The sequence below is a fragment of the Symsagittifera roscoffensis genome, chromosome 1 (assembly GCF_963678635.1).
Source record: "Symsagittifera roscoffensis chromosome 1, txSymRosc1.1, whole genome shotgun sequence".
Classification (NCBI taxonomy): Eukaryota; Metazoa; Xenacoelomorpha; order Acoela; family Convolutidae; genus Symsagittifera; species Symsagittifera roscoffensis.
Genome location: NC_087062.1, coordinates 14944235 through 15016323, shown reverse-complemented (window position 1 = coordinate 15016323; position 72089 = coordinate 14944235). Strand labels below are relative to the sequence as shown.

At 36.2% G+C, this 72089-nt stretch overlaps 2 protein-coding genes across 4 annotated transcripts; one reads left to right on the top strand and one right to left on the bottom strand.

Moving 5' to 3' along the window:
• Nucleotides 1-14010: 14010 nt before the first annotated feature.
• Nucleotides 14011-54731, bottom strand: LOC134840524 (serine/threonine-protein kinase mig-15-like). 3 transcript variants are annotated; one of them, XM_063856428.1, is made up of 24 exons: nucleotides 54637-54731; nucleotides 54328-54393; nucleotides 54201-54257; nucleotides 54066-54110; nucleotides 53718-53994; nucleotides 53513-53643; nucleotides 53302-53435; nucleotides 52887-53084; nucleotides 52147-52377; nucleotides 51504-51862; nucleotides 49566-50884; nucleotides 49155-49444; nucleotides 48143-48575; nucleotides 47572-47823; nucleotides 23007-23301; nucleotides 22511-22576; nucleotides 22122-22264; nucleotides 20393-20471; nucleotides 19976-20076; nucleotides 19632-19781; nucleotides 16093-16174; nucleotides 15834-15914; nucleotides 15494-15633; nucleotides 14011-15270 (listed from the first exon to the last, which is right to left on the bottom strand). In XM_063856428.1, the coding sequence occupies exons 1-24, from the start codon at nucleotides 54694-54696 to the stop codon at nucleotides 14686-14688; spliced, it is 5574 nt and encodes a 1857-aa protein (XP_063712498.1). In that variant the 5' UTR covers nucleotides 54697-54731; the 3' UTR covers nucleotides 14011-14685. The 3 variants fall into 3 exon arrangements, with proteins under 3 accessions (XP_063712498.1, XP_063712581.1, XP_063712662.1); XM_063856511.1 differs by having other exon boundaries at nucleotides 14023-15270; nucleotides 49566-50155; XM_063856592.1 differs by lacking the exons at nucleotides 14011-15270; nucleotides 15494-15633; nucleotides 15834-15914; ... (2 more) ...; nucleotides 19976-20076; nucleotides 20393-20471 and adding an exon at nucleotides 21103-21279.
• Nucleotides 34964-38484, top strand: LOC134840696 (uncharacterized). Its single transcript, XM_063856718.1, has 5 exons — nucleotides 34964-35911; nucleotides 36247-36414; nucleotides 36773-37012; nucleotides 37441-37719; nucleotides 38272-38484. The coding sequence occupies exons 1-5, from the start codon at nucleotides 35314-35316 to the stop codon at nucleotides 38406-38408; spliced, it is 1422 nt and encodes a 473-aa protein (XP_063712788.1). The 5' UTR covers nucleotides 34964-35313; the 3' UTR covers nucleotides 38409-38484.
• Nucleotides 54732-72089: the final 17358 nt, after the last annotated feature.

Here is a 72089-nt window from a genome sequence, read left to right as displayed (position 1 = left end):
CGAAACTTGTGATGACCCCAGTAATCTACCCCAACTTCAGCAGGAAATTTACGAACAAATTTTACTACCCAATACCTGTATTTTAAAATGGATTAAAGCATTAAAAACGACCTTGGTTTGGTGCTAACACACCAAAAACTTGAAGAAAAGCGGAAAAATCATAATGCACTGGAAACGCTAATTCTTTAAAAACCGCCCGTTTAAGAAGTAGGCGTCAGAACCGGTCCAACATTAGTTTAAAACGTTTGTATGAATGTTGGTAACAACTTGTATAGGATGGAATCTCCCAATTCTGTCTCCTTTCGAAGCTACGACGTCTTGAACAGAATTTGAACAGAAAAAAAAGAAGGTCAAAATTAGCATGCTACTTTCACTAACTCAGACGATCAATACACTGGCATTTATTGGGCTTTACAAGTTCTACAGCATGCGTATACAATCTCTTAATAAATAATCTATGCTGTGCACAATGTGATTAATGTCTGGGGGCTTGTAATCATAGTGAATTTTTTTGAGCGAAAACAAAATAAAACGGTCTTACACTTACATGTCAGTCAGAAATCCTCTGATGTCCGGCAAATTGGTCGAAGAACTCCAAAACTACTCTCGGCCAAACTCGAAGTTCTTCCCTGGTAACATCGTGCAATATCGAAACGTAAGGAGGACTCGTAGTGCCAAGTTTCAACTGCATTTTCTCCTTCCGAGAAAGGGGCCTTTTCGCAGAACTTAAACTTTGTGCCAAGTCATAACCGCATGTGTGGAATGTTTTGACGTGAGTCGTAATGTCGGCCTCTCTGACAGTGACGGGGAACTCGTTAGGGCAGTCTTTAACGGACTTTCGATAATCACGGACAAGAAGAAGCCGCAGAAAGTACGGTAAACTATGCAATTGGATCTCTTTAATTACCAATTCTTGCTCGATTCCAGTTGATAACTTGTTAACGACATGCCTTCCTAGCTCTGGAGCAAAAACAGTCCCCAATGCCTCATATCCGGTGACAAGCGACCACAACAGCTCGCCTTTACGGTTGTATCTCGGCTCAGTCAAGACAGCATGAACCGCACAGCTGGGCTGAACGATTACATCCTCGGGCTCCGCGATATGATAAAAGTAGTGTACCTTTGGTTTTCTCTTCAAATCACTCGAGCCAGGCGGATTACTACTGACGCCATTGAGAAAATCCCGCAGCTTCGAAAAGGTTTCCTGCTTGAACAGGTCCACGCCGGCCTCGATGTTGTTGCAAATGATCCACATTTGAGTGCCACCAATCACCTTCGCGATGGACACCCCACTCCCCCCCATTCGATGCGTCCAACAGTACACCACTCTCCAAGCTTCGCTATGCTCGCCACACTAGTAATAGCCAAATTCGGATGTTTGGGAAAAATAACATTACTGGATCCGGCGGGAAACTCGAAAGATAAAGTACGCGAGCCCGGTAAATCAAAATCATTCCCATCGTTTGCCATGAGACCTCCGCAGTTGTACTTCTTTATCAAATCTTCGACTACGCAGTCACCATCGTTATAGAATTCCATCAATTCCGGACTCCATTGGAAAACAACTTTCGCCGCAACTCCACGTAAGAAGAAACTTTCTTTCGGAAAACTTTCACCGAAAACCCACTCGGTCTGTTGAGGTAATGGCGCAAAACCAAACTTTTCAATTTTTTTCTCACGTGCCATTTGAATAATGTCAGCAGGCCGAACGAAAGAAAGTGTTTTAGTAACTTTCGAACTCATAATAATCTGAAAAAGCCCATGCTGAAAACACAAATCAACCTCAAATCATACATGCTGAAAAATTTGCAAACATGCACTAAAAGAACACAAAAAGCACACATTGAGAACACGCTACGGTCGATTAAATACGCTCTAAGCAAACATGAAAAGGAAGGGGAGACTTGATTTAACTTCAAACAAAATCTGAAATGAAAACTTGCATCTTCAAAAATTGTTTCCACACTACAAGCTATACAAAACGAAAGCACACGACTCTAAACAGACAAGACCTGCTAATCTCCTCTAAAAGTTGTCTGACCGGCTGTCCTCTAAATACATGTCCTAACGATATCTTCGCGAGGTGTACACAACTGCCACCCACACACAGCAAGCGAGAAGGATAAAATTAACAATGAGCATAGCAAAGTACGACTCATCGTGACCCCTGTCATCAGCAATGCCCGCAATTGAAGGACGATGAAACGAATTATTGTCTTGGCCTTGATCACAAATACGTGACCTTCGAACTGACCAAATGTTCTGACCCACGATGAATGATCCATTCCTACAGCATGTAATAATGGAGTTAAAGAATGTCACATTCCAACACATTTCGTTTCTGAAACACTCAACAACCCGTTACTACACGTTTCTCCATTTTCCTTAAACAAACGATTATTACCATATATAAACATTCATTTTTACTTCATCATCAATTAGATCCAACAAAAATCCGAACCACCGAAACTATAGTAAATAAACATTTCCAAATAAGTAAAGACGACAATAAACCAACAGAAAAACATCCTCTGACAAACATACGAATATTTATATTCGAGAAAACTAACTCAATCGGTTATTCTCACTCTTAAACTTTCATTGAATCAGTTTATAAAGTCCAGCCCAAAAATGAGGCCAATAATTATTTTACTAGGAATTTTAATCCACAAAGAGTCCCAAATATTACTTGCGGAAAAATTTGTTAACGTTGAATTTCTTGTGCCCTTCCCGAAATACAATTTCACGATGCAGAAACAAGTAGAAACAATGTTAGCAAAATTAGCCGGAATGTGGAGTCAGCCTTCGGCCAATGTCCACTGGATTTTTCGCAACCTTTCAATTCCTCGCATAAAACCCTTCAATTTGAATTGGATGCTGGCCAAAATACAAAACGAAACAAATGCAGCGCAGCAGGAAGTTGAACACATGCGCAACGTAACAGCAAAATTTCTATCGAACGATGAAAACGAGGAAGAAAATCAAAACAAACAACAAAATTCACAAGGAATCCAAAATCGTGAAAAACGCGGTGCACCTGTAGTAGCAGCCGCTGCTGTAGCAGGAATAGCGCTGTTCGGATCCCTTGGAATATCAATGGGAGGATCAAGTGACTGTGGATTTCTTGGAGTTTTCGGTAATTGCCAAAACACAGGAAAGAAAAATGCAGAGATCATCGACCGACTAAGCCAATACGGTAGCCAACTTACAGAGTACGTTTTAGAAATTGAACAAGCCAGCAACGAGAAATTCTTCTTGATTTCCAACGAAATAGCCGAAATAGCGAAAATCCAAAAGGAAATGCAAGAAAACCAGAACAAAAATTGGAAAATTGTACAGCAGCAATTTGAAATCTTTCAAAACAACTTTCATGTTTTACGAGATTGTACTCAAATGCTGTTTTCGCACCAACAGCTAAATTTCAATTTCGACACAGCCGCTTCATTGTTGAACGTTTTGTATGCAGACATCAAAAGTTACCGTTCAGCTTTATACGCCTATAGCATAAATTTGCTCAACTCAATCCCAATTCTACTAGACAAAAGACTTCCAATGTCCCTAGTTCCACGAGAATCTTTAAATGATGTACTCGACTCAGTACATGATGCACAAAAATACTCCACGGATAAACTGTCATTGGCAATTCCAATGCAAGATCTAATGTCCTATTACGATGCGAAATTACTAACAGAAATTTCAACAGTAAAACAAGGATTACTTCTCACATTGGCGATAACTCTATCATCAAGAACAACAATCTTTACAGTTACAGTGCACATTTAGTACCAATGCCACAACACAATCCCTCTGAAGCTTTAGAATGGGTCATCGAAGGCCCATACCTAGCAATTTCACAGGATTCAATGGAAACGACAACTCTTACACAAAAACAATTGGACAACTGCATTGGATCATCAACATACAGAATTTGCCATGAAACAATGGAAACACACTTAGCACAATCCTCATGTCTTGCGACACTTTACTACCAGGAACCGATAGTTGCCTTAGCTGTATGTGAAACCAGAAAATCCTACTACCCATCCCGGAAAAAGCGACCAACCTCGGGTTTGGAATTTGGTTAATAACGAGCGCAAGACGATCGCATTTAAATGGAGACAACACATAGTAAGTGGACAAGAAACAACATCAAACGTGAATAAGGATGGATGTAAAATTTGCCTTATAACTCTCAATTGTGGAGAGCAACTTATAAGCAAGCATATTAAAATACGGTCAGACCTGTCAAGCTGCGCAAAAATTCCAGAAGTACAAATTGACGTCAAATTAGACGACCCTCTTCAGAAGTTTATTTCAACGGTCCCCGAGCTAGGCCAATTACCCTATTACAAGTCTAAAGCAGACGCAAATATTGCCCTATTTCAGCAAATGAAACTAGAATTGACAATGATGTCAGTAGATAATCTTCAACAAAACGATTATGACAAAATTGCTAAACCCTTAGTCCACAAAATGCAACTTTTGAAACCAACATTAGTTGATAAACTCGATTCCTACGTCCCTATAAAAGTCTCTTTATCCCTCACAGTCTTTGTTTTTATCGGAAATCTCCTTTTACACATCCTAGTCATGTACCTTTATCATAAAATCAAGTTCATTCGAAACTTAAAGCCAAAATTTATGAAATCAACCGATACAAAAATTCCAGTACAACAAGTCATGTCAGTAACTAAGGACTAATTCCCACTGGTACAATCGATGGATCATAAGCTCAAAAGGAAGATAACTTTCAGTAATGAATCTACAACGGATGAAGAAATAATACAAGACATACTCCTTCGGTTAAACAAAATCGAGAACCTTGTGGATGAACACCACAAGCATCTGATACAAGAGGAAAACCAAAGAGACGCTATACAAACCCAATCCCTCAGTTCACCCCGCAGAATTCTCCAATCGCAGTCACGGCATTCAGTACATGCCCGTGAAATCCCGCACGAAACACAACAAACAGGCCAAAACCCAATCTACTTTCGGTCTCCTCAAACATTCTCAGTTCAGACCCTCCAGCAACAACAATCGTCGGTGAACAACGCGACAACACAATCGACAACTTAAGGGTGGCACCTTGAAAAAAAACTAGTAACCACATTTAAATTTATATACATAAATTTTATCAAAGAACGGTTGTGTAACGTCCTAGAAAAGTCCGTTATATTAAGAGTGCTATAATCATCCATATTTCCTTATTACCATATATGGAGCTTGAGTTTGTATACTATCATAAGAATGTAAAATCACTTGCTCAACACGAAAAACCACAAACAGTTCTTGTATTTGCTAAAACCACTCTTAAACCGGAAAAAGTATATATCTGTTTACCTATCTGAGAACATAATTACTCCATCCTGCTCCGGTTATAACTTGCCGTATAAAATACTGTAAACTCTTGCCTTATTAAGTGCCGCTAATTTTGTTATTGTCTTTCATCTGGCGCGTGCCGGTGCAAGTAGATATGATTATATTTGAACTATTGAATAGAACCAGTGTGAAAATTATAACACTGAGAGCGATGAGATTGAAACCTGACGAACAGTAAAACGAAATTCAGTATCAAAATAACTAACTACTTTTACTATCTAAGAGTGAGATCAGATGCTGTGGGCCCTGCTCCGAAGTAAAGTAAAAGCTCGCCTTCGAAAGATTGAATTTTATAGTAAAGCATTGTCCAATATTCCTAGGAAATAAATTAAAAATAGCGCCATCACATTGAGTTAAAAACAAGCAGCAAACACAAATTTCGACAAAAACGAAGGAACAAAAATTTAGACTTTATGCACGATCAAAACATGTCAAAAGTAACCGGAGTGCAATTAAATTAGTTTGTCCAGCATTGTATGAAATTGTATTTGTTAGGATGAAAAAACTAACTCTCGGTTACAAAAAACTAGCTATTGCAAAGCTGAAAGAAAATTATTTTTCAAATGAGAAAGTTTTGAAAAAACGTTACAGGAATATTCTTTCAAAAGTAGGTTTTTTAAAACTTGAATGGTGCTCGCAACTGAAAATTCGAGCAGAGAGATGAGATATTTGAAAACCTTCCTGCCGGCCATTCAATTCCAAAATCAATCTCGAATATATGATTTAGTTGCAAATAACATGATGACGGGTTCAAATTTTACACAGAGGCAACGTGAAGCTTCACATCACTTGCGAGCCAACACGAACTAGCATGAAAAACTTATCGACAGATGAAAACCCCTAAAAATTGATAAATTTTGCGCCAAAAAAAATGTAAGCCAAAATCTTTAAAGCTAAACTAAATTGAAATAAAAAACGGATTTCGTGAAATCAAAATTTGTCTGTCAGTTGACGAAAGTACAGATGGATATAACCGTCATTTAAATTCATCCTGTGAAAAAATAATAACTAATAAAACGAATCCGATAAAACTTGAACGAAAAAAATCAAATCCGAAAAAAATTACCCAGCGATAACAAAGCCGAAATAGTTTTAGGAAAAAAATATTGAAAAAATATATTTTTGACAAAATCACAATTTTGACAAAATCAAAATGGTAAATTTCAATTTCCCAGAACTTTGCAAAAATTGATCAATGGTGATTATTTTTTCATATTTGATTTCAGAGAGTCAATATCTGCTTTGGGGTATAGAATTTTTTGTGAAAACTATTATTTCGATAGCCGAAAATCGACTGATTAAAAAAAGCCGAAAATCGACTGATTAAAAAAAAACCCCATCATAGATATTCCGTTTTCTTCAAACGTCGAATAAAAAATAACAAGTCCCCCCTTCAAAACAAACGTATGCTCATACGAAAGTTCTTCACTCGTCAAAAACCGCAATATGCGGCCATTAAGCCGATAAAATTTGCGCCCGAAACTTATCAAGCCGAGAAAAAAACAAATAAGAATCCGGAAAAAAATGTGGTCATAAAAACTTGTGCTATTATATTCATTATATTTTACAGCAATTTTACTTTAAAACGAATCGAAAGAAAGTCACAAAGCCGAATTCGATTGGGCAGAAAAAAGTTTTTAAGCGAAAGAACAAATAGAAAAAAATAAGTCAAAATATTACAAAGGACAGAAGTAAAGCAAAGCACTGAAAGCAACTACAATGTGAAAGGCGAACAGCAAAAAAAAGCTATCCGATAAAGCAACTAAGCCGACCAAACAATAGCCGACAAAAAATACTTCTCGTTCGAAAAAAAATCATGTCCTGTCAGTTTTGAAACCAGGACCATTGCCGTCACAGGCGCAAAGAAATTTGAACTATATATGAACTGAACCCAAATTTATTATTTCTAGTTTTAACCATTCTATTAACAAAATTGTTTACGAGGAAAAAGACTAATACCCGATTGCAATACTTTTGCTTTTTGCAAGGGTAAACAAACAAAAAGTCGAAACATAATTTAAACATTTCCAAAAAACCACAACACAAAAGTTTCAGAAATTTGTCTAGAATGGTGTTCACCTTGACGAACACGTGTCCAGAAAAACAATAACTAGCGTTTAAAAAGTATTCCGACACATTAAATGAGCGGCAACTAAGCCGGCAAAATATGCTTAGACTCCCGACGAGAAAAATTGTGTTCGATTGAAAAATTTTTGAAAGTCCTGCAAATATAAAAATTTACGCTCCCCTCTCCGGAAAAACAAAGCATTAAAATAAAATTTCCTTTGAAACAACTCTTAATTAGGTCAACTATGAGATAAAATATACGCCGAAACATTTGAGGCCAAAAGAGCTTCAAAACGAAAAAAAAAAACAAATCACGAAATTAAATCAAAACTCTTTCAATTACAATGAAAATTAATCACAGCACAGCAAAATCCCTAGCAAGGCAACCAAGCTAATTAATTATAAGCAGAAAGACAAGATTTTGAAGCACGAGACATTCCAAAATTCGAACCTGGCGGTGACTATAATATAGGCTGGAAGTTTTTTGAAGATTTATTGATTGTTTTTTACGCTTTTCAGCGTATAGTATTAGTTTGAATCCTTCTAATCCAACCTAACTCGCAAATAAAAATGCCCTTTTGGTGGCACTTTTGCTATGATCACAATCTGTAGCATTGGAAACATCATAGCTTGTTTTGATTGTGGCTAGTGTTTGCCGATCGTTAAGCGTCCGTGGCTCAAAGGAAACGACGTGAGAACCCTAATATCGAGGTAGCAGGTGTGGATCCGACATCTTAAAACATTTCCAGTTTTTGGAGATGCTTCTACTTTTTCGCTAAAATTTGCGAAGCACAGCTTCGTCTCTGTCAATCTTTGTGCTGTTGTTTCATGGTTGTTTTCGCCGTGAATAAAATCATAAATGTATTTTAATATTAGCAACTGATAAATAATCGAATCTTTTTCTTTTAACATCGCAGAACTTTTACACTCCAATTTTAACTTTCATTTTGAAGAGACATTGACCGAAGTGAAGAGTCTTTATAGTTCTTGGAGAGTTTTGGTTAGTTTTTTTGGCCACAAGTTTAAAAAATTTCTATTAATTACAGATCTGCAGTCATACATGAAAGTAACGTCCCTACGTCCCTATAAAAGTCTCTTCATCCCTCACAGTCTTTGTTTTTATCGGAAATCTCCTTTTACACATCCTAGTCATGTACCTTTATCATAAAATCAAGTTCATTCGAAACTTAAAGCCAAAATTTATGAAATCAACCGATACAAAAATTCCAGTACAACAAGTCATGTCAGTAACTAAGGACTAATTCCCACTGGTACAATCGATGGATCATAAGCTCAAAAGGAAGATAACTTTCACTAATGAATCTACAACGGATGAAGAAATAATACAAGACATACTCCTTCGGTTAACAAAATCGAGAACCTTGTGGATGAACACCACAAGCATCTGATACAAGAGGAAAACCAAAGAGACGCTATACAAACCCAATCCCTCAGTTCACCCCGCAGAATTCTCCAATCGCAGTCACGGCATTCAGTACATGCCCGTGAAATCCCGCACGAAACACGACAAACAGACCAAAACCCAATCTACTTTCGGTCTCCTCAAACGTTCCCAGTTCAGACCCTCCAGCAACAACAATCGTCGGTGAACAACGCGACAACACAATCGAAAACTTAAGGGTGGCACCTTAATAAAACTAGTAACCACATTTAATTTTATATACATAAATTTTATCAAAGAACGGTTGTGTAACGTCCTAGAAAAGTCCGTTATATTAAGAGTGCTATAATCATCCATATTTCCTTATTACTATATATGGAGCTTGAACTTGTATACTATCATAAGAATGTAAAATCACTTGCTCAAACACGAAACACCACAAACAGTTCTTGTTTTTGCTAAAACCACTCATAAACCGGAAAAAGTATATATCTGTTTACCTATCTGAGAACATAATTACTCCATCCTGCTCCGGTTATAACTTGCCGTATAAAATACTGTAAACTATTGCCTTATTAAGTGCCGCTAATTTTGTTATTGTCTTTCAACTGGCGCGTTCCGACGCAAGTAGATATGATTATATTTGAACTATTGAATAGAACCAGTGTGAAAATTATAACACTGAGAGCGATGAGATTGAAACCTGACGAACAGTAAGACGAAATTCAGTATCAAAATAACTAACTAATTTTACTATCTAAGAGTGAGATCAGATACTGTCGGCCCTGCTCCGAAGTAAAGTAAAAGCTCGCCATCGAAAGATTGAATTTTATAGTAAAGCATTGTCCAATATTCCTAGGAAATAAATTAAAAATAGCGCCATCACATTGAGTTAAAAACAAGCAGCAAACACAAATTTCGCCAAAAACGAAGGAACAAAAATTTAGACTTTATGCACGATCAAAACATGTCGAAAGTAACCGGAGTGCAATTAAATTAGTTTGTCCAGCATTGTATGAAATTGTATTTGTTAGGATGAAAAAACTAACTCTCGGTTACAAAAAAACTAGCTATTGCAAAGCTGAAAGAAAATTATTTTTCAAATGAGAAAGTTTTGAAAAAACGTTACAGGAATATTCTTTCAAAAGTAGGTTTTTTAAAACTTGAATGGTGCTCGCAACTGAAAATTCGAGCAGAGAGATGAGATATTTGAAAACCTTCCTGCCGGCCATTCAATTCCAAAATCAATCTCGAATATATGATTTAATTGCAAATAACATGATGACGGGTTCAAATTTTACACAGAGGCAACGTGAAGCTTCACATCACTTGCGAGCCAACACGAACTAGCATGACAAACTTATCGACAGATGAAAACCCCTAAAAATTGATAAATTTTGCGCCAAAAAAAATTTAAGCCAAAACCTTTAAAGCTAAACTAAATTGAAATAAAAAACGGATTTCGTGAAATCAAAATTTGTCTGTCAGTTGACGAAAGTACAGATGGATATAACCGTCATTTATATTCATCCTGTGAAAAAATAATAACTAATAAAACGAATCCGATAAAACTTGAACGAAAAAAATCAAATCCGAAAAAAATTACCCAGCGATAACAAAGCCGAAATAGTTTTTGGGAAAAAATATAATTTAGACAAAATCACAATTTTGACAAAATCAAAATGGTAAATTTCAATTTCCCAGAACTTTGCAAAAATTGATCAATGGTGATTATTTTTTCATATTTGATTTCAGAGAGTCAGTATCTGCTTTGGGGTATAGAATTTTTTGTGAAAACTATTATTTCGATAGCCGAAAATCGACTGATTAAAAAAAGCCGAAAATCGACTGATTAAAAAAAAACCCCATCATAGATATTCCGTTTTCTTCAAACCTCGAATAAAAAATAACAAGTCCCCCCTTCAAAACAAACGTATGCTCATACGAAAGTTCTTCACTCGTCAAAAACCGCAATATGCGGCCATTAAGCCGATAAAATTTGCGCCCGAAACTTATCAAGCCGAGAAAAAAACAAATAAGAATCCGGAAAAAAATGTGGTCATAAAAACTTGTGCTATTCATTATATTTTACAGCAATTTTACTTTAAAACGAATCGAAAGAAAGTCACAAAGCCGAATTCGATTGGGCAGAAAAAAGTTTTTAAGCGAAAGAACAAATAGAAAAAAATAAGTCAAAATATTACAAAGGACAGAAGTAAAGCAAAGCACTGAAAGCAACTACAATGTGAAAGGCGAACAGCAAAAAAAAAATTATCCGATAAAGCAACTAAGCCGACCAAACAATAGCCGACAAAAAATACGCCGAAAATTGTGTTTGAAACGGAAAACTTCTCGTTCGAAAAAAAATCATGTCCTGTCAGTTTTGAAACCAGGACCATTGCCGTCACAGGCGCAAAGAAATTTGAACTATATATGAACTGAACCCAAATTTATTATTTCTAGTTTTAACCATTCTATTAACAAAATTGTTTACGAGGAAAAAGACTAATACCCGATTGCAATACTTTTGCTTTTTGCAAGGGTAAACAAACAAAAAGTCGAAACATAATTTAAACATTTCCAAAAAACCACAATACAAAAGTTTCACAGAAATTTGTCTAGAATGGTGTTCACCTTGACGAACACGTGTCCAGAAAAACAATAACTAGCGTTTAAAAAGTATTCCGACACATTAAATGAGCGGCAACTAAGCCGGCAAAATATGCTTAGACTCCCGACGAGAAAAATTGTGTTCGATTGAAAAAATTTTGAAAGTCCTGCAAATATAAAAACTTACGCTCCCCTCTCCGGAAAAACAAAGCATTAAAATAAAATTTCCTTTGAAACAACTCTTAATTAGGTCAACTATGAGATAAAATATACGCCGAAACATTTGAGGCCAATAGAGCTTCAAAACGAAAAAAAAAACAAATCACGAAATTAAATCAAAACTCTTTCAATTACAATGAAAATTAATCACAGCACAGCAAAATCCCTAGCAAGACAACCAAGCTAATTAATTATAAGCAGAAAGACAAGATTTTGAAGCACGAGACATTCCAAAAATCGAACCTGGCGGTGACTATAATATAGGCTGGAAGTTTTTTGAAGATTTATTGATTGTTTTTTACGCTTTTCAGCGTATAGTATTAGTTTGAATCCTTCTAATCCAACCTAACTCGCAAATAAAAATGCCCTTTTGGTGGCACTTTTGCTATGATCACAATCTGTAGCATTGGAAACATCATAGCTTGTTTTGATTGTGGCTAGTGTTTGCCGATCGTTAAGCGTCCGTGGCTCAAAGGAAATGACGTGAGACTCCTAATATCGAGGTAGCAGGTGTGGATCCGACATCTTAAAACATTTCCAGTTTTTGGAGATGCTTCTACTTTTTCGCTAAAATTTGCGAAGCACAGCTTCATCTCTGTCAACCTTTGTGCTGTTGTTTCATGGTTGTTTTCGCCGTGAATAAAATCATAAATGTATTTTACTTTTAGCAACTGATAAATAATCGAATCTTTTTCTTTTAACATCGCAGAATTTTTACACTCCAATTTTAACTTTCATTTTGAAGAAACATTGACCGAAGTGAAGAGTCTTTATAGTTCTTGGAGAGTTTTGGTTAGTTTTTTTGGCCACAAGTTTAAAAATTTTCTATTAATTACAGATCTGCAGTCATACATGAAAGTATTTATGAATGTATCTAGGTATATAAGTACCTTTATTCAACATATATTTAACTTCCACCGAATCAAAACTTTACCTATTGATCCAGTTTTCTCCAATAGTTTTATTACGACTGCGATTAGAAAGCGTTATCAAATCCGAATATAGACTTTGCCGCATCACGGAACTTTCTTGTTTTACAAATAAATTAAATCATTCAATAGTTTAGCTTAAATCAAATTCAATTTGTTGTAACTTTTCCGGCACACGTTTTTTTTTGAGTTCTAGCCAGGTTGGAACACAGGATCTTTACCACTTCAGGCGTGTATTTTTCAAAAAACGCGTGCCGGAAAAGCTCCAAAAAAATTGAATTTGATTTAAGCTAAGCTTTTGTATGATTTCAATTATTTGTAAAACAAGAAAGTTTTGTGATGCGGCAAAGTCTATATTCGCTTTGATAACGCTTTCTAATCGCAGTCGTAATAAAACTATTTCAATTGGAGAAAGCTGGATCAATAGGTAAAGTTTTGATTCGGCGGAAGTTGAATATATGTTGAATAAAGGTACATATATACGTAAATACATTCATAAATACTAACATGTATGATTGCAGATCTGTAATTAATAGAAAATTTTTCAACTTGTGGCCAAAAAAACTAACCAAAACTCTCCAAGAACTATAAAGACTCTTCACTTCGGTCACTGTCTCTTCAAAATGATAGTTTAAATGGGAGTGTAAAGGTTCTGCGATATAAAGATTCGATTATTTATCAGTTGCTAATATTAAAATACTTTTTGATTTTATTCAAGGCGAAAAAAACCATGAAACAACAGCACAAAGATTGACAGAGACGAAGCTGTGCTTCGCAAACGTTAGCGAAGAAGTAGAAGCATCTCAACAAACTGGAAATGTTTTAAGATGTCGGATCCACACCTGCTACCTCGATATTAGGAGTCTCACGACCAAATTGATTTTCCCAGCCCATCCGAAACAGAATGCTTCTATTTCCGCCGCAGGCAAAGGTTTGCAATATGGAGCCAAAATGCCGCTTCAGGTATCTCCCTGAAGCTTTGATCATAATGCCTTTGTAAATTTTGGGTCAGAGCCTCGAAATTGAGCATATCCTTGGAAAAAGTACACAAACAGAAGGCAAATAACAAGGAGAAAAATGTAGAAGCTCTAGGCTATCAATATAAACTTTTTGACCCAATACCTTTTGAGTACCTTGGTGTTTGGAGTTTAATGACAGACAAGCAACCAGCTGGAGCGAAAATTCAAACATTAAACAAAGCATCTTTCACCTAGTCTCGCTAGTGGCCACTCAATCAAAAACTCACTTCAAAGAAATCCTAAATTATGTAATTTGCGTTGAAAAAACATGCTTTTATATTGACTAAAAATTGAGACATGGCTTTCAATTTCTAAAATAAAAATTTGGTTTAATTTTTTATAATTAAAGGCAAAATGAAAACTGTCAGTCGGCATAGTTGAACTGTACCATCTCAAGACTTATTAAAAGCATTTTTGACTTGAAGCCAAGCGAGATTTTTAACGATACTCAGTTCAGTTCACCTGATGACAAACTTTCGAATCAGTTTTATTGTTTAACAAGATTAACAAAATATTCCCTGCGAAATTAAATTAATTTCTTTAAAATGCATAATTGGATATATAAAGATCCCCCATTCGAAATAATTTATATCGCAGCATCTGTACATTTAGACGATGTGACATACTGCAGAAACAAATTATACTAAACTACTTTACTGCAGTTCAAATATTACTCGCAGTGGCTGAAAGAGCCACTTTGGGACCATTTAGAATGACAGAATATAATCCAACAATGTCGAGATGAATAAAACAGCACAAGAGAGCACAGTGCAGAGATTTCTAATGGAAAAGTTGAGTCATGATTTTGAGCAATCGAATTTTTCTGAGAAGCGCAAGGCAATGGCAACTATCTAAGCATTCAATTCATAACAGCTACAGCTAAAAGAGAGAAGTAGATAAGATAAGACAGCTGCTTGTTGAACACCCTCTATACAGAAGACCAGAGATCGTTTTTTTATATGAAACTATGTCACGAGCATAACGGATCAACTATTTCATAACATCTACCAAGTTCGGGGAAATTTTTTTATTTCATTTCATGCATCAAGGATGAGTCTCATATAGCACCAGTGGTCGAATGAGTCAGGTAGTTTCCGACTGAACTCATGAGGAACTGTTCCTGTCTCGACGGATCTTCTAGACTGTTCAGTTCCCGCAAACTGCGGCCTCCTTCCAAGTTGTCAGTGCCTCCGACGCCATTGTTATTTCCACTAGTCGCGCCACTCGTGAACTGAGTCTGATTCGACTGCGTGACTGGAGATGCCGCGTAGTGTAGTAGCGATGGCGGGTGTCCAGATGTCTGAGGCTGGTTACTATCCGACGTGTGGTATCCCTGGGCGTCTCCTGCAGCACCTACGCTTTGTCCGGAAGTGGACTGGTGATGAATTGACAGAGAAGGCGGCGTCGTAAGATGCTGAGGTGTGTTTGTGATGGACTGCAGCGGGAGTTGAGCAGGCGATGCATTGCTGCTACTGTTTCCCGTTGGTGCCTGTTGATTTGTATGGTTGCTGTTTAGAGTAGAACTCGACTGATGTGGAGCAGGAAGAGAGTTATGTTGATTGTGCTGATGAAGAGCTGTGAGTTCCTTGAACATGAGTATGTACACTTGGTAGAAACCGCCTTTGGAAGCAGCAAAAAATACCTGAAAATAACAAACATTACAATTGGGACCACTTTGACCTACAAACTGAGCTGCATTATATGATAATTTCTTTATTTAAAGCTAAATAATTTATAATTTTCCACCAGATAAAGCAACGTAAATAGGTTGCTCAACTGATAACGTTCAACAAGCTCCTCATTTTTAGTAAGGACAGCGTTCAACAAGCTCCTCAACATTTTTGATGAAAAACATTGAATAATACCTTTCCGTTGGACTCGCAGAGGAAACGCAGTTTTTGTATCTGGTAGTGGCAGAATACTCCGTCCAGGTTTCCAGTATCTATTGCTCTGATCTCGATGGAAGTCGTGCAGTATCCTAACACATGATTCGGACCGACCGCCGCTAAAACAGATGCTACAGAATTGAAAAAGAAACTGATTGCCAACATGTCAGAAGCTTTTTGGGTAAATCTAATTTTTAAAAAGTTTACATTTTATGATGTCACCGCTGTGTAAGCAACAGCAGATAATGAAGCTTTCATTTCCAATTAACTGTCAACTATTATGATTTTTTGCTTCCTAGAACGTGTACTATATCCTTACCAACGGATGTCGGTGGTTCTCCCCAGAGAAATGCGGCGTCTCTAAACGTCCTTCCATTTGTATCAACGTACACACCTTCGCCTGAAAATCAAATGATTAAACATCGAATGATTCAGCGCACACAGATTCTTTGACAACATATTTTTCGAGCTGAGCTAATGATGAACTGAAGGTAATTTAAAAAGATTAGGTTAAGTATCCTATTGAACAGAATTAGAATTTGGAACTGAATGCAGCTAGGCAAAATGTTTGGACTTACTGTTGTAGCACAAGAGTAGTTTGGTTCCATTACTGCCTGGAAATGTCACCATGCAATGCGGCACAACTGACCCCGTACCCGTCTGAAATAGAAGTAGCCTTAGTGTCAATGAAACACATTGATAGCAATTTCCAACCGCAGTGTCATTTACATACAAAGGGGAAGCTGAGCTTCGCATCACAAGTGAGACACAAGAGAAAATAAAAGCTACAATTCCTGAAAGCCAAAAGTAAACGGCAATTGCTGAAAATCGTAAGAGATTTTGAAGTCCTAAAAAAATAATGCCTACAAGGAAATCAGATTTTTCTTTTCAACAGCATGAAAAGGAAATATCGGAAGCAAAAACAAACAGAGCCAACATATACATGGAAAAGAGCCAGTGAACGCAATTTAACAAAAAACACACTGATTTATTTTCTCAAAATCGCACTTTTCGGTAAAACTAACCCAATTTGAGAAAATGGACCAATAGATAAACGTTTTATTTCGCTGTGATATCTGAAACTTAGAATCCCTTTTCAAAAATAGAAGACGATCACGTTTTTCGAGACCATTACTCTATTGCTGCTCGATAGTAGAGTTTGAATGCCTTTTAACAAAGGAAGGGAACTGAATTTATAAGAAATCCGCAAAAAAATTGAGCCTGATCAAATTTTAAGACTCTTCCGAAAAAAAATCATCACGCCGGATATAAGAATCTCAACTACGCTCATCGACTCTTGAAAACATTCAAACCAGTAAGATGAAATTATAAGTCATCGAAAGTATAAGACATCCCTTGTGTTTTCGGAGAGCGTAGCTTGCCTTTCATTTAGCATTGCGAAAAAAAAAAAATTTTGAGCGAGAACAATTTCTACCCAGAAGCGAACCTGCACTTCGCAAACAAACGACAAAGGGAGCTTTGAAATGGCAAAACCTTTGAAAAATAATTTAAAAAAGTAGCCTCCATCATCAACTACGACCTACAGATTTAGAGTCTCATATTTTGACCATTCCGCCATATGCCCTTGCAACCACGAGCCACCAAACCAAAGTAGAAAAACAAATAAGCATTACACAGACACTCAAATTGTGTTGAGGTATTTTTATCTGAACATCAATTCCGAGTTAGGTTGGAACAAGAGTACCTGGCTGTCAACACTACGCTTGAAATCTCGCATGTGTTACGCCTATTCGTTAAAAAAACACGAAAAAAAAACCACACACCCTAAAGTATCTTCACTTTGTTCAGTGTCACGTAACAACAAAAAACAGGCGAAATATATTTTAAATAGTGATAATTAAATTTTTTATAAATCTTTCAGCAAGTGATAATGACTGATCTCAACGAGCGCATGTGGCTTCAATGAAAGAACGCAAATGAAATCCGAGAAAAATAAACACCAAGCCAAACTCTTTGAACCAAAAAAAGCTACGAACCTTCAGTTATGTAGAAACAACTCCTCATAACAGTCCCCTCTATGCTTTACAGCGGCTCATACGAAATTAGATTCTTTAATATAGATATTCCCAATATTTGACACAGAGACAAGACAAAGCTGCACTTCGCATTCACAAGCAAAAATATGACCGATATCGCTACTGGGAGAAATTGAATGAGTAAAACTTTGAATCTACTAAAATTCTTAAGTGATGCACGCTAATTATGAGTCTACATAATTGCGAAGTTACAAAAACCAATTAAGACGCATTAGCAGAACCAGCCAAATTGGAGAAAAAACGAAATTTACCAACTAACATGCCTCATTTTAATTTATAGAGCGGACTCATTTTAACTAGTCTACGAAAAAAGTTCATTAGAAACATCTGACCCTGCCCAGGTTCAAACCCTCTTATTTTGTTGCGGGTCTCCTTTCGTACCTCTACGCTACTGATCCATGATACCTTGATATTTAAGTGCTAATTGTAATATAATAGTCTGCGTTAATATCCTTAGCATTGGCTGTACTTAATAGCTGGTTATTGATCTTATACACAAACTGCAATAAAAGAACACTTTAAAAATGAACATTTACATCTGCGAATTAGGGCGGAAAAAAAGAGTATAACAGATTTAAAAAATTAACATAAAATTAAGAACAGCTAATAAATTGACCGTAATTCCGTAAAAGAAAAAAGTAATTCAAAAAAATTGAAAAAAAAATCTAAAACTTTGAACTCAATCACCTGCACGATTATAGGCACACATCAAAAAGATTTTCTATTTCAAAAATTACGAAAAATCATAAGCAAATTCCATGTTGTGGCAACTAAGCCAACAAATATAAGCAAACAAACGATAGTCCGTCTACGGTGACCACACTTTTTGAAGAAACTATGACCTCAGTTGAATTGGTAAAAATTGAACAGAAGACAATTTTCATCAAAAGTACAAAAACAAAAAGCATTTTCAAGGAGATTGGGTATTTGTAGGCCTTTTTCGTTCCAGCCATTTTTTGGAGGAAATTGAATTTTGAACACTTTTTGTCAGACAATTTCATACGAAAGTCAAAACAGATTTCAAATCAAATTCTTATACATAGGCAAAGCTGCGCTTCGCAAACACTAGCGAGAACACGTCAAAAATCAGCTCTATAAAGTGCAGTACGAAAAGAGTTTTTGTTCACAATTTCGGATTGTTATAAAATTTGGCATACGGACTGTTTAGGCCATGGCAATCATATTTGGCCTTCATACTCAACCTTGTAAGACCACTCGTTACACCATGAAATTGATGTTTCTGTAAGGTGGGGGAAAAAGAGCCCAAAAAGTATAAATAAGCCTCGAATGAGTGAAAAAAAAATCGACTACGTCTCGGATTCGCTTGGCGACCTACTCCGGCCTGAAGATTTTGAGTCTCACACATTAACCACTCAGCCACTGACGCTTAATGGATCCCAAACACTAGCCAAAAATAAAGCAGAGAACAGATGCTATAAAATTTCCAATGCTTTAGATCGTGATTATAGAAAAAGTGCCACAAAAAAATCAACACTGCCACCAAATAATGAACTTTTTTTTGCGAATTAGGTTAGAAAAAAACAAAGTTCGTTCTAATACACTAACACTAGCAAGTGTAAAAAAGGAACCCACGCAAAAGAAGGACCAAAAAGTGACTTCCAGGGACCGGTTCATTAAAATGGACAAAGTGGCCAACCTAAGTCGGACCATTATTTTTTCAAGCGGAACAATTTTCAGTTATCAAACAACAGGTCCTGACCGGATTCAAGCCCTACCTTTGGAGTGTAAGGCATGGAAGTTAACTCCCAGACTACACATGCAGCATCAGACCCAGAAAATAAAATTTTTATGAGCCAAATTATCAGATATTTCAGTCATTCTGTAAGACAAGTTACTTACCTGGAAAAGATTTGATAAGGCTTGCTAATCGCAAGTGTAAAAAGGTGATGTTGAGAAATGGGAAATATGCCGTGTAAACATACCCCAAGCCAATTAAGGGATGTGAATTTTCTTCAATCGATCAAAAACGGTTATTTTGCAAACGATTAAGCATTTTCGTCCTAATTGAAAAAAAATATAGGAACTTTATGCATGTTTACGTGTTGTGGCAGGTAGAGGTCAAAGCACCGGGACGAGTCTAGATCTACAGCGTGGAAACCCCTGTCGGACCCATAGATGACCTTGAGTCTATTGCCGTCTTCTATTTTCAAGTCCACCAGCCGAGGCGTGTACGTCAGATTCGGGAACGACTATAACACACGACCAGGATATCCAGATGCGGTTATCACTTGCTGATATCAATTGTCGAACTACTATCAAAAGTAACGTATCTTTATTTTACTTACAATCATGTTATGTGCACAAAACGCATACCTCAATAGACCTCGGTGAAGGATCTGTCATTCAAAATAAAAACAGCTATACGTTGTTGGAGGATTGTTACCTTGAACTGCATGAACTTGTTGTATGGTCTGGGTGCCCAAGCATACACCTCGACACTGTTTTTCAGACCAATCACCAGGAACTTGATCCGCTCATACTTCACTGCAATACAACACAAAAGACGCGCTACAACATGTTTTAGTTCGAAATAGGATCACATTCTGTCTTTAAATCGGCTACGTCACTACCCAGATAGCCCTTCTTGAGCTACTTTTTTTGCTTAGCCTCAAGTGGCTACCGCGAGAAAAAGCGCGCCAAAAAAAATCTGATTGCAATTCTACTGTTTCTGACTGAAAGAAAGAGTCCAATGGCTCTACTTAACACTTCAAAGTATTGAGTTGAGACGTGATCGTAAGGGGCAAAGCTTAAATGACTGAAGGCAACGAAAAAATACAAAGACCCCTCGATATACTCATACCTATTTTGAAGTGTGTACAGCCCTCGAAATCTCCGATTTGTACATAAGCCGGCTTATGTTTTTCTTCACTGTTGCGAGGCTGAAACAATTTCCATGGTACAACTGACATCATGATCTAACTTATGATAATGATACCAGCCATTACAACTGACATCATCTAAATGCATAATGATACCAGACATTACAAGACACTAGCTCTCGCAAACGTAATAATACAAGCGATTGTTGGTGTCAAAAAACTTCCAAGTTGCAGAAAGGTAAAGTAGCCTAAATTTCTTCGTTACTTTTCTGTACATAACCACCCGGACTATTGATAAAATCATGAGCAATATACGTTTCGAGCCTAACAACAACTTGTCGTTCACAACTTGCCAATTTTCGGCTTCTGACTTTCGGCCCAAGCATTTAAATTTTTTTCGACAAATATGTAAGCTTGCGGATATAACCCGGAGGTTAAAGCATACATGCTGTATGATATTTACAAATCAACAAACAAGATTTATTCAATCGAGGCTGGCTTCTACACAATATTATAATCCTCAACTATAAAGTAAATGTGACAATTATATATACATATATGATTTAAAACGCCCAATGTTCTTGTGAATTGGTACTTGTTCATTAAATATTTATTAATTTCGAGTATATATAATACTAAAACCCAAAAAGTTAACCAATTTTTCTCAAATTTTTAGTGTCGTTCAAATCACTACTGAGTGTGCTTGAACATGATTTATCACTCAACCCAATCTGTTAACACAGATGCGAAGTTGCACTTCGCATACACAAGCAATAACGTTACTCGGAACCCAGTTTTCGAGTGCTTTCATGGCCACAGAGGCGAAGCTGCGCTTCGCAAACAGCGACAACACGAGCAAAAAGCAGCCCTATCAAGTTAAATAAGAAAAAGTAGAAATAAGCCTCGAATTATCAAAAAACTCGGCTAAGTGTAAGATTCGAATCTGCGACCTACTGCAATCAAGAGGTTTCGAGTCTCACGCACTATCCCTGCAACTGCTCGAGCTTAACAGCCGACAAATACTAGTCACGAATAAGCATCTACATATGCTAACAAATTGCCAATGCGATTCAGCACCAAATACAAATAGACTCCAATTGGCAATTAATAATTTGGAATATAACAAACTAAAGGCGTCCACCCTAACTTTGCATGCAACAAATCGCAAAGCATAAAGCCATATTATGCATTTCAAAAAATAGAAAATTTCTAAAATCGAGTTTTTATTATTGCGATGTTGTTTGAAACAAATACCTTTTTTCGGTTCATTTGATGAATTAAAAATGCATCAACTATGTTAATTTATTGTCCAAGCACATGCAATCAAAAAGCTGTAAAGGTGCCCAACCATTATTGGAGTCCGCACCAATATTTGCGACTTAGGTTGAAAAAAATAAGGTTCGTAATAATACACTAGCTTCGCAAGTGTAATCAGGGTCAGAAGCGCATTTAGGGGGGCGGTTTCATTTCCTTTAATACCATTTGGTGAAATCTAATTTTGTCGCCAATAAATGTTAAACTTAAGGAGGGAGCGCACGCCGAAAAAAGCAGCTTTTGGATCAAAATTATGCAAAAATGGTCCAAAAACCGAAAATGCCTGTGGCCCAGAACCATTTCACAAAAAAAGGTTTATACAGTGTTTTAGGCAACCTCGGAAAAAGAATTTGATCGATCTCGAAATCCGCTCAAGAAAAAATTGCTGTATCTTACATCCTGGCCGAGTATCTTGTAGTTGAACAGGTTCAAATAGTATGCTCTGATTTTGCACTTGGCTCCAGAGATGCTGATCATGAGATTCAGATTAGGCAGAGTGTCTATCAACTGGAACTTCCTCCGCTTGATCAGCTGCGACACTGTAACGACCAGATTAATATGCTTGTTATGAGCTTTTCTGAACTCAAAGTCCATTTTTATTAAGATTTCAATTAAATGCACCTAAAATCATTTTGTAATGAAAACTAGAAATGAAGCTAATGAAGACTAATCAATTGCAACGGACCCGAAAAAAAAACAATCCAAGCAATTTCAATTGCTAATGCTTTTATTTAGATACTCTATTAAGCGATAATTATTCTATGTAATAATTATTCGTGTATTACCTTTGCCTTCGCCGCTCCTGTCGAGAAAGAAGAGACCAGTCTCAGTTCCAATCAGCAGATTCACACCTAAACAATACTGATGTTCTAGAGACGTTTTACAACCATTAGTGAAAAAGACGCTCACTTATTTCTGTGCTTCTGAACTAGAGCAGATAAAACAGCACCCAATTCATGACTGCCGGTTGTCCTTCTCTTGCATGGAAGTCAACCCCTCCAACCCCCCTACCGTTCGTTATTGACCCCCTTCGACAAATTTTAATAAGCTCGATATTCAACCGAGCTTTCTAAATTGTATCCAAAACCGCTCTAGACGCTACAAAAAAAATAACTTCGAGATTCGAGGAATTGCGTTTAATATGAAATAGAGTTCATATACTGAGATAAAAACAACTTTTCGGCTAGTAGTGAACACTTATAACTTTGACCCCTATGCCCAATCACATCCGTTGAAAAAAAAATAGAAACCATATTTTAAGTATATCCTGTTTCTACTAACCCCACATAGCTGCTGTGAGTATTTCCTGTCTGTACTTCTTGCGGAACTTCCTGATCTCCGCGTCCGGCTGTTTGTTCGACTCTGCACTGCCAACAGTCACACTCACATTATTCACACCAATGCCCCCACCCATACCCACTCCCTGCTGCCCCACCCCTCCAGACCCACTCGCTGTCTGAGCCAGGAGGGGGGCGAAAGAGGCATTGCTATTGTTGTTTGAAGAGTTGGCCCGACCTCCACTTGCTGAACCAGACACGAATGTCGGCAAGTCCAAACCAGGCATGCCTCCATTCTGCTGCAAACAATAATGTACATATCCATTACAATTCGAATGAGAGAACAGCCCTCCTATATAAAACGGTACCTCCTTTATTTGTGACCACCCTATTTGCCCTATAAGTTTGATTATGAGCAGAAAAGGTATTTAACGGCAAACAACTTAGTTTTCAACAAAAGTTTCTATCAATGCTCACACAAATAGTTTCGTGTCAGTTATGACTTTCAAATAAAATTGGGATATATTATCTTCTCAAGCCCTTTAACGGACATATCAGATCACAGCCAGTTACTTTGGGAGATTATAAGGCAAGAAACGAAAGAATGAGAAAATCAAGGCACGGGAAATGAATGGCAGCTGATCTAATCTAGTGCGCACTTTCCTCGGTCGAATTCTTCAGCTTCAGCAGATCATTAGCAATAACCTGCAGCTGCGTAAACAATTTAGTCGCACTAGGCGGCCAGTCACCCAACCAAAACCCAGACGAAGTAAAACCACAACAATTTTATCTGTTTATGCTGGAAGAACTTTGCCCTTCAATTCCCTTAAATTAGCAACTATTTGAGTTTGGGATTTGTCGTCACTTAGCATTCCAGTCACATAGCATACACAAAATCAGTAGCGGATTTGGGGGGCAAGGCGGACCCCCTCCCCCCTCTTCAGGGATTCGACCTTCTGACGACATAAAGGATCCTCCTTTTGTACTATTTTGAGATATCCATTTTTGGCTGACTGACCTTAATATTTTCGTAAAGGCGCGAATCTATACTAATTTTGATGGGGGGAGCGCGCGCCGAAAAACACGATTTTTTTGGTCGACATTTTCCAAAAAAAAAACCTAAAAACGCCTTTTCGGCCTTTTTTCAAAAGTTTGCCTGCAGCGCAGAAAATTTGGTCAAATTATAGTCTCTAGAGTGGTTTGGGAGAGCTCAGAAATTCAATTTGGTCGACCTAAAAAAACGTTCGATTAAATTTGAAAAAAAATTTTGAAAATCCCCCCTCGAGTCACAAACGTATCACATAAGCATACTTAATTTAATTTTATTACCCGAAAAAGTAATATATCCGACAAATTTTATATTAAAATACAATACAAAATGTAGTCAAAATGCAGCTGGGTGAATATATATCTAATTATTTAACATGCAAAAAATATGATAGCTGCCGCTTTTGAATTAAATAACAGCATATTAAGCGACACATTTTTGATAGGAAAAAATCAGTATGCTAAGCGATTGATAGGCTTATTTATCTGCCTCATGAGCGCAGCAGATCTAAAAACATTAACACAAGCTAAAAACTAGATTGAGCTATAAATTAAAAACTTAACTGTTCAAGACAGTTTTATACCCGTATTTTGACGAGATACTAATCAGGAAGTTGAGGGACCCCCTGACGATTCCGAATTCGCTCCCCAAAAACACTCAAATGTCCAAAAAAGAGTCTAAATGCAATGCAAGAACAAGACAGAGACGAAGCTGCATTTTGCAAGCTCCAGCTGAAAAATTGGCAAACGAAAGCTTCAAAATTTAAGAAAAACACCAAAAAAACGAGAGTAGTTGCTGTGCATGTAACAAAAAAGTTTCAACCACGTTAAAATTTTTTTTTTCATATTTATGTCACTTTTTGCGTGGTGTCATGAAAGAAAAAATACGGAAGCTCACAAAATTAAACATTATCGACTAGCTGTTTCAGAAAGATGAACAAGACATAACAGACAAAAAGCTTGTTTCAAAATTGTTACTTGAACTTTTTTTTGCCAGAGAAGCGCCATGTAAATCTTCAAAAACTATTTTATTTGGAGATAAATTAAGTTTATCGCAACTTAAATTTAAAAAATTTTGAGCTAACCTGCTTGTACGAAAAAAGACAAAAAAAATAAAAAGCTAATAGGAACCCAGTTATCGAGTGCTTTCATGACCACAGAGGCAAAGCTGCGCTTCGCAAACACTAGCCAGAAAACGACAAAAAACTACTTTAAAAATTAAAACAAGAAAAAGTCGAAATAAGCCTCGAATCGGTAAAAATTTGGCTACGTATTGGATTGGATCTGCAACCCGCATATTAAGAGTCTCACACACTAACCACGGATGCTTAATTAATGAAAAATACTAGCCAAACAAAGCAGAGAACACATGCTATAGGATTTCCAATGCGTTAGAAAAATGATATAGATCGTGATTATAGAACAAGTACCACAAATTAACCAACACTGTGCGACCAAATAATGAACACTTTCATTTGCTAGGTAGGTTAGCAAAAAAGGAGGTTGGAACTCTTAATACTAACGCTCGCATGCTCGCGGGTGTAAATAAATTTCACACTACAAATTATAATTTACAAATTGCTGAAAGCTGTCACGTTTGTTCAAGTTAAATCAATGATGCTTAGTTGTAACGCAAGAAAAATAATTGATGAAAATTTGGAAAAAAACTTTTTAGGCTGAACTAATCATTTACTTATTTCCTGAACTTGTGTAAAAAGGAGCGTTAGATATGAGTTTGATTACGCAAACAAAAAAATTGAAATTGCTAATCAAAGGTTAGTGGTAACTATCCACAGTTTCACTTAAAACGACTGACAATATTCTCTTGGGTGAACAAATTATAAGATCTATTTTAGTATTGCCTGTTGTAGTTATGGGCGTCCTAAAATGATGATTATCAAAGGACAACATGAAAGTCACAAAAGAAATGTTTGAGAGAATAACAACACTGAAACCTTCAAAAAAAAAGCACAATTTGTTTTCTCTGTACTTAATCATTATTTCAGTCAAATCAGCTTTAAAAGCACTCAAATATGTAACTGAAGGACTTCGATGTAGGGAAATCAAATAACAATCCCGCACTGTGTGGTGTAATACAACGAAACTAACGTTATTTTAACTTCTGAACAATAGTTTCTGATATCTTGGGTATCGTACACAATAAACCCAGCATGTAGTCTAGAGTCAGTAATAGATGCATTATCAAATCTATGCAAACCTGGAATTTCAAAATTGTTGTTATCGTCAATTGGAATTGGCCATGTTTCACAAACAAAATTTCAGATGTCTTGACAAAGGATTGACGAGAAGCAAGGTGAAATTTTTTGGCAAGACTCTTAACATTCTGGAAGAGTATTTCCACTTTCGGAATTTTGGGTACAATTGCGAGAACAAGATAAAAAGCAGCTCTATCAAGTGAATTAAGAAAAAGTAAAAATAAGCCTCGAATTAGCAAAAACTCGATTCGAATCTACAACCTACCGCAAAAAAGCCACGAATATCTACTAAGCCACCAAAGCTTAACAAACAACAAACACTAGTCACGAATAAAGCAGCTACACATGCTAACAAATAGCCAATGCGATTCAGCAAAAGTGGAACCAAATACAAAACGACACAATTTTGCAAGAAATAATTTGGATTATAACAAACTGAAGGCATCCACACTGAGTCTGCATGTAACAAATTTGAAAGCATAAAGCCACATTATGGATAAATTACGAATTGTAAAAGATTGCGAGATGTACTGACTTAGAAAATTTCTGAAATCAAGTTTCAATTATTGTTATCTTGTTTGAAACAAACACTTTATTCGGTTCATTTGATTATTTAAAAATGCATCAACTGTGTTAACTTATCATTATTCGAATATCTAAGCACATGCTATGAAAAAGCTGTAAATATTTGCTATTTAGGTTGGAAAAAAAGAAGGTTCACACTAATACACTCGCTTCGCAAGTGTAAATAGTTTTTCCATCGGTTATATTTTGTATCTGACCCGGGAGTTTTCAAATTGAGACGTGAAATCATTCATTATCAAAAAAAGCTTCAGGATTTAATCTACACCAATTATCTACACAAATATTCGCGACTTAGGTTTGAAGAAAAAGAGTTCATACTTTAACACAAGCTTTGTGTAATTATTAGTGGTAATTATTTTGGCATGGAAAAAACAATAACATTAAGACAAACATGAAGACAAAGTTCCTCCCGACTTTCAGTGGTCGGAACAATAAATAAGTCTTGAAAGATACATAAATCCTCTAGATATCGAGTCAAATGACAAGACAACTGAGCTATCGGCTCTTGATATCTTCAAACACTGGTCCGAATTAAAATGGGAAAAACACTAAATTGATATCCCAATGCAACAAAAAATCCACCAAAAGTCAGCACTCACTTATTGCGAGTTGGGCTAGAAAGATTATAACAGCCTCAAGTCCACTTACATTTTTCGAAACAACTTTTTTTCAACTTCCAAGTTTTATGCAGCAAACTGCATTACAGTGAAGATTTTATAGTGTATAGAAAAATCTAGGATTGACTATGTGTTTGATGAAACTAGCCTTGTTTGTGAAAAATGAATCAAAACATAATTTTCAATTTCACTGGAAATCTTAAACTAAAATTCTTTTTTGAAACTACAATTAAAGCCATATTTTAAAATCAGGCTCATCCCCACTGTTAAACATAGCCAGCGAATGGTTGAAAAACAGTCTAAGTTAATATTCTCCGCCCTTACTAATTAGATCGAAATCAATTATTTAGCGCTGCATATGCATTAACTGTATCTGATTGTCTAAAAATTCCAAATAAAACCAAGTCAACATCTTTTAATTTGGAATACCTAAGAACGACATAGTTCTTTGGTATAAATTTAATGTCATAATTTTATGGTTCCTGCATACCCTCCAAAATGTTGAGGACCGATTTTCAGAGACGTGTAGTCTGGTGTACGGAAAGTGGATTTGTTGAAGGGGTCTTACTAACAAAGAAGTGCAGAGGTCCAAGGCCATAAATAGAATGACTCTTCCTTTACCTCTCCAGTAGGCCAAAATGCTTGAGACGAAATTCCGACCAGTTTTCTCGACACTGAGATTAGTTTTTAGTGTTGTCTTTTTTCAATCCGAGTCATTATGAAATCCGAGTCATAATAAGCATTAATAGCATATCAATTTCTTTTGCCAACAAAAATTCTTAAATGAAAATATGGTTCCTTCCTACTCCATTTGTGGCCCAATCAACAAGCCAGAGAAAAACTCAGTTACTTGCATGTGAAACCAAATTTGATACCAATTAAATCGATATAAAAACTCACTTGCATGTGAAACCAAATTTAATGCCAATTAAACAGAACTGTGGTCGGAACTGAGACAGCGAATTTTTTGGAACTAAAGAGTCTTTTGTAGACTTTAACTTCAAACTATTCAACTTTATAAATGACAGACGAACAGATAGCGAAGTAAAGTCTGACGTCGAAATTTTGCGTTGGCTGTCTTTTTTATTGATTTATGTTGGAAAAACTTAAGCCTCACAGTGTCTGACGGGGATTCCTTTCCTACCCACAGGCATCCCGGAGGGGTCACAGAGTAGGCACATAGGGTGAGTCAAAATCACCCAAACCAAATCAACCTCTGGTGAACCCGAGTACTGAACAGAAAACACTGATGACCCCAACCAAGAAGTGTCACCCAAACCACGGAAGGATACGGAGCAACCAAACAGAGCCGAAGGCTGTCGAACGCAGCAAATGAGCTCACAGTAATACCAATTTTTCAAAATAATTATCAAATACAGAGGCGAAGCTGAGCTTTGCATCACTTGCGATACAAAACAAAATGAGAAAAAAAATCAAAAAGGTCGAAAACCAACGAGATTTCAGACTTCTGAAAAGTTAATAAGTCCACCCCACCCTCAAAACACTCTAAAAAGAAACAGTATGGTAACAATGAGCCGATAAAATATAGGCCGAAACTTGTTAAGCCCAAAAAAGGAGAATAAAAAACCGGAAAAAACATTAAGACTAAGAAGATGTTAAGTCCCTCTCAACGTCAAAACAAAGACACGCACACATAAAACTTTTTTCGCTTGTCAAAAGACACAATATGAGGCCAATAAGCCGATATCAAAAAACGCCGAAACCAATCAAGGCAAAAAAAAGGAAAAAAAGTCAAAAAAGCCGGAAAAAAAATTGTTATCATGAAAAACTATTAAGAAACTTACCATTTTGCGCGATCCAGAGGTGAGCATTATAAAAAATATTTTCGTTGAAAGTACTCAAACTTAGGCCACTACGCCAATAAAAAAGGCCGAAATCATTTGGGCAGAAAAAAGTTTTCAACCAAAAAAAAATATACATTTTCCAAAAAAAATTACAAACAACAGAGGTTAATCAGAACGCTAAAAGCAACAATAATGTATTAAAACTTTTTAAAAAAATCTACGATATGGCAACTAAGCCGACAAAACATAAGCAGACATTAATTAGCCGACAATTTTTTTTGAAACGGACTATTTCCTGTTAGAAAAAAACAGGACCGGTGAGTTTCGAGCCCAGGCCCTTTGGGGTCGTGGGCGTATTGGTTACCTCCAGACTAACCGTGCTGGAGACGCTTCGAAATTTGAATTCATTATGAACCACGATACCAATTGATTCAAGTGATTCTGTTCAACAAGTTGTTAACCCGAAAAAAAGTCTATATTCCATTTTGATAACGGTGCTAATCGCAAGCGTAAAAAGTATATTAACAGTTTTTCCATATTAAAACAAAAAAATAGGACATACATTGCCCAGGAACATTATTGAGATCATTAATCCATTGTTTGCAACTTATAACTAGAAGCTAGATTTTCCGAATTTAAATTATCGAAATGAACATACATAATAATGACCTGAAAATTATTATGAACTTTTTTTGGTTCCAAAATGCATTAACACTTTTTTAACCGAGCTAACTTTGGCGTTTTTATTAAAATACGATTTTCATTTAAAAAACATCCAGCCCAAAACAAAAATGATCGCTCAATCAGTTCATGAAAAGTTGAAGCAATTTCGCATTTTACTTCATGATGACCAAATTTCACTACAATCACATTTTCCATATGAAACTTTTCTGCGCCATTCCCATTATACCATCAAACCCCAGCCTAGTAGCAAAAAATATATATACCCAGATTATCAACTTTTAGGTGTCTTGAAAACAATCGTTGTGATTTCATTCATAAGTGTATTCATACATAAGTGCTTCCATATTTTGTTACGACTGAAATAAGCGCTGCATAGAGTTACAAGTTATGACAAAAAAATTAACATTCACAGACTATTTCACTGTACATGCTCATTCGTTTATTCTGATAGTTTTTCTGTGCGAAAACAAATGGTTCTCTACCTTTATAGCCCCCTCCCCCGTTTGTCAATTTTTCATTGAGTTTGAAACCATTAAGGTGCTTTTATTCGTAAGTACATTCATACAAAATAACATCCATAATTTACACAATGGCGAAGCTCAGCTTGCGATACAACAAGTATTGAATTAAAACAACATGACGCACAAGAACAAGAGAAAAGGGCATCAAAAAAGCCGAACAAGTTTTCCGAACAGCATGAAATGACGTGCAAGAACAAGAGCAGAGGACTTCAAAAAAACTAAAAATACCTGAGCAGAAACCATTCAAGAAGGTTTGAAACTGATTTAAAAATTTTAAATCCCTTCCCCCTCCCTTTCCCATCGAATGGCGCGATATAAGACTATTAAGCCAAAAAAATAGGCCGAAAGCGCTGTTTAGTCGAAAATAAGGACCGAAAAGTTTCAAAACATGATAAACTTACAAATCGAGTAGGTAAAAAAACAACCACAATTAAAAGCAAAATTCAACGCAGAGGCGAAGCTTGGCTTCGCAGACACTAGCGATAACAGGACAAAAAGCAGCTCTATAAAAGGCAAAAAAAAAACAAGCAATAAGCCTCAAATTAGTAAAAATTCGGCTACGTCTGAGATTCTAAACTACGACCTAGAGATTAAGAGTCTCACACACTAGCCACCCAGCAACGGACGCTTATAGGTACCAAACAATAGCCGCAAATAATGCAGAGAACAGATATTATGCAATTACCAATGATGGATGCAGTGAAAATTCCAATTACTTGAACACTTTTGTTTGCGAGTTAGGCTAGAAAAAATAAGATTCGTAGTAATACACTACCCTGATCACTAGTTTAAATAGAATATAGTTTATAAATGCTAACAAGCTCAAAATATGCTTAATGGGTAGAGGCCCCTACCCTAATATTTACTAGGGGGCTATAATGGAAAAGGGCTCTCTTTTCTTTTGCCCCACCTCGCATGATCAACAATTTTATGGTGTAACTAGTGGTTTTACAAGGTTAGGTCTGAAGACCAAACATGTTTGCCATGGCTTAGTCAGTCCGCATGCCAGTTTTCATAACAATTGGATTACGCGAACAAAAATATTATTTGTAAAATTTTGCAGATGGGGAGACAAGGAAAAAGAGCCTGGACAAGATCTACTTTCACACTTTTTTACCTCCATCCCTCCTCCCCTCACATTTGCCTTTCAGTTTTGAAAAACTATTTTTATGTATGCATAATGCAACTTTGAATGGTGAACAAACTAACTATTGTGAACACAGTTGTTCTTCATACCGCACGCATTAAACCATAATAGCACACAAAACAACTAAGAAAATAGACAACTTGAAACTTAGGGGAAAGTGGAAAAGAGCCCTTCATTCAAAATTAAAGCAACGCAAATAATGTCAGAACCTCCTCCTTGCACTGAAAAACGACAAAACATGCATACATGTCTGACTGAACTAACAAGATTAAAAAGTAATTAATTTCACAGCTGCGTTCATTGACAGGGAAGAAGAAATTTGGGGCTCTTTTCCAGTTCCCCCCTTAAACTTTTTCTGAAATTCTATATATGAAAGTGTGTTATAAACTGAATCAAAACGCGTCAGCGTGAGCAAATTTTTACATCATTTTTACGAAAGGGGCGGGGGAGGGGTGGGGGGTTGCGACAAGCTGGAAAAGAGCCGAATTTGATTCTTTTTCTTCTATCTCCTCTCACGCCATACCCCCATCCTACCACCTGTGATATTTATTTCATTTCTTAAATTTTTTTCATGCATGCTGACTAATTAGGCTATTATTAAAACTTGATTGTCATACTTGCTCTTCTAAAACCACTCGTTACACCATTAAATTGATGCTTGTGTGAGGAAGAAAAAAAAATAAGTTTGATATTTATCAAATCCAGGTAATACGAGGGCTGAATTATTAACACGATTGCAGTCTCCCCTTTTGTTTTCAGGTTTTCAGTATTCTGCACGTGCTGTTATCCCAAATTGATCAAGAGAATGGATTTAAATTCATTTCCAGAGACAGAAGACAAGACGACAAAGAACAACATCATATATTCGTTCAAACTCAACATTGAGGTGACCCAACGAAAGGTAAAAACTTGCACGACTGGCTTTTTTCCAGTTTCCCCCGTATTTTTAATATCCCACTTTCATTCTTGTTTTAAATCAAATTATAGCTAAATGCGTGATTATGGGATGCAATGTTAAAATGGCGACAAGAATGTGTTCATAACAGTCAATTTGTTTTCTAAGCAAAGTTTTACTTCCTTATGACAGCCGAATAACAGTTTCAGAATTGGGTGAAATTTGTCTTGTAAAACGTTGGCTCACATAGTCCGATAAGTAAAAACTGGCGGGTCTGCTCATAATGGGGTTTAGGAACTTAGACGACAGGAAATGAGACGATCAGAAACTAACGGAATTTCGACAATAACTTGCGTGCAAATTGCGTGAATTTCGTTTACATGCTTCAATTAACTTTTGGTTGAGTAAAAACTGGTTGTCCGTAAATTCCGTTTCTTTACGGTCGTCTAATTTCTTTGTTGCCTAATTTCCTGGACCCCGCTCATAATAGTACCCGTCCGACCCATTAACTTGAAAATTATAGCACCCTAGCACCACTATCTTAAGTTGAGCACTTTCGGAACTCAATTACTATTTTGATCAAAATAACCTATTTTCTACGTATTCAGCACATTTAAAACAAGATTAAACCCCCTTTTTTGCTTATAATCATATATGACACAAAAAAACGAATCACTCTACCACAAGCAAATTATTAAACAATACACCATATTGCATGAGGTTTGTCAGGAGCAATTGACAGACACGGCTGCAAAAAACAAGAAATAAAACTCTGGAATGGTCACCGAAAATTTGCGAGATATCGCTCGCATAGTGTAATGTAGCAGCAATCCCGCAAAAGACTACCTGGTTTCCTCAGGAAAGGAGCACAACCATGAAGTTTCACCCGAAGTTCGGTAGGTGAGAAATGTAATACAATAAAAACACAAAATTAACCAGGATTCGAACGATCAATAAGTACCTGTAAACGGTCGCATCATAGCAATTTGTCAACAACCCGCCTCAAATAAAAACCTGTAAACCTGGTTCTTTGATGCCCGTCTGCACTTGAAAAGGCCATCAGCCGAAAAACAATTACTGAAATTGGTAGGCTTAAACTAACAAATTATCGATATGGTGCAGGTTGTGTTTTTCGCCACCCAATAAGCACCTCTAGGAAAACCCTGATGTGTCATATGTAAGATCGTATTGAAACCCTTTCAGTCGTAATTCAGATTTAATATCCAAAAAATCAGAGGCTTTAATATAATTTTATGGATCAAGCAAACATTCTACCCCTAAATTGACCAATCTACAATCCTCCCCATGAAACTATTTACGGGGAAGATGCTAATTTGGTCTTCTATTACTGGACTTAACGGCTGCATATTCGATCTCTTGGAAAAATAAAAAATTCAAAGTCGAAACAGATAAATTTTTTATTCGTAGATTTTTCAACTTTCAATTTTCGGATGAAAAAATATATCACGTCAACGTTCGCTGAAATTCAAGTAACTTTTATGACTGGCTTTTTTCACGAAATTAACTCTATGTGAGAAAACTTGATCAAATTTTTTTACTCTGCATGGAAAACTTTTAATTAAAATTCTTTTTCGAAGCTATAAATCATGCATTTTCTTCGTGCCATTTGTACTTTTATAATTGTAGAGTGTAGTTTGCAAATTTGAGCGTGAACAACTTCCTAGAACTTTTTCTTAAAAAATCACCATGACCTATATAAGTGCCTTCAATATGTTCACTTGTTCTTACTAAAATTGATATTGATCTAATTACTTGCGATAAAAATATGTTCAGAACATTCTGAGATAGCTACGAGCATAGTGACCGGCGGATAATAAAACTTGTCCGTACAATTAATATATATTAAACTCAAGCAAAGGTTCTAAAAAATCAACTTTATCTACCTCCTAAATCGATGGAAAGGGGTGCTCAGCCACGTTGGTGGGCTATTTGCTCACTCACGAGAAACAACATTGCTCACTTAACCAAATGGCAAAACTAAGCTTTGGTTGTTGTTGTTGTTGTTTTAGCCCACAGAAATTGTAGAATAAATGCCCTGCCTTATAATTTAAAAACAAAACTCCTGTGCCCGAAGTAAAAGTTCAAGTATGTGAAACACATTTTACAACCCCGCAACTCTTACCCAGTTAATGACTTGGTATAAGGGAATGACAGGGAATAATTGGCAACTACTGAGCTTAAATTGGCCTTCAGTTCAGTAAAAGTTTCCTAGACAAGGTGTGGGGTCCCCGCTCCTAATTAATGGACCGTGCCATTCCCATGTCGCCAGCCCCGTGATCAACACAACCGACAGAAGTGACATTTGCAAACTGCTTTTATTCCCCTCTCGTTTCGGAATTCAATCAGGCTAAAAGGGTAATATGAAGTGAAAAGATACAATTGCTACGGATTAAACTATACGAACTTATGAACAAGTTTTGCGATAAATTAAATTATACAGATTCACGATCAATTTGGTTTCAAGGCCAATAAATGAAACCCCTAAGCATGTCTAGAACACTGAACTCTTAAACAACCAATCATAAGTCGCTTTGAAGAATTTGAAACTTGAAACAAGGAAGCAAACAAGTATTAACCGTTGGGTTTTTGCCCAAACGTGTCAGTTAGTAAAGAAACAAACGTTCGCTGACTGGCAATAATTCAGCTCCCACAACAGCCAGAAATAATAACTCTCTCATTCGCATGAATCGGACAAACATTAAATTTCAGATTAAACTTCATTTCGCTTCTGGGAAGTTCAACAAATTCGCTAAATAATTTCAAAAATTTAAAAATGTCAACATCAACTACCCCTAAATTTTACCTGGGTCCCGATAACTATTCGTGCGCGGGTGTTCGGGACAAAATAACTATTTCAAAAATTGGCGCGATAAAATCCAAAATAGAGCGAACATCTGCAGTTAAAATGCGGACAGGTGAGCAAAATGTTTTAGCATCCGCCAGTCCACAGCAGAAGCCGAGGAAGCTTCAGTACTCGAAATCATTCACCAAGTTCGAGATGAGCACCACAAATAGTTCTCGTCACCGTGAACAGCTGATGGTCGAACAGTCGCCGAAAGGAGCTTCAGCCGAAAAGAACACAAAACCGACAGATTGTCTAAGTCAAGTGAGCTCATTATCTATCAGTGGCAATAAAACTAACAAAGCTGAAAAGAAAGTTCCAGAGGATGTCGTTAAATGTTCGAACGAGGCGGAAACAGTTGGCAGCATTATTGGAAACAATATTGACCACAAAACAGCAGTGGTACTTGCAAATTTGCTGTGGGAGAAACTTCGCTTCATGAAACTGGAGTTTGAGTCATTCGTCGAATTGGTCGAGACTAGTTGCTTCAAGTGTATTTACAAGCCCGGAGATGTCATCTACAATTCAGGTTATTTTTTATTTTTATTTTTTATTCTCCCTCAAGCATATTTTTGTTTTTACGGTAATTTTCCGGCTAAATATGTGATATAACGATACCAACAGTGAAAATAAATGAGACTGGTTTGCTGTGAAAATATTAAATCGGGATTTTCAAAAGGTACACAATCTATGCAAAAAAGAGAATTTTAGTATGGACTATTTTCGTAGATGCACGATTTGATTTGTCTTCACGAGCAAGCTTCCAGAAACAAACATTAAAACAAAAGGCAACCAATTCCTGAAGCGCATTATTATGTTTCAATTTTTTTGCAGAACTCAGTTTTAGCGTCTAGGCAATTTCAGGAGAGCAGGAGTTCCATTGCGTGCTGTTGGCCAGTGGTCAAGTTGTCGAGTACCCCAATGGAATCCCCATTCAAAGGACCCAGTCATTCGGAGGGGGCACCGGAGACTGTTTGGATTCCAAGGCCATAGACAGCAATGAAAATGTGGTTCATGCGCCAGCTGTGCTAGGTAAGCAGCATAACCGTCAAAAAAGGAGGGCAACGAAAACCAGTGTGTCTATCTGGATTCAAACTACTGGAAAAAGATCTGGGGTTGCGCTCGGAGTCATTATCAGACACTCTATCTCTTGACCTGAATGCTCCCACTTTAAAATGGGTCTATCAGAATGGTATATAAGATGGATAATATTATATTAAATGCGTTGCTATTTTCCATGCTGTTTTCCATGCCAGGCTTGAGCTGAGCAAACGTCATAAGAATTGCAGAAGACTATTCAGGAATTTTTTTTCATGCAATTCAGGTTCAAGTTCAATAGGAACATCATGTATTGCTTTCAAAAGTAAAATCACGTGATGCTTCACTTCAGGGGTGGGTGCATTGCTGCTGTGTGACATTCGAGAGCACACAGTTTGTGTCCAAAGGGCAAGACAACCTATCGATTCTGCCATAAATGGAAAGAAAGATGAAGAAGAGGAGGAGGAGGTGATGGCTGTGTGCTATCTGTTGCACCAGAAGACGTTTCAAAACTTCTTCCGGGACAGAACACAGAACCAGTACAATGGAACAGTCCATGCTCTCAACAGTATAACTCAGCTTACACACCTCAGTATGTTCTCATATCTGAAAATCTCGAAAAAAAAACTTTTTTCAACTCCAACATTTCAAATTTACCCCAAGATTTCAAAGTTGTTTTACGGTTAATAAGGTTGAATGCATATAAAGAACAAGCATGAAAAAAATCTGTTCATAATTCCAAAAATGAAATTCAAAAGTGGAAACCATCCAACTCGGATTCTTTATCAATTGGATATTTCTTCAATTGATTTGATTTCATCGAAAACTAAATTCGTAAAAATCATTTTTCGCCTTCTGAGGGTCCCAGACTTTTCTTCTAGATTATCTAGTTCTTCATCATTGATATTTTCAAAATTTTATCGGGAAGGAATGCAAAGATTTAAAAAAAAGATTGAGAACGTTTCAACCATCGAAAAACTTGGGTACGATTTGAGCAATTAATAGATGGATAAATTTCAGACGGAGACGAGAAAGACAAACTGCTATCTGCTTCCGAGGAGATCGACATAACTTCAAATGACAATGAGACTTTAGTTGAGGCGGGCAGCCCCTTCGAAAACTTGTACATAGCTCTCAATGGGTGCTACTTCTCAAAGCACACCCCAGAAAACGGCAAAAACGGGGTCAATGAAGTGCAAACGACACTGATTGGGTGGGAGGAACTTATTGAGGGTGAACCTACTTGGAGACACGAATGGATAATTAGATCACAAAAAGAAAATGGAGAGAAGAGAAAAGGTATAAAAAGAGTTCGTAGACAGTATGCCAAAAGAGCGATTCCATTTTTCCTGAAAACTTGTGATATTTCGAAAGCCTTTGAAACACTTCTATAATAATTAGAAACACTTATAAAAATTAGCAAAAAGTTCAAACAACAAAAAAATTTGAAAATAAAAACAGCATTGACACATCTCGCTGAAATTTTGCATGCAAAAACTACTTTTTTTCAGGCAGAATTCATCTCTCAATTTGTGAGAGACATCTGAATTGAAAAAGCAAAACTTGTTCAAAATGGAAAAATTGCTCTTTTTGGCTAAGTCTGTTTCTCTGAACTTGGTGTAACACTAAAAGTTTTCCATGCAAATATTTACCGTTATAAGTTAATTGCTCTTTTCGATTTCAATTGAAATAGTCAATTCGATTTTTTTGCAGTTTATGATACTCAAAAAAAATTCATTATAATCTAAGAAAACCAAAATCCCTTCTGTTCGTAAACGTTCAAGTACCAATTAGAAACAAATACCAATTTTCACTAAGACGTTTTGCGCTTACACTTTAAATCTATTACAGGAGGAACCAGAACTGTTCTGGAAATTGACACAGAAAAAGTAGACAGGATAATTGGTCTTTTTCGACTCACAAACTTTCAGAAGAAGAACCAAGAGATCACCACTGAACAAAAAATAGATTCAGAAAGCGACAGATGAAAAAAATTACACAACATTCCTTCAAAATAACGTTCGTTAGTTGATTTGCAAAAAATCTAGTTAAAAAATTTGAATAATTGGGCGCAATTAAATTTATAGAAAAACTTCTCTTAATACCAGGAAAAGCGGTTGCGTAATTCGATGAAAAAATTTTGCAAAAAAATATCATAAAAAAAAACAATCAAATTAAATTCTTATTAGCTTAACCATAAGGAAAGAGGGCATGGTTCCAGGTTCAATGAAAAGATAGTAGCCAACAGGAAGTTAGAAAAATGTTAATACAAGGAAAACAAAAACATATAAATGATTTTTTAATAAAAACAAAAAAATTTTCAACTTTCGAAATATTACAGCTCTGAATTTCCAAAAAAAAAAAATCTTTTACAATTGACACATTATCCTATTATTTGAAGATTGTTTCATTACCAATTAATTATTATTCACTTTCGAGGTGGAATCCCTCTTGCGCGAAGGTCCGAATGCGGGAAAATATAAATCAGCCAATCAAATTTCAGTAATCTAAATTTTGGAAAGAGTAAACATTTCCAGGGACTGCGAACAATTCCATATAGAGCGAACATAAAAATGGTTGAAATATGCAAAATTTTCAATTGTCATTAACCGCCGCAAAATTGGGACAAATTTTACGTTTCAAGGGTTTCGTAATGAAAAAAGCAAAATATGTCTTCATTTAATTCATTTTAATTGAATGGCAACTGCTTCTTTTTAAAAATTGATTTTCGGCTAATTTTGTCTTCGGTCCTTGGCCTACAAGTTTTTTCGCTCATTCGGTCCTTCGCGCATTAGAATAGCCCCCACTTTCGAAGCTAACATTCATTCATAATTTTTGGGCTTTCAGCTCTTTTGATAAGTTTAATTTGCTTTCCATTTGGCGAACGAACTTGAATTTAACTGAAAAAAAAAACTGCGAAAACTCAAAATTGAGTGTAACAGAATTTACAGATATCGCATAACTGTTTTTGTTTATTTTTCTGGCAGCAATCAAAAAACCTTGAACAATTATTTAATTGAAATTTTTACGTTGAAGCTTGGATCAAGCTACACGATAACAAATGATCACGATAACAAAATCCAATCAGACGTTTCATTATCGATTCTATTTTGAGTGAAAAAGTGTACGGTCCCTTTCCACCACCTTGGTTTCATAATCAGCCGTTAGTTCTCCAAATAAACCTGTTACTGCAAAAAAAACGTAGCCAACAGAAAATGGGAAAAAAGACAATGAACACAAGGAAACAAAACAATTTTTTTTACAAAAATATTTTAACTTTCAAAACTTGAAGAAAAAATACATCACTTCAAAGCTCTTCAAGCTTTGAAGATCTTTCATGATTGAAATTTTTTTAATATAAAAATTGACAATAGGAAAAATTTTGCTGTTGAATTTAAAAACTAAAATCCACTTCCGAAAATAATAATCAATCACCATTCACCAAATTTTTAGGCCATTAGCTCTTTCATAATTAGTAGTGTATTTTGCTTTCAGTTCAACAATTAAGATTGACAAATGAACAGCAAAGAATCAAATTTGAGCGTTACAGAAGTTATAGATATAAATTCTCTAGAAAATTTGAAATGTTTTCCATTTGACATAAGAGTTGAAGCTGAGCTTAGGAGCATTAGAGATACAAAAATGAAGAACCATAATTACACAGATGCGAAGTTGCACTTCGCATACACAAGCAAAAATATGAACGATAACACTACTAATAACTCAGTTTTCGAGTGCTTTCATGACCAAAGAGGCGAACCTGCACTTCGCAAACACTAGCGCGAAAACGACAAAAAGCAGCTTTATAAAGTGGAAAAAGAACAACTCATTTTTGGTAACTGGAACTCTCCGAAATAATGAAGTTGAAATTCAACAGATTAACCGAATATATGAGTAAAACTTTGATGCTGCATAAATTTGTAAAAGACGCACACCAATTATGACTCATTGGCGGTACCAGTCAATTTGATTTAAAAAAAAAGACAATTACCAACTAACTTTCGAATTTCCCAGAAATGCATGACTTTGAAGCTCTCTAAATTTCAAGAAAAGTTTATAACTAGAGGCCCAGGTAAAGCTGGAGGTACCTGTTTGATAGTTTTGATTTTTGTACTGATGCGGGATGAAATAGGTAATTTCAAAAATTTTAAAATTGGGCTTCACCCAAAACCTAGTTCTATTAAAACACGAAGGAAATTTTTGTGCTTTTGGAATTTTCAGAGACATGAAATTTTTTGAATGATTTTTAGAGCGTACCATCTTAGACACTGAGGTTTCCCACAAACTGCTACCTCGGATAAACCCTTGATATCAGATTGCGTTGTTTTCGAGATGAGTCAAAAAGATTCAAAAAACGGACAAGAAATCAAAACTTTCATTTTTCTGCAGGCCATAAGTTTTTGCTAATAAAACTTGAACATGAGCGCTTACACAAGGGAGCTTCACTCAACACTTTTTTTGATTGAAACGAAAATCAAAGATTTGGGATGGTATTTTTCGAGACAGGTCAAAAAATGGCAGAAAACGGCGAAGAAATCATTGGTTTTCCGAAAGTGCAATTTTTAGTAGTAATAAAATTGAGCGGAGCCGCTCAAGCAGAGAAACATCAACATACCGCTCTATCAATGGAACTCAAAATCTCAGATTTGGGAGGGTACTTGTCGCGAAAAGTCAAAAAGTTGAAAACACGGTCAAAATATCGAAAATTTGACTTTTCCGAGGGTCATACCTTTTTGTGTGACCAAAAAAGGGTCATCCGAGGGTCATACCAAAAAATTGGGTGTAGCCGCTTAAGCAGGTGGGCTTCTCACAACATGTTCTATCCATTGAACCAAAAATCTCAAATTTGAGAGGGCAGTTTTCGAAAAAAAAAAGTCAAATATGGGTCAAAACTCCCCGACACACTTTTTCGAAGGCTGTAGAAATGGCTGTAAGGTAAAAAGAGACTTGGGAATTATGCAACTACTCAGGGTAGTGGTCGGATTTTCCATTGATACCACTTTTTTGAAAATCGGTCTAGTACCCCAATACTCGTTTTTATCAAACCCAATTTTGTCCTAATACTCGTTTTTATCAAACACATAAAAACGTTCCTTATACCCGTTTTCCTAATACTCGTTTTTCTAATACCCGTTTTTATCAAACAGGAATTGACATATTTATCAAAAAGATAAACCGAACTTAAAAAAAACTGGATCAAAGGATAATTTTTTTTATTCCGCCGGAAAATCAAAAAGTTTAAATCCAATATCGAAACTAAAACTCGTTCACTTTTTGCACCAATTCAGCTTTTTAACTTAAGAGCGTAACTTTGCTTCTTTTTTCGCAAATGAATTTGAAAATTTTTTACACAGAGGTATAAATCAGCCAATCAAATTTCAGTAATCTAAATTTTGGAAAGAGTAAACATTTCCAGGGACTGCGAACAATTCCATATAGAGCGAACATAAAAATGGTTGAAATATGCAAAATTTTCAATTGTCATTAACCGCCGCAAAATTGGGACAAATTTTACGTTTCAAGGGTTTCGTAATGAAAAAAGCAAAATATGTCTTCATTTAATTCATTTTAATTGAATGGCAACTGCTTCTTTTTAAAAATTGATTTTCGGCTAATTTTGTCTTCGGTCCTTGGCCTACAAGTTTTTTCGCTCATTCGGTCCTTCGCGCATTAGAATAGCCCCCACTTTCGAAGCTAACATTCATTCATAATTTTTGGGCTTTCAGCTCTTTTGATAAGTTTAATTTGCTTTCCATTTGGCGAACGAACTTGAATTTAACTGAAAAAAAAAACTGCGAAAACTCAAAATTGAGTGTAACAGAATTTACAGATATCGCATAACTGTTTTTGTTTATTTTTCTGGCAGCAATCAAAAAACCTTGAACAATTATTTAATTGAAATTTTTACGTTGAAGCTTGGATCAAGCTACACGATAACAAATGATCACGATAACAAAATCCAATCAGACGTTTCATTATCGATTCTATTTTGAGTGAAAAAGTGTACGGTCCCTTTCCACCACCTTGGTTTCATAATCAGCCGTTAGTTCTCCAAATAAACCTGTTACTGCAAAAAAAACGTAGCCAACAGAAAATGGGAAAAAAGACAATGAACACAAGGAAACAAAACAATTTTTTTTACAAAAATATTTTAACTTTCAAAACTTGAAGAAAAAATAATCACTTCAAAGCTCTTCAAGCTTTGAAGATCTTTCATGATTGAAATTTTTTTAATATAAAAATTGACAATAGGAAAAATTTTGCTGTTGAATTTAAAAACTAAAATCCACTTCCGAAAATAATAATCAATCACCATTCACCAAATTTTTAGGCCATTAGCTCTTTCATAATTAGTAGTGTATTTTGCTTTCAGTTCAACAATTAAGATTGACAAATGAACAGCAAAGAATCAAATTTGAGCGTTACAGAAGTTATAGATATAAATTCTCTAGAAAATTTGAAATGTTTTCCATTTGACATAAGAGTTGAAGCTGAGCTTAGGAGCATTAGAGATACAAAAATGAAGAACCATAATTACACAGATGCGAAGTTGCACTTCGCATACACAAGCAAAAATATGAACGATAACACTACTAATAACTCAGTTTTCGAGTGCTTTCATGACCAAAGAGGCGAACCTGCACTTCGCAAACACTAGCGCGAAAACGACAAAAAGCAGCTTTATAAAGTGGAAAAAGAACAACTCATTTTTGGTAACTGGAACTCTCCGAAATAATGAAGTTGAAATTCAACAGATTAACCGAATATATGAGTAAAACTTTGATGCTGCATAAATTTGTAAAAGACGCACACCAATTATGACTCATTGGCGGTACCAGTCAATTTGATTTAAAAAAAAGACAATTACCAACTAACTTTCGAATTTCCCAGAAATGCATGACTTTGAAGCTCTCTAAATTTCAAGAAAAGTTTATAACTAGAGGCCCAGGTAAAGCTGGAGGTACCTGTTTGATAGTTTTGATTTTTGTACTGATGCGGGATGAAATAGGTAATTTCAAAAATTTTAAAATTGGGCTTCACCCAAAACCTAGTTCTATTAAAACACGAAGGAAATTTTTGTGCTTTTGGAATTTTCAGAGACATGAAATTTTTTGAATGATTTTTAGAGCGTACCATCTTAGACACTGAGGTTTCCCACAAACTGCTACCTCGGATAAACCCTTGATATCAGATTGCGTTGTTTTCGAGATGAGTCAAAAAGATTCAAAAAACGGACAAGAAATCAAAACTTTCATTTTTCTGCAGGCCATAAGTTTTTGCTAATAAAACTTGAACATGAGCGCTTACACAAGGGAGCTTCACTCAACACTTTTTTTGATTGAAACGAAAATCAAAGATTTGGGATGGTATTTTTCGAGACAGGTCAAAAAATGGCAGAAAACGGCGAAGAAATCATTGGTTTTCCGAAAGTGCAATTTTTAGTAGTAATAAAATTGAGCGGAGCCGCTCAAGCAGAGAAACATCAACATACCGCTCTATCAATGGAACTCAAAATCTCAGATTTGGGAGGGTACTTGTCGCGAAAAGTCAAAAAGTTGAAAACACGGTCAAAATATCGAAAATTTGACTTTTCCGAGGGTCATACCTTTTTGTGTGACCAAAAAAGGGTCATCCGAGGGTCATACCAAAAAATTGGGTGTAGCCGCTTAAGCAGGTGGGCTTCTCACAACCTGTTCTATCCATTGAACCAAAAATCTCAAATTTGAGAGGGTAGTTTTCGAAAAAAAAAAGTCAAATATGGGTCAAAACTCCCCGACACACTTTTTCGAAGGCTGTAGAAATGGCTGTAAGGTAAAAAGAGACTTGGGAATTATGCAACTACTCAGGGTAGTGGTCGGATTTTCCATTGATACCACTTTTTTGAAAATCGGTCTAGTACCCCAATACTCGTTTTTATCAAACCCAATTTTGTCCTAATACCCGTTTTTATCAAACACATAAAAACGTTCCTTATACCCGTTTTCCTAATACTCGTTTTTCTAATACCCGTTTTTATCAAACAGGAATTGACATATTTATCAAAAAGATAAACCGAACTTAAAAAAAACTGGATCAAAGGATAATTTTTTTTATTCCGCCGGAAAATCAAAAAGTTTAAATCCAATATCGAAACTAAAACTCGTTCACTTTTTGCACCAATTCAGCTTTTTAACTTAAGAGCGTAACTTTGCTTCTTTTTTCGCAAATGAATTTGAAAATTTTTTACACAGAGGTAAATTTGCACCTCGCATCAAAAATATGGCCGACAACGCTACTGGGAAAAATCGAATATGTAAAACTTTGAGTCTACAAAATTTCTTATGTGACGCACGCCAATTATGACGCATTAGCAGTACCAGTCATGTTAGTAAAAAAGACAATTACCATCTAACATGCCTCAATTTATACAGCAGTCTATGAAACACTAATAACGTGACAAAATCTAATGTAATAAAATAGAAACGAATTTTTTTTAACTTGAGATTTTTTGTGATATCATCCCCCCACACGCCATACTAAGTACAAAGTGATAAATTTCGCTCCTAAACAGATCAATTAGGGCAAATAAGCTACTTTCAACTAATTTGCAACGATTTCTATGACGGATTAAATCTCCGCTTACGCGTTAATAGCGCGAAATATAGAGCGCATTAATTGTCCCAAATTGTCAATTTTAAACCCCCATAACTTTAGGAAAAATGATCACAGGTAAAATATCTTTCCAAATTTAAGCTTAAGACAACAACACTTTTTGAATGTTACAAACAATCCCGTCAAAAATGGCTAGTGAGAAAAAGTCGAAATTTCTCTGAAGAAAAAACCACCCCGAGCCCAAATATTCCGCTACTTTCGTTACGAATCTCGGAACAATAATAGTATGTGTTAATATCCTTAGCATTGTCTGTACTTAATAGCTGGTTACTGATCAAAATGATCACTTTTAAAATGAACACATTTTATCGCAACAATATTTGCGTCGCAACAATATTTGCGTCGCAACAATATTTGCGTCGCAACAATATTTGCTACTTATTGTTCCGACTTTCGATACGAAAGTAACGGAATATTTGTGCTCGGGGTGGGTTTTTTTTTCTTCAGACAAATTTCGACTTTTTAACTAGCAATTTTTGACGGAATTTTTTTATATCATTCGAAAGCTATTGTTGTCCTGAGCTCAAATTTGAAAAGATATTTCACCTGTGATCTTTTTTCGTAAAGTTATGGGGGTTTAAAGATTGCCATTTTGGCCATTTTGACCAATTTGGGACAATTAACGCGTGATATAATTCGCGCTATTAACGCGTAAGCGGAGACTTAATCCGTCTTAAAATCGTTCCAAATTGGTTGAAAGAAGCTTATTTGGCATAATTGAGTTGTTAAAAGGAGCTAAATCTATCTTTATGTACTTTATATGGCGTGTGGGGGGATGATTTTCATAAAAGTTTAAAAATTTTTCATTTCATTTTATTACATTTAATTTTTTGATGTTATTACTGCTCCATAAAACCATAAAAGGCAGTCGGAACATTCAGGGCTTCGCCCTGATACGAGCAGTCTTGTTGACACTTAAAAATCCACTGATCCATTTATTAAATGTAATTTCTTTTGCACTTTTTATGCTGACTTATGTTGCCTTCAATTTAGCAACAGAACTTAGAAAGAACTCAAATAACGAAAATAGAAACCACTAAAAAAGGTGAAACGTTTTAAAATATCCGTGACATTTCCCTGAAAATAAACTAACAATCCGCAAGACCTAATGAAGGGAAATTCACTTGGTAAAGCACGTTACACAGAGGCGAGTCGGAACTTCGTACCTATTTCGTATCCAAACCTTAAATTAGCCGATATAATTGCAAGCTAGTCGACAGAACATATATTGGAATGTAAGCAGCGGTAACTCAAGCTGACATAAATTTGGGCAAACGCGCATTAAAGCTAAAAACATGCATCTACTCTGAGATGAGTCAATATGAGGCACTTAATCCGATGTAACTAAGCCGAAAACAAATGAAGATGAAACACATTTGAAATACTTGAATTCGAAAATTCGAAGTTTTTTATGTACACTACTTCTCCTGTTTCTTGTTCCGACCTTTGAAATTGGAGAGGAACTTTGTATTCGGGTGTGTTTCAGTTTTTTTTTTCTTGTTTTCCACGCAAAATCAGGTACCACCAAAATGCATCGACCCGTGTTGAGTGATATATCATATAAAGGCCCTTTCATACAGGATTCGAAAACAGGACTTTCATACAGGACTTTTGAAAACTTCCTAAAAATTTTCCGAGTGTCGAGAAAACCGGTTTGAAGATTTTTTTTGTCTAATTTCGTCCCAATAAAGCGAACGAAGAAAGTGACGATAACTTGTTAAATTTGTCATTTCAGCTGAAAAAAATATATAGTTTTCTTATCCCATCACACAAAAATGACGCTGATTTAAACTGATTAATTTGAAGCACTTTTATTTGTGGTTTTTATAATATGGTCGGAGCATTCTGTGCTAATTGTACAGCACTAGGCTATCCTTGGTACTACTTGCAAATTTACTCCGATTAGAAAAATTACAAGTAAAATTACAACCAACATAAAAGACATATTTCGACACAAGGGCGATACTTCGCTTCGCAAACACTAGCGAGAACACGACAAAAAACAGCTCTATAAAGAGCAATTAGAAAAAATAGAAATAAGCCTGGAATTAGCAAAAAAACTTGGCTACTTCGGAGATTCGACCCAGCCACCTAGAAATTAAGAGTCTCGCACACTAATCACTCACAAAGGGAAGCTTAAGAGGAACCAAACACTAGCCAAAACAACCCAGAGAACAGATGCTATGCAATTTCAAATGCTACAGTCAAATTTCCAAATAAGTGAACACTTTTAATGGAGTTTTATTTGCAAGTTAGATTAGAAAAAAAGAAGGTTCGTAATAATACACTAATTGATGGAAATACGAAGATTTAAGACACTGATTTAGTGATTCCGAAAATTGTTCACATACAAAAATGTTCATAATGCAATTCGATGACGCTTGTTGAAAACAGCGCTTTATTTGAAAATTTCACAATTAAAAGAGCTTCTTGGTTGAATTGTCTCTTGGGTACATTTGCAGTTATAAGCTTCCTTTTAGTTAATTTCATTGCACTTACATCGAACGTGAGTCGATGAGTTGGGACTACATCTGGGAAGGGTCCTGCATTATTACTTGATGACGACATCGCACTGCTGTTGGCATTTGTCCTTTGAGGGTTGAAGCCCATCTGGGGTGTAGAAGGGGCGGGAGTTTGACCACTGGGATGACCACCCGAAGAGTGGTGTGTCCGGGGATGGGGAGTGGGCCCAGTAGGCACTCCGGCAGTTGCAGTGGGGCCAGATGTATTACGGATACTCTCCATGGACCGCTGAAAAGAAAACTTCAACTAAATACGGCCATTCTCTTTATTTGATACATTGAGTTAAATATGGTTTGATAGATACTTTGTCAAAAACATTGCCAAATAAATGTGATGCTCCGTCTCCGATGTCTTTTTTCGTATTTCACGTTTCTGGGCTGAACCTGATATTGCGATGCAAACGAAACTGATGAAAAATGGTCTTAATGTTGACCCAATAAAGCCATCTATGCTACTCCACGAGGAATACTATATCGCCTTCATTGACCCATAAATTATTCCATGAAAAAATAAAACCCTAGAAACCGAACCAAAGAAGACATCTTACCCGCCTAGAAGTATTGCCTCGACTCTGACTTTGCGCTGATGAAGGTTGTGGAACACCTGCTGCAACAGAAGTCCCGCCCTCTTCCTCCGACTGTGCGGATGGCTGTCCTAGCAAGCTGGCAATGTTGTCATATTCGCGATGACTGATCGAATGGTGTTCTCTGAAGCTTTCCGCGGCTGACTCCTTCGCGTGTGACAAGTGATGCAGTGACGCTCGTTCCTTGTTTGTGAACCTTTCGTGACTTCTGCTTCTTGACATCTTTGACAGAGGGTTGGGGGCCTTCGAGGGAGGCGGGGGACCATTTTGAGGAGAAGTGAATGGAGGAGCCAATTGGCTGTTTGAAGTATTCCTCACTGGGGGAGTCACTTTCTTTTTGGGCGAGGGGGATTCTGAGGTACCGCCTCTGTTCGACTTCCTGTCAAAGTTTTGCGGACTGCGAAACAAAAACAATGTAGTACTTTAATTTTAGAATCAAAACCAGCAGCCGGTTACTGAGCAGGTGAGCACATAACGCTCCAACCAACGTTATCTTTGCAAATTAATTTAAAGCATAGCCAACTGACAGTTGGAAAGAGTAATCAACGCAAAGAAACAGAAAAAAAACTTTCGAATTTTAAATGAAATATATATGCTATTAAAGCTCTTTGAATTTCAGAAGCAACTTATGATTGGTGTTTTTTGATAAAATTAATCCAATTTGAGAAAACTGAATCAATAGGTAAAATTTTTATTCCGCTGGGAAATCTGATAATTAAATTCCATTTTCAAAGTTCCATTTTCGATATTCCATTCCGTTTTTCGAGAACTTCACTTTTTTTTTACTGTTCGATAGTGGATTTTGCTTTCCTTTCAACAACGTTCATTACTCTTGAAAAGAATTTCGGCAATAGTTCACGCAAGCTTCTTTGTTTATTGGATTGACAAGATGTTACATGTCTTATCTGAAGCTTTATTTAAGCACTTAAAATTACAAGGTCCTGCACATTAATATAGCTCAATATTTTCTACTCACAGGGGTCTGGGTTTTTCCGAATCGATGATGGTTCCATCTGACGCTATGCGCTCGGGTTCCACGTCAGACAACTCAGCCTCCTCGTCCTCATCCTCCTCGTCTTCTCTTCTTCTCAATCCCGCCGAGGAACTCGCCTGATGATTGGGATGGAGCTGGGAGTGATGTGGCTGGTTGGAACTTCTTCGGCTGAGGTTCGGAGATGCTGCACTGCTGTTTGTAAACTGGGATGACGATTTCCTATGAGCAGCTATGGACACGGGAGAAGCTGTGTGAGATCCAGCTCCAGAATCCTGTCAACATCTCAAAATTACTACACTGCACAAATATACGTTTTCAAACTTTACCATCTCATTTCAATCAAATCAATGATATATTTTCAATATCCATAGCGAAATGCTCAAGAAACATTACCTCGATAGAGGATCCCTGTCTTCCAAGCGGAGTCACAGCATAAGGTGCATGTCCTTCGTCCAAACTATCTCGATCTCTGGATCCCGATTGATTTACACCGGCGTAACTCTTCCTCGAGGATACGTCTGGTTTGCTTTGGGATTGGTTTAGCCCTGGCTTCGGAGGTGGATTCCTCATCTGCACGGCTCCATTATTGAATCCCAGAGGAGGCTGCTGACTGTCTAGTCTCCGGATCTGAGCTCCAGATGAGCTCTTAGTCGCATCATGACTAGCAACTACGAATGAAGAATTAGAGCTCGATCCTTTAATAGCCTCAATAGAGCTTTCAAACTTGTGCGGCTTTGATCCTGAAACATCTCCAGCAAAACTGCTCCTCTGCTTAGCGTTTCCTAAAAGGGATGATTTATGTACAGGCGTTGGTGTAAGCTGGTCGCTAGGGACTTCTATTCTTTGTTTGACAAAGTGCGACATCGGGTGTTGGTTTTGTGATTCCTGCTTCGAAGAGTTTCTGTCTCTATTAGCTGCGTCGGTGGAACGACCCATGCTTGGTGAGAAATCCGCCGGATTCTCATAATGTCCTGTTGGAGAGTCTGTAACAAAAACATCTTCAAGACTTCCGTCTTCGCGTGAACTAGCTACCTGGTAATTAGGATTGTATTGGTTATAAGCGCTGTGTAACAGCGCCGAATCAATGTTTCCTAAACACGAGTTTTCTAGTTGCGGTGACATGCTTCGCCTCATTGCGACACTGGCCAACGGTGGAATATTGAAGTGAGCATTCGGAGAATGCAATGATGTGATTCTCGGAGGAGCCGGAGGTCCCATGTCTGGGTTATTGATCTCCTCGCTACTTGCGGATCCAATACGTCCTGAGCTACTGTTATGGCGTTTCGAACAGTTCACATTATGTTGTTGCTGTATGTTCTGGCTATGTTTATGATGACTATCACGACCACGGTCAAGTCTGGGTGAAAACACCTCTGAATTCTGGTATTCTGACTGGTTAACTTGGTGGTCCAACTGAGGCGGGTTGCGCTGCTCCTCTGAAGCTATTGGGAGGGGTGGCGATCTCGCCCAAACACGATGGTCAGCTCTGGAACCCTTCCGGTCTTCAGAGGTTGTCTTGGCATTATTGGAACTAACAGGAAGTTCTGGAGTAGCACGCATCCAAGGCGAGTAATCATTTAAATTTGGTTGTTGGGAACTGCTGGGTAGCGGAGGGGGAGACTTTTGTCTCGTTTTAGCACTAGAGGGAGGATACTTTTGGCTCCTCAGAGGTCCAATAGCAACCGGACCAACATTAAATCCTGTGTTTCCTTCTTTAAAGCAGCGGGAAACAAGGTAACGATTGAAGATCAAACTATCAATGCAAAACTACTGGTTCAGATCAAATATTTGCAGCAGCTCGCAGCTTAAAGAGTAATAACTAACCAATCAGCAAAAACTTATCGATAGATCGAACTGAACAAAATCGATATACCCAGTATTGCATCTTTTGAGCCAAATCATGAGAGCCGTGTATGTCAAACAACAGCTATCAGCCTTAAAATTTTAGGAAGGTTTTCCGTGATTTTTTTGTTCAACTCAATCACAAACTCTTTCACATTAAGGGAACCACGTGCAATGAAAGAGCTTTCATTTGAATCAGAAAACAACCATGCTTAACTCAAATCATTTTGCATCGTCTTCTATTCTCGAAACATATCTCCCAAGAATATACAGTTCATGCTAGGAAAGAACTTAAACTTACAGCAGATTTTCATCAAAGTTAAGCAAACACACCAAGGGTAGATTCTCATTAGGGAATGCATGCCAAATGTCTTTCTTCTAAAAATCGGGTCTGCAGTACTTTTGATGAATTTGATCATTTTCATTTAAACACATTTTGGAACTAAATTCTTTTCCATTCCAATCAATGCAGATTTAAAGCTGCTTTACCTGTGGTAGTGGCTAATGGCGCCGCTCCAAAGCTGTGTTGCCTGCCACTCTGCAGTAGCTTGGATACATTATTCGAACTGTGATTCGCTGAGTCATGTAAGGAAGATGAAGACCTCATTCCACTACTGCCCGGTCTTCCACTCTCAGTCGAGGACTGGCTAACTCCACTGGTTTGGCTCAACTGCGACCGGTCAATGACCGATATCGGTCTGGCATTGTTGTTGTTATTATTGCTGCTGGCATTCCTGGGAGCCAGAGCAGGTTGAGACGATGCCTGCTGCATTGATTCCAGGCGCTTCTTTTCTTGCAGCTGGGCAAACTGCTGTCTAAGGGTTCTCTCCCCTGGCCCTTGGAGTACACTGGAAACACACGCAATCTGGCAAATTGCGCACCTTGGAAACTATCTACGATTTCATCATTTTCTTTTCATTCTGGGCAACTTTTATTCGGACTCAAAGGGGAAGCAGAGGGCTGCTCTGATACTATTTTAAATCCATTTTGACCAAAAAAAAATCAAGATTTTTCTAATTACGCCAAAATTGCAGTTTTTGCTGCTTCCAAGAGAAAAATTGGTTACTGTACAATTGGTGAGCACTAACTTAAAGGCATTGCTAAAATAAATTTGAAAGAGTGGTTCACTCACCTCGGTTGTTCGATCTCTGGTTCGTGTCTGCCTCCTTCGTCGTCCTCGTCACTATCTGAATGGTCGCTCTCAGCCGCTGCTGCCTCAATGAATCTTGGCTGTTGTTGCATCTGGGATGACTCAGTGCCTCCATTGCTGGTCGGTTGAGAGGGCGACTGAGGCTGCTGAGATGATGCCTGCTGTCCTCCTTGTCCTTGACTACTCCCATTTGTAGGTGGCGCCGCAGCAGACCTGTGTATTTGACACCCGTTAAGTACAAGAGTGTAACCACTACTTTTTCTTATTTTGGATTCATCCCTAAACTTAAACTTAGAAAAAAATATATTCGTCGAAGGCTGTGCAGTCTGTCTAAGGATTTTCCATTTAAATTATTTCCGCAAATTCCAGACGGTTTTTTTTATTGATTGAAGCATTTATTGCAACTCCAGGCTATTTTTGCGTAAAATACTTTCTCCTGGTACCACTAATGAAGCCAAAATCGGTATTGCATGGAATCAAATACACGATCTGACGAACCCCTTTCTACTGCACTAAATTCCTCCTATTTCCAATCGTATGCATCGATGACTTAACCAAAAAAGTATATATTTTTGAACGCCGTAATTTTCGAAACCCACTTTCATTTCGCATTTTTTCAGAATTGCGTAATCCAAAAATACCAATATCATCTTAAAAAGCAGCTAAGCATAAGTCATTATCTCAAAATTTTGTGCATCTCAACACATGTGTTTTCTCTATACCGGTTGGAGGCGACAGCTGCTCTCTGGTCGTCCTTGCGTCTCCTGGCCCTGTCGATTACCTCCCGCAACTGTACCTTCACTATCTTGTCAGGAATAGTCGAGTTGGAGAAGGAGTGGGTCAGCATCTGCTCCGCGTTAGGCCGCTCTTTATAGTTCTTAATTAAACACTTCTCCGTGAAGTCCAGAAACTTGCGACTCCTAAAATCAATAATTTCAATCAAAACACTGAACATCACCGCTACCGCTATTCGAGCTGACAAAGGAAAAAAATAGTCGGAACTTAATAAAGCAGTCTAACAGAGCAAAAACTTGGCATCATTTAGTATCTACAAGATCTAAAATATTGTCATCACTGCGTTCCGATTCACTAACACTGCAAAGCATATGCTACCAGTTCTCTAGGATGATTACATACCATCTTCTAGATTTTAATCTGGGAGGTTGTGATCTAGGTATGAGGAAGAGGGCTCGCATCGGATGCAGTTCACAGAGTGGCGGCTGCCCTTCAGCCATTTCAATCGCTGTGATTCCCAGAGACCATATGTCACTCTAAACGAAGCGAAGTGTTATAGAAACTCAGCGGAAGTGTTTTTGATTCCACAAATTTGTAACGGAAATAAGCTAACCCTGTAATCATAAGTTTGCTCGCTATTTTCATCGCACGCAATCACTTCCGGTGACATCCAATAGGGGGTTCCGATGAAAGTGTTCCGCTTGGCCAGTGTTTTATTCAACTGCGCACTGACGCCAAAATCAACTGTAACGCATATTTTGTATGATTCCGTAAGTTGAAGCAGTGAGCGAAATTAAACATCACAAAGCATTAATAACCTAATTTAACGTCGCCGTCGTCTGTCAAAAGGACGTTTTGTCCTTTAATGTCCCGATGTATCACTAAATTCTTATGCAGGTGATTCAAGCCTCTTAGAATCTCTCTGCAGATGTAGGATATCCATTCTTCTCGGAACTGTTTGCCTCTCCAGGCTTTAACTAGGTCTGTTACTGATCCAGCACCACAATACTCCATCACAAGCCATAGCGATTTTGGTTCAACTGATTTGTTAACAAACGCACCAAAGAATCGAGCTATGTTGCGCTGGTTTGAATGCTATGAATTTTTTCACATTAAAATCTTATTCATGAAGCATAATTGTAAATTAATATTCTAAATATACTCACAGTTTTTAAGACATTTACTTCTAGCTTTATTTCCTCTTCTTCTTCCTATAAAATGAATTATTAACTATTAATAATTATTATTATTTATCAACTTGGGCAAGTAACTGTTGGTGATCAGATGGAAGATACGCTAACCTCAACTATTGTCATAATTTTGATAGCCGCCAAAGAACCAGTTTTGATGTGGCGTCCCTGCAAAGGATTTTGAATGAAATCGAGTATTGATTATGAACTACTTCAATTGGGAATACGGAACACTGACCTTCCAGACATTTCCGTATGTACCGGTTCCAACAATCTCAATGAGCTCAAACACTCCATCCGGTCCCTATGAACATTTAATTTTTAAAGTACGAAATACGTGATTTAACTACCTCCATTTATGACATTATGAAACTAAAAATCAGCTTCCTTTAAGCGATGGATGAAACCATATTTGGTCTTTTCCATACTCTTTAACAATCCCACACCCTACAAAATAGTTAAATTACAATGTGGAGGGCTGTAAATTTTTTGTTTATAAGCTGAGGAGAGCTTTCATGAGAAAGACCCACCATTTCTTAAAACTTACAGGAAGAGCATTGAGCTCAATGTCGCCTGATCTCAGATCGTTCCTTATAGGCCTAGACATGGCTATCGTTCAATTTTCAGACGCATATCAACCTGAAGAGCAGAGATTTAATCCACAGAGGCGAAGCTGAGCATAATATGAATGTTATGAAAATCAAACGGGAAAAATTCAAAAAATCGTTTTTGTCAATAAAAAAATGCAACAAAAGCCCAAAATATTCGGAACACAAAAAAACCTGCACCATTAGAAACTCTACAAAGAGCTTTCGGAATACTATAAAGAAGCCAAGATTTCAAAACAAGTCCTTTCTGCGGAACTAAGCAGACAAAAATAAGCAGACACACAACAATTTAAATTAACCAAAATTTTCTATTTACTCCCGGGATTTGTCGTCTCAAACAGCAGATTGGGGGTTACAGCAAAATGGAGAAAAGCTGAACCATCGAGCTACGGGATCTAAGCCGACAATAACAAACAGACGGATGATAATCCGAAGAAGCACAAACACTTGGTTTCAAAAAAAGGCCCAGCAGGATTCGAACCGCAAATCTTGGCCATCTCAAACAGTTCTTTTACCTCTACGCCACATGGTTGATTGAATTTGAATGTATATTTACCAAGTGGTAACAAAGCCGAAAAAAATCAGACAAATTCTTAGCTTATAAAAAAGTCAAGTCCCTTTTCCCGTCAAAGCACAAACTCGCGCACAAAAACTTTTTCTCAGACGTAAAGACGCAAAAAAGGCCACTAAGCCGATATTATTTAAACCGGAAATTTATATGCTGATAAAAAAGACAAAAAATGAAGAAAAAAACGTTAGCAAATCGACCAATTTAAAAAACAAATTTCGATTCGGCCGGATTTTTAAAATCCTAAAAACCACTAGAGATGAGTCCTGTGTACAAAGTTAATTGCAGGAAAAATGTCTACTACCCGATTGCAACAAGCTTGCTTATCGCAAGGTTAACCAAACAAACATAACACAAAATTTCAAAAAATAGTTTTTTTATTTTTAATTTAAAAACTAGCAAAAAAAAACGAAGAAAACTGAATTATCTGCACCTTAAGAATTTTACGAAGAGGGGCACAGCGAAACTTCGCACTACCTGCGACAAAACACATACACAGCATGACAAACAGAGATGAAACCCACAGAAAAAACTTCCCGAATTAAAAAAATTAACTTCAACTCTTAGCAAAACTTACAAAACGGCAAAAGGTGACAGTTCTAGAGTAGACACACAGTCACTCTTAGATCATCCTCTCAAAACAATTTTTAATCACCCTCTCAATATTTTTAGAAAAAAGTATGCTCCTCAAACAGAGGCTTCTAAGCGGATATATTGGAAACCTTAACCAAATAAAGAGAAAGCGCAATTAAAACAAAAAAGACTGAAATCGGAGTTAGTATATTTCAAACCACCATAAATAATCTAAATTCTAATCTAACGGGCATTTTAAAATCATACATGCTCAAAAACATTCAATTCATTGAAAAAAATATAGACAGTCATCACCAATTTTAGACATACTGTGGAAAAACTCTCTACGGAAAAAATTCTTGTACCCTTTTGCAATACGCTTGCTTGTCCCAATGTTGATAAGACGTAAATAGATGATATTTAAAAATTGAAGTAAAAATCAATAAGAGTAGTGTCATATAATTTATCGAAGGCAGTTTCCGGAATTTTATGAGTAAATTGAGCTATGGTTTCTTTGACAAGGAGTAATTTGTCAAAAATCATGAAACAACTATATTTCAAAAACGAAAAGTCGAGAAACAACGCAACCAACAAAAATAAATGAGCTTAAAGTATTGTTCGACAAACGGCGACTAAAAAAATAAAACTTGGGGGTTTTTTGCAATACCCCACCCCACAGTTTGTTGAAAATTAAAATGTTTTTATCAGAAAAAAAATTTCATCAACCTTTCAGTACTCTTAGAAAAAAAATTATGCTCCTCAGAAAAGAGCCCTCCAAGCCGATATATTGGAAGCCTTATAAATGCTAGGTGGAGGAAGGGTCTTCTTAAGTAAAAGCCCATTGATCCAACACAAGAAAAAATGCCATGGAAAACTAAGGGGTCATTTATAACTTGATGCCACCTATATAACTGCACACAAAAATTTACAAACTTCTTTGATAAAGATGAAAAAGCAATGCTTTTAAAAACAACTAATTCCAGTCAAGGTAAATACAAAACAAAATAGTTCGACTCCCTTTGAAACATTTAATCAAACAGATAAAACATTTGGTTCGTCTATAATAATAATCATAATAATTCAATAATCATGCTAATAATAATAAAAATAAAGATAACAATAATCACGATAATTAGGGTTTCACAAAATTGGTCACATGAATCATCTCCTTAGTTCAAAACTTTGTGGAAGACTGTCTACTTTCGTCCAGTTGACGTGATAACACAGTTGTAATTCTTTTTGAAGTGTCGCCACACGACACTCAGAATACGCAGTTTCAAACCGCATGGATTTCCGAAATTTGTTGCTCAAGTTAACCTGTTGACTTATGCGCGAGTTCTGTAGAAAAAGTTTCATTCGCACAATTTTTTCTGAGATTTGCTGTGATTGAGGACGATTTCTCTTGAAGAGCTAACCGCAATAAATCGTCGAAACTGAATTAGTACTTTCCACGTCTCTCTTTCAAAAGAACTATTTAAACGTGTAGTTGCACGTTAAGAGATAACGGCAAATTTTCGCAAGATAATTTTGAGGCTTTGTAAGAGCTACTGCCGTCGTTGCATATTCCCTTCAAAGACCGTTTTTGGATGTTTTTATTGAAAAAACGTCAATTAAAATGTGCCCTTCCGTCATGCGACGGTACGTGCACAGGTTGGATAGGGCCGTACCAACGCTATATAAATACATCGGCAAAATTTTATGAATAAATCAAGTCGATTTTAAGGCATCAAGAGAATTGCCAATTAAACTCTATCCTCCTCGACTATAGCACAGATAGACATGTCTATGTTGGATGTATTTTTAAGATTTTTGCACCCCTAAGGCAGAGGATTGCACTCCTCAGAAGTGCAAAACTTATTTTTGTTCTTTTAAAGTTTATTGTGTCCGAGTATGATTCGCTCCGTTTTTCGCTCAGTTTCTCTGCTAGTTACTGGACTGTTTTTGTAGAGCCTGGTGCTTCTCCTCCGGTACACGCACAAAATAGTGGAACAAAGCTGCTGTGTTCCACATCCAGAATTCTTTGTTGGTATTTTATTGTTTTGACACTCTCCTGATTTTTGTAGGCGTCAGATAAAGTTTTAGGGCAGGATTTAGCATGAGGGTTGAAAATTTTACATCGGAAAAAGTTCGGCTAAATCGGCCTTCCCAGAGTCCCTTTTCCTTGATGTCAAGTCGAGCGTCATCTTCAGTAGTGGTTGTTTTGTTGTGAAATCTTTCGCCTTCCAATGATTGAAGTTTCGGCTCTATTTCAACATCATGGCATACTTCGTCCACGAGTGTCGCACAGGTATCGCGATTCTCATTATGTCTTAGGCGAGTGTATCCACCTTTGGGACAGTGTATCCGCCTTTTCACTATCTTGTCAGGAATAGTCGAGTTGGAGAAGGAGTGGGTCAGCATCTGCTCCGCGTTAGGCCGCTCTCTGTAGTTCTTAATTAAACACTTCTCCGTGAAGTCCAGAAACTTGCGACTCCTAAACTCAATAATTTCAATCAAAACACTGAACATCAACCGCCAGTCGAGCTGACTAAGGAAAAAAATAGTCGGATTTTAATAAAGCAGTCTAACAAAGCAAAAACTTGGCATCATTTAGTATCTACAAGATCTAAAATATTGTCATCACTGCGTTCCGATTCACTAACACTGCAAAGCATACGCTACCAGTTCTATAGGATGATTACATACCATCTTCTAGATGTGAATGGCTTTTTGCACCTCTGTACGAGTGAACCGTGGCTTTGACATTTTGAGGCTGCAGTACTTGGTCCTGGAGGTTCCTATTAACAGTTTTCTGCTCCACTTGGGTAGCCACTTCGGCCTGTACTTCGTCACGGACATTTAATAAACAGGGTACAAAAGAGGCAAAACAAGAGAAAGAAGAGATTGTAAAATGGGTTGAAGAAATGGATTTTAGCAACAAATAAAAAAAAATGAAAGCGAATACAATCTGGTTTTTCACGGATGGGGTTTCCGGTGGGGATATCCGGGAATAGGGGGAGTATTGAGCTTGTCTCTAAAATTCCGTACCGGGCCTTCTTCTTACGAGCGTACCATTATGAGCGTATCATATCATTAAACTATTCAATAAGTTTATCGCAACAATTAGGCTTCGTAAGAGCTACTGCTGTCGTTGCATATTCACTTCAGAGACCGTTTTTGGATTTTTTGTCTCTCAGTTTAAATGTTCTATTTTGATTATATCTGAATCACTGTTTTCTAACGGATCACAAATGGCTCGTGACCACTCATCAAATCTGGAAAAGTCCGTGTTACTGAGGATGTCTAATCCTCGCATTTTTAGAGGTAGTGCAAAAGGGTCGCGATCTTCATCGTTTAAATGGTTTTTACCAGTAATACCAAAAAGTAGCTGCTGTCTTACGTTTTTCTTAAATTAATGTTTTTTAAAGGCTTCCTGAATTATTTTTGTCAGAAAGCTTAGTTTTTTTAAAATCCATTTGTGTAGCAGGAGTAGTAGATGTTGGAGGTTAAGTGGGGGGGGGGGGGGTGCATGGCGGACCCCATGTATTAAGATACGTTATAGATTTCCGGTCCGCCATGCTATGTATTAAGATTGGGTATAGAGTCTACAATGTATTAAGATAGGTAATACCGATGGTAAGGTTTTATGGTTTGTGTAATGGTAAGGAAAACGTAATTTTTTTGATTTTTGTGTGGAGATGTCTAGTTTTTTCGCAAAAATGTTGGCGCGTGTTAACTAATTTGTAAATATCAAAGGTTAATTACGTGTATGTTGTGTAATGAAGGGTTTTTAATTAGTTTTTTGATACATGGTAAGTCAACGGTAAGAATTTTTGGGTAAAAGCTTGGAATTTTTACGAAAAAATTTTCAAAAAAACTTCAAAACACGATAAGGTTAGCTATTATTTGACCTAATTTATTAGATAATCTTACTTTCTATCTAATTGAGACGATAGTTTTACTTTCTATCTAATTAAAACAATGCTGAAACCTACAGAGACTTCGAAAAAGAATCAAACTTTTGAGAGAAAAAAAAATAAATTACAAAAAAAGTATATAAATCTCTGCATTGTATAACAAATTTACCGCAACATTTTACATTTTAAGTTTTTTGTAGCTTTCGAGGAACCATTTGCCGATACTTTTTTGTTAGAAAGGAATAAGTTGTTCTTTTCCGACCCAAAGAATCAGCAAAATAGTAAGTTTTATCCATACTATTTTGCCATCGAGCCATCATGATCCAGTGCTCCCCTCTATCATTGCTTGGAACTGAGTTAACAATTGCAAAAGAGTATTTAGTTAGTTGAGGTACTTTATCAGAGGGGTAAGATCCCATGTACTTGAACGTGAGTTCAGGAATTCTTTCAATAATTTGCAGAAGTGAAAATTTATCCATTTTCGCAAATATTAGCTGATTTACATCTAAAACAAAGAAATAGAAAGTTTGATATTGTAATTTAGGATGGAAAATACTAAAGTTATTGACTTACTCGCATTTAGGTACTGAATCAACAAAGTCCCATACACAAAACTTGTGAACTGGACAAAATTTGTTGAACACTGATTTACAGTCTAGGTTGAAGAAATGTCTTGGGTTTTCAATTAAACAGCATTCATTAGCTGCTTTTTCTGGAGATTTAGGTCCGAAGAAAAACAAAATATGTAGTGCAGAGACAATCACAATGAAAAATCCCAAAAAAGCTACAATATTTTTATAGGAACCTGAAAACTCAAAAAAACTAAACATTTTTAGCGACTGTTCCGAATTTGTCAATTTGAACATTTGGTAGTCTTTCTACCAAGACTATCACTTCCGTTACTTGCTCCAAGGGAAACTGAAAAAACATTTCTAATCTCAAGCTTTCTCCACTAAGTTTTGGATAATGCAAGTGTTCAGCGGCATCCTGTAGTGAAGTCAAGTCGAAAACTAGAATATAGTGATTTTGAAAATCCTCCATAGGAAGAGCTGGAAAATCTTCGTTAAACTGCATTGCTTTCATTGATGTAACATAGGGTCGACAAAGAGAAGTTGTATCTAATGAAATAATTGCTCTTCCACCTCGAATAATTCTAAGCCCTCTCAAATGAAATTGTTGATAATTGAAAGGATTTTCATGAAAAGATCCTGCAACAGCCGAATTTGTATTCATTGCAACAGCTATCCTTCTGATTGGGGCATTATTGAAAACATTTTCCTGAATAAACTGGTTTTGACGAGATGGAGTGATAAAGGTTCTTGCTATAGTTTCCATGTAATTATATTGAGCAGGTTCTTTTTCCAGATTCCATTGCAAGTAATGATGATTAGGTTCAGCAACTAAAATTCTTCTAGTAAACAACGAACAATCAACTATTTTCAGACTGACATTTGGATTGTCAGATAACATGTAAAAATTAGGTCTAGCTCGAAATCGAATAAGTTTAATTCGAACTTTGGTGTTTGGTAGCAACAGTTTTTCGCAAGTAAACAAATCAATGGCGAGCCTCCCATAGAGTGAAAAAGTTATCCCTGTTCCCAAGGAATTTGCTCCATCAGTGAATGAATACATATCAAATGCATCAGGATTTTCTTCAAAACTGTATCCATGACAAGCAAGAATTCCTTTATTACTCACTGCTGACGAGTTGAATTCGTTCGATATCTGTGCCTTATGAGGATATAATCCATTGGCATTGTAAACCATTGTATTGTTAAAATAAACTTCACAGATAGAGAATGTAGTAGATTGTTAACATAAGTTAAGTAAGTTTTTGGTTCCTCATCTGAATCTTCCTCCGATTTTGCTTTATGTTCTGCTTTTTCTTTTTTGAAAGCATCAAACAATCTTCCTTTAAATAGTTGAAGCTTTAAGCTAAGATGGGTATCACGCATATCCAAGTAGAGGTAACGATCCGTTTCAAATTCAAACTCAATACTGCTTTCATCAGAGAAGTACTGGGGAATACTTCTTGTGTGTAAGATGACATAATTGTTTCCAAAACTGGGACTTTATCAAAAATCTCCAATGAAGAATTTGTAAAAGCCCCGTACCGAAAAAGGCTTTGGTTTACACTCATTTTATATTGTCAAAAATGTCTTTGCGAGAGCGACTGTTTTTCGATCTGCTTTTTCGAAAAATGGATCTGGTTCTAGCTGTTTTACGCTTAGATTTCTTTTTTCCACCTCCCAATTGTTTCCGAACTGTTTTTGTTCCCACATCTTTTGCAAATGTTTTGGGTTTTTTACGTCCACTAACAACTTCCCCAATCTCTGGAGCAGCGATTTCAAACAAATCTGCCCCAATTCTTTTTGCAGCTGGGACTATATATTTTTTAATAAAGGGGATTGCAGTTCTCCCAAGAGTTTGCGCAAGAGCTCCAAAACCTCTTCCACGCTGTCTTGCATGTCCTCGAAAAATAGGGAAATCAGCTGATTTTTGAGCAACCATTTCGTATGAAGTTTAAATCAAAAATGATTATTCGAAATCTTGCGGAACAAGAGAACAACTCGAGAACAACAAGAGAACAACAAAAGGAATTTTTTCGCCTGTACTATCTCTTAGTTCTATCTTGATACTCTGGAAAGAATTTTTCAACAGCTTTTTAAACTGTAAATTTGTAAAGGATTGATAATTCATGTACTGTCCTGTAGAAATTATATCTCCACTCTTCACTTTGGAGATAAATGGAATACAACGCAATAAGGGAGTTTTTGTATCACCAACTATGTTATATTCTATAATATCACTGTATATCATTAGGGAATGTATTCTTATAATGTCGTAAGAATACTGAGGATAATGTGGACCTTTTCCTTCCATTAAAACCCCTGTTTGATTTTGTTCTAAATCACAACCAAAAATGTGGCTCAAATCAGCACTCTGAATTATAAACACTGATTGACTCTCAGGTAAATGAACAGCAACTTTTTGTGTAATTTTATCTACTGATACATAGATTCCGTTATATTCAAAAACTTGAGCTCCTAGACGTTCTCGAGTTTTGTTGTTCATGGCTACAACTATATCAACAATACTTGGGTACAATCCTGGTTCAATGTTCATCAGTACAATCTTTCTTTTCTCCTCAGAACTTTCTCTTCCATCTAAGAATGTAAACTTTCCCTCTGTAACATTTTGGTACAAAGAAGGGTATGATATTTCTGAAATAGCAACCTCCCATTCTCCTTTCAAATGTATTTGTTCAGGTAGAAAATTTGTAAAAGAACTAAGACTATTATTCGGATAACAATTAAAAGAAGCGTTGGAAATCAACTCAATAGTGAAAAAATCCATGACAACTGATCGGTAAAAATTTAGTTTAAAAATGATTTACCTTCAATCAGAACATTTTCTAAGCTCTTTTTCATAAAATTTTCCAAGAATTTCCCCTTTGTCGAGATCTTTGATGATGTATGTTGGAGGCTTTTTTGTAGAGACTGCCGAAATTTCAAAAATTTTATCTGTAAATTGTGGTTTATATCCTTTTCGGAACGGAATATCATTCTTTGAAATTCTCACTATGTCTCCAACTTTGAATTTTAGTTTCTTATACCTTGTTAGAGGTTTATTGCAAAAAATTGAGAGGAAATCAGTGTTCTTGACACCTCTAGGTGATTTCCCAATAGATCTATTGATGCGACAATTCATTGTAGACACAAATTGCGGCAACTTGTTAATGAATTTTTCACCATGATCTTCTATGTAGCGGTAAATAATGTGTTTTAATGATTGAATGGCTCTCTCTGCAAATGCAGCTTTTGTTTCACTCATGGTTGAGTAAACTTCAATGCTTTTTTCCTTGAAAATTTTTTTGAAAATTCCTCCATATTCCGTTCCTTTATCAACCCAAAGCTTTTCAGGAGTGTTTTTTCGAGAAATCATTTTTTTGAAAGCTTGCAAAGTGTCTTTGGCATATTTAGTTTTCATTGTTTGAACTCTGACAAATCGCAAAAAAAACATCAACAGCAACCAATAAATATTTGACTCCCTTGTTTTGACTCGCTAGTTTGTCCACAAATGCCAAATCCATACACCAAATTTCATTTATATATTTTGAAAATGCTTGAAGCCTTCGAAAACGTCTGATTGGGGGACCAAATTTTGTATACGATGTCTTGGTTTGTAAAAACTGTTCTACTTTTTTTTTTTGACAATCCGCTTGCTTTACTCAAGTTTCGCACAGAACCGTACGCAGCTCTACCCCTAGAATACATTCTGTTCAGACTTACCTTTTCAGATTTTGAAAGGGATCCAAGTTCCTCTGTCTTTCGCTTTGGCATTCTTGTTGGCAACAAGTTTAGGTGGAATTTGAGTTGCTTCCAAAATGGTAAAATAAATATCGGGAAAGTCGGTATTTTTTCGTTTTAGTGCACACACAAAGTCCACAATTGATTCTTTTGTGTCTCGATTATCTAATATGATATTTTCTGACTGACTTAGTCTAATTCTAGGAGAGTTCAAAATTAAATCAATAAGGTGCTTATTGTTACTCGTTTTCAACTTTGCATTTACAGCACTGTAAATCGAATCAAAATTTTTTGGTACAATCTCCTCTTTTTCTTGCTTTTGTTCCAATTTTGGTTTTTTTGGAAGTGTGCTTTGTGATTGATAAATTGAGTAAGGAATTAGAACAAACTGATCCATACTACGTCAATCGTTTAATGACAAAAGGAGTGATAACAGATATTAATTGTAAGCCTTTTGGTGAGCTCAAAATAGTTCTCCTTTTATGCAGTGAAGTTCTTCTTCGTGTGAGTTCTGATATTTCTCGTCGATATTTTACTACGTCTACTTTTCGAAGATCCTTTAGCTCGCCTCGTAGTAAGTTTACTAGACATTCGCTGAGGAATTGAATGAAACTTTTTGGACAATGGAGGATGAATTGTTTTTGAAGTTTTTGGGAAAATGTTTGGAATATTGGGAGTATAGAGACGTATTGTATGCTCATCGTCCAGAAACTTAGTTTCTGTTCCTGCTGGTAGATAAAATTTTGATGGAACTGAACCACTGTTTGTGCAATATCTTAGCGAATCAACTGTTTTTGGAGTTAAATGAATGAGTAAATGACCATAAGGAGTAGATGTTGCATCTTGATACCACTCTTTCAATTGTGATCCTAGACCTAGTTGTTGACTTAATGTTTTGATTTGTAAAACATCTCTCGGTGACTTGAAAAGGACTATATGTGTATTTTGTAACTCAACATCTCTTCCCAATTTGCTTTGATGAAACAAGTTATGCTTAATATATATTGTATTCAGTGCCCTGTGTCTTCCAGCAGTAGCAACTTTTACAAACTGCTTAGAATTTGAAATTTCTTCACAAGAATCATCAAATCTTAACAGGTATTTTGTTCCATTATTGGGAAGGTTTTCAATCAGTTCAAAGTCAACTCCTTGGATAAACTTAAGGTTTTTTTTTAGCATTTGTCCATAAAGAGGTTGATAATGTTGATAAAAATAAAAAGTTTTGTCAAACTTTGGTTGAAATGTACCAATTTTTAACCACTCAAAATAAGATGTGATTTTCCAGATCCACTCGGTCCAACTAGCGAAATAAAAACTAGTTCTTTGGTAGAAATTATTTTATTCATAGCTTTGGAGAAGGTAAAATATAACCGACTGTACTTGATAAAATTGCTACCCAAACAGTTGTTTCTTCACATGTAGTGGATATCATTATTCGAACGATTGCACATGCTAGTATTAAAACTATGACAAAAAATTGGCACATAAACACTAAAAGAGATCTATTACACGTACGTCCAAAAAACTTCCAAGATTTTCGTTCATGATTCTCCTCATCAAAAACAAAATTTCCTAAATTTAATTGCTTGTCACATTCATCACCCATCTCAACTCTGGAATGAAAAAATTGATAATGACTAACATTTAAGTTTCAAAAACACAATAATACAAAATTATTAAGGTAATTTACAATTTATTAAAAAAACATCGAGTCCATGTTCCGTATGCAAATGCTTTTCTTTCTGCACAGTGAAGAGTATTTGCATGACGAAAGGGGTAGTTGCTACACCTCCAATCATATTCTTCATCTTTGAAAATCAAATTCTGAACTTTTGGACATGCGTAGTCATCCAAGTTTGTAAACTTTGTTTCCAAAATTTCAGACAGAATTTTACAATTTTCATAACCTTTTGCAAAAAAACTCAGTTTCTGGAGCTTTTAGTTTTTTCAATATTTTTTCAAGCTCAGTATATTTTCCATGACCACTGTTCCAATTGATTCCATGAAGATGCTTCGTACACCAAGCAGACTGAGATGTAGCTTTGAATTTTTTGGGAGGAAGAAAGGAATATCCCACAGTTTGTCCATTTTGATAAACTCCTAACTCATTAACTATTTTGTTTTCAATACACTCAATATCCAAAACAACTAGACTCATGATGGTAACTGTTTTCGCTGAAAATTTTTGTTAGAATAACTAACAATCGAACAATGCATATACTGATGAAGCAAAAATTTTAACATATAAACAAAAGATTAATCCAGTCACGTGACCAAGAAAACAAGAACTTGGAAATCTAGGTAAAACATAACAATAACCAGGTCCCTTATAAGTAGTAGAATTCACAGATCCAGCTGCATCATGTAAAATTGCATGAAGTCTGAAAATTTTTGAATTTGCAAAAAAATAATCCATACAAGAATTTCCGTATCCAATTAGACCCCCAAAAGGAAATTTTTGGTCCATTTCTTTCAAATTTATGTTTGGGTCCAAAACAATACAGGTACAAAGATTTCTTTTTTCCACCTCCCAATTGTTTCCGAACTGTTTTTGTTCCCACATCTTTTGCAAATGTTTTGAGTTTTTTACGTCCACTAACAACTTCCCCAATCTCTGGAGCAGCGATTTCAAACAAATCTGCCCCAATTCTTTTTGCAGCTGGGACTATATATTTTTTAATAAAGGGGATTGCAGTTCTCCCAAGAGTTTGCGCAAGAGCTCCAAAACCTCTTCCACGCTGTCTTGCATGTCCTCGAAAAATAGGGAAATCAGCTGATTTTTGAGCAACCATTTCGTATGAAGTTTAAATCAAAAATGATTATTCGAAATCTTGCGGAACAAGAGAACAACTCGAGAACAACAAGAGAACAACAAAAGGAATTTTTTCGCCTGTACTATCTCTTAGTTCTATCTTGATACTCTGGAAAGAATTTTTCAACAGCTTTTTAAACTGTAAATTTGTAAAGGATTGATAATTCATGTACTGTCCTGTAGAAATTATATCTCCACTCTTCACTTTGGAGATAAATGGAATACAACGCAATAAGGGAGTTTTTGTATCACCAACTATGTTATATTCTATAATATCACTGTATATCATTAGGGAATGTATTCTTATAATGTCGTAAGAATACTGAGGATAATGTGGACCTTTTCCTTCCATTATAACCCCTGTTTGATTTTGTTCTAAATCACAACTAAAAATGTGGCTCAAATCAGCACTCTGAATTATAAACACTGATTGACTCTCAGGTAAATGAACAGCAACTTTTTGTGTAATTTTATCTACTGATACATAGATTCCGTTATATTCAAAAACTTGAGCTCCTAGACGTTCTCGAGTTTTGTTGTTCATGGCTACAACTATATCAACAATACTTGGGTACAATCCTGGTTCAATGTTCATCAGTACAATCTTTCTTTTCTCCTCAGAACTTTCTCTTCCATCTAAGAATGTAAACTTTCCCTCTGTAACATTTTGGTACAAAGAAGGGTATGATATTTCTGAAATAGCAACCTCCCATTCTCCTTTCAAATGTATTTGTTCAGGTAGAAAATTTGTAAAAGAACTAAGACTATTATTCGGATAACAATTAAAAGAAGCGTTGGAAATCAACTCAATAGTGAAAAAATCCATGACAACTGATCGGTAAAAATTTAGTTTAAAAATGATTTACCTTCAATCAGAACATTTTCTAAGCTCTTTTTCATAAAATTTTCCAAGAATTTCCCCTTTGTCGAGATCTTTGATGATGTATGTTGGAGGCTTTTTTGTAGAGACTGCCGAAATTTCAAAAATTTCATCTGTAAATTGTGGTTTATATCCTTTTCGGAACGGAATATCATTCTTTGAAATTCTCACTATGTCTCCAACTTTGAATTTTAGTTTCTTATACCTTGTTAGAGGTTTATTGCAAAAAATTGAGAGGAAATCAGTGTTCTTGACACCTCTAGGTGATTTCCCAATAGATCTATTGATGCGACAATTCATTGTAGACACAAATTGCGGCAACTTGTTAATGAATTTTTCACCATGATCTTCTATGTAGCAGTAAATAATGTGTTTTAATGATTGAATGGCTCTCTCTGCAAATGCAGCTTTTGTTTCACTCATGGTTGAGTAAACTTCAATGCTTTTTTCCTTGAAAATTTTTTTGAAAATTCCTCCATATTCCGTTCCTTTATCAACCCAAAGCTTTTCAGGAGTGTTTTTTCGAGAAATCATTTTTTTGAAAGCTTGCAAAGTGTCTTTGGCATATTTAGTTTTCATTGTTTGAACTCTGACAAATCGCAAAAAAAACATCAACAGCAACCAATAAATATTTGACTCCCTTGTTTTGACTCGCTAGTTTGTCCACAAATGCCAAATCCATACACCAAATTTCATTTATATATTTTGAAAATGCTTGAAGCCTTCGAAAACGTCTGATTGGGGGACCAAATTTTGTATACGATGTCTTGGTTTGTAAAAACTGTTCTACTTTTTTTTTGACAATCCGCTTGCTTTACTCAAGTTTCGCACAGAACCGTACGCAGCTCTACCCCTAGAATACATTCTGTTCAGACTTACCTTTTCAGATTTTGAAAGGGATCCAAGTTCCTCTGTCTTTCGCTTTGGCATTCTTGTTGGCAACAAGTTTAGGTGGAATTTGAGTTGCTTCCAAAATGGTAAAATAAATATCGGGAAAGTCGGTATTTTTTCGTTTTAGTGCACACACAAAGTCTACAATTGATTCTTTTGTGTCTCGATTATCTAATATGATATTTTCTGACTGACTTAGTCTAATTCTAGGAGAGTTCAAAATTAAATCAATAAGGTGCTTATTGTTACTCGTTTTCAACTTTGCATTTACAGCACTGTAAATCGAATCAAAATTTTTTGGTACAATCTCCTCTTTTTCTTGCTTTTGTTCCAATTTTGGTTTTTTTGGAAGTGTGCTTTGTGATTGATAAATTGAGTAAGGAATTAGAACAAACTGATCCATACTACGTCAATCGTTTAATGACAAAAGGAGTGAAAACAGATATTAATTGTAAGCCTTTTGGTGAGCTCAAAATAGTTCTCCTTTTATGCAGTGAAGTTCTTCTTCGTGTGAGTTCTGATATTTCTCGTCGATATTTTACTACGTCTACTTTTCGAAGATCCTTTAGCTCGCCTCGTAGTAAGTTTACTAGACATTCGCTGAGGAATTGAATGAAACTTTTTGGACAATGGAGGATGAATTGTTTTTGAAGTTTTTGGGAAATTGTTTGGAATATTGGGAGTATAGAGACGTATTGTATGCTCATCGTCCAAAAACTTAGTTTCTGTTCCTGCTGGTAGATAAAATTTTGATTGAACTGAACCACTGTTTGTGCAATATCTTAGCGAATCAACTGTTTTTGGAGTTAAATGAATGAGTAAATGACCATAAGGAGTAGATGTTGCATCTTGATACCACTCTTTCAATTGTGATCCTAGACCTAGTTGTTGACTTAATGCTTTGATTTGTAAAACATCTCTCGGTGACTTGAAAAGGACTATATGTGTATTTTGTAACTCAACATCTCTTCCCAATTTGCTTTGATGAAACAAGTTATGCTTAATATATATTGTATTCAGTCCCCTGTGTCTTCCAGCAGTAGCAACTTTTACAAACTGCTTAGAATTTGAAATTTTTCACAAGAATCATCAAATCTTAACAGGTATTTTGTTCCATTATTGGGAAGGTTTTCAATCAGTTCAAAGTCAACTCCTTGGATACACTTAAGGTTTTTTTTTGCATTTGTCCATAAAGAGGTTGATAATGTTGATAAAAATAAAAAGTTTTGTCAAACTTTGGTTGAAATGTACCAATTTTTAACCACTCAAAAATAAGATGTGATTTTCCAGATCCACTCGGTCCAACTAGCGAAATAAAAACTCGTTCTTTGTTAGAAATTATTTTATTCATAGCTTTGGAGAAGGTAAAATATAACCGACTGTACTTGATAAAATTGCTACCCAACCAGTTGTTTCTTCACATGTAGTGGAAATCATTATTCGAACGATTGCACATGCTAGTATTAAAACTATGACAAAAAATTGGCACATAAACACTAAAAGAGATCTATTACACGTACGTCCAAAAAACTTCCAAGATTTTCGTTCATGATTCTCCTCATCAAAAACAAAATTTCCTAAATTTAATTGCTTGTCACATTCATCACCCATCTCAACTCTGGAATGAAAAAATTGATAATGACTAACATTTAAGTTTCAAAAACACAATAATACAAAATTATTAAGGTAATTTACAATTTATTAAAAAAACATCGAGTCCATGTTCCGTATGCAAATGCTTTTCTTTCTGCACAGTGAAGAGTATTTGCATGACGAAAGGGGTAGTTGCTACACCTCCAATCATATTCTTCATCTTTGAAAATCAAATTCTGAACTTTTGGACATGCGTAGTCATCCAAGTTTGTAAACTTTGTTTCCAAAATTTCTGACAGAATTTTACAATTTTCATAACCTTTTGCAAAAAACTCAGTTTCTGGAGCTTTTAGTTTTTTCAATATTTTTTCAAGCTCAGTATATTTTCCATGACCACTGTTCCAATTGATTCCATGAAGATGCTTCGTACACCAAGCAGACTGAGATGTAGCTTTGAATTTTTTGGGAGGAAGAAAGGAATATCCCACAGTTTGTCCATTTTGATAAACTCCTAACTCATTAACTATTTTGTTTTCAATACACTCAATATCCAAAACAACTAGACTCATGATGGTAACTGTTTTCGCTGAAAATTTTTGTTAGAATAACTAACAATCGAACAATGCATATACTGATGAAGCAAAAATTTTAACATATAAACAAAAGATTAATCCAGTCACGTGACCAAGAAAACAAGAACTTGGAAATCTAGGTAAAACATAACAATAACCAGGTCCCTTATAAGTAGTAGAATTCACAGATCCAGCTGCATCATGTAAAATTGCATGAAGTCTGAAAATTTTTGAATTTGCAAAAAAATAATCCATACAAGAATTTCCGTATCCAATTAGACCCCCAAAAGGAAATTTTTGGTCCATTTCTTTCAAATTTATGTTTGGGTCCAAAACAGTACAGGTACAAAGAAAGTAATTTTTTCTTTTTGTATTTGATGAAAAGTCATGCTTTATCAAATTAAAATTTCTGAGAACTTCATTCAATGAGAACTTCATTCTGAGAAATTCTGAACGTTCATTTTCTACAGTGCATTCGTCACTAATGATACAAATTTTTTTGAATGTTTCTACATAAGACAAAACTGAGGGGATAAAATCAACCAAATTATCATACTCTTTTTTTTCCAACTGAAAATTCTGATTGTTCTTCCAAGTGTTTCCTTTTCTACGATACTCTATAAGATCTATTTTTTTAATATCTGAACGATAACTTAGAAAAAATTTTCGTCTTCCATTATGCAAAGTCCACTCAAATTGAGAAATTTGTGATTCTGTATCCAAATCTTGCAATTTTGGTAAATTTTGAGATTCCAAAACTGTTAGTGAAAATTTCTGGGACTTTTCTTGTCGATATGAAAAAGTCCCAATTTATTTTGAAGCTTTAAAACAAGATTTCTTGAAAAAAAAATGTTCCAACTCATACTGCTCAGCTTAAAGAAGTTTTAAAAAATGATTCAAGAAGATGAATATTTGAATTACATTACTATAATAACATCACTCAACAACAAAATTATTGAACATTACAGTTCTCAACAAACATAAAATCTCCCAAGACTTGGGCAAGTTCTTTGAATTCGTTCAAAGTATAGTTGACATAGGCAACTTGCTTCAAGACTTCGTTCTCCTTTGCAGTGAAGAGTCGAATCTGAATGTAGGGTGGCTTGTTCACACTGTACTTCTTGATTGTGACACAAACCCTTCTCTTCTTGTATGTTGCTACGTCATACACCGCATGACAGTTCGCAAGTTCCTGCTCCATGGTTGAGTCTTTGTCAGAATAGGGTTCCAATACAGGAACGAGTCCAAGGTTTTCAGCATCGTGAATAACAGTATTCCTTATTGCTGATATCCTTTC

Bases quoted from the DNA above. Each gene is read 5' to 3' on its own strand.
- LOC134840696 (XM_063856718.1), top strand. From the start codon at position 35,314: ATGTCAACATCAACTACCCCTAAATTTTACCTGGGTCCCGATAACTAT. The intron at 36,415-36,772 runs GTAAGCAGCATA...GCTTCACTTCAG, and splicing joins TCATGCGCCAGCTGTGCTAG to GGGTGGGTGCATTGCTGCTG. The intron at 37,013-37,440 runs GTATGTTCTCAT...GATAAATTTCAG, and splicing joins AACTCAGCTTACACACCTCA to ACGGAGACGAGAAAGACAAA.
- LOC134840524 (XM_063856428.1), bottom strand. From the start codon at position 54,696: ATGTCTAGGCCTATAAGGAACGATCTGAGATCAGGCGACATTGAGCTC. The intron at 53,644-53,717 runs GTTATTAATGCT...TATGCGTTACAG, and splicing joins CGACGGCGACGTTAAATTAG to TTGATTTTGGCGTCAGTGCG. The intron at 15,271-15,493 runs GTATTATTCAAT...TGTTATTTTCAG, and splicing joins TCTGCGAGTCCAACGGAAAG to GTATTTTTTGCTGCTTCCAA.